This window comes from Danio aesculapii, chromosome 14 (assembly GCF_903798145.1).
Source record: "Danio aesculapii chromosome 14, fDanAes4.1, whole genome shotgun sequence".
Classification (NCBI taxonomy): Eukaryota; Metazoa; Chordata; class Actinopteri; order Cypriniformes; family Danionidae; genus Danio; species Danio aesculapii.
Window position 1 is genome coordinate 4,598,558 of NC_079448.1, and position 72,089 is coordinate 4,670,646.

The 72,089-nt window shown below is 36.2% G+C and overlaps 3 protein-coding genes across 5 annotated transcripts; 1 reads left to right on the forward strand and 2 right to left on the reverse strand.

Annotated features, from left to right (window-relative positions):
* The first annotated feature begins 2,729 nt into the window (after positions 1-2,729).
* Positions 2,730-30,476, forward strand: cdx1a (caudal type homeobox 1a). The gene is made up of 3 exons (XM_056472297.1): positions 2,730-3,177; positions 23,321-23,469; positions 28,335-30,476. Exons 1-3 carry the CDS (start codon positions 2,811-2,813, stop codon positions 28,503-28,505), a joined length of 687 nt encoding a protein of 228 aa, XP_056328272.1. The 5' UTR covers positions 2,730-2,810; the 3' UTR covers positions 28,506-30,476.
* Positions 30,477-45,218: 14,742 nt separating this feature from the next.
* On the reverse strand, positions 45,219-63,107 carry LOC130241098 (uncharacterized). Of its 3 annotated transcripts, none has more exons than XM_056472824.1 (7): positions 62,978-63,107; positions 58,500-58,841; positions 58,056-58,289; positions 54,536-54,592; positions 54,150-54,260; positions 50,653-50,736; positions 45,219-46,462 (listed from the first exon to the last, which is right to left on the reverse strand). In XM_056472824.1, exons 1-7 carry the CDS (start codon positions 63,036-63,038, stop codon positions 46,278-46,280), a joined length of 1,074 nt encoding a protein of 357 aa, XP_056328799.1. In that variant the 5' UTR covers positions 63,039-63,107; the 3' UTR covers positions 45,219-46,277. The 3 variants fall into 3 exon arrangements, with proteins under 3 accessions (XP_056328799.1, XP_056328798.1, XP_056328801.1); XM_056472823.1 differs by having other exon boundaries at positions 54,473-54,592; XM_056472826.1 differs by lacking the exon at positions 54,536-54,592.
* A 7,556-nt stretch (positions 63,108-70,663) lies between these two features.
* On the reverse strand, positions 70,664-71,476 carry LOC130241261 (uncharacterized). Its single transcript, XM_056472980.1, has 4 exons — positions 71,259-71,476; positions 71,020-71,088; positions 70,858-70,945; positions 70,664-70,778 (listed from the first exon to the last, which is right to left on the reverse strand). Exons 1-4 carry the CDS (start codon positions 71,443-71,445, stop codon positions 70,736-70,738), a joined length of 387 nt encoding a protein of 128 aa, XP_056328955.1. The 5' UTR covers positions 71,446-71,476; the 3' UTR covers positions 70,664-70,735.
* Between the last annotated feature and the right edge of the window lie 613 nt (positions 71,477-72,089).

The following is a 72,089-nucleotide window of genomic DNA, read 5'->3' on the forward strand; positions in this document are numbered from 1 at the left end:
ATATATATTTATAAATTTATTAAATATATTTAAATAAAAATATATAAATAAAAAAATATTTTGCATGCAACACTTTTTTCAGATATAATAAATGCATACACTGTAAAAATATCTGGAAATTATCAGTTTTCCATATTTTTGTGATTCATTTTTTATTTTTCTTCATTTATTTATGCTTTTGAGTTGCATTATGCACCCCAAAAAAGTTTTTTTTTTAACTTGTTCAAACTATGAAACCATGTAATAAACTGCCAGTACCATTTTCTGCTATATTGCAGACTTATTTCAGATATTATTTCTAATAGGATACATAATATTAATTCAAAGTACTAAGATGTAAATAAAAGTCACTTCGTTAAACTGTAGAGTTGAATTTTCAACATCAAAAGTCGACAGAACAGAGATCAACACCCCATAATGCAAATCACTATCGTAAAACACTGGCGAACCACACAATACAAACTGTTAGCCTAATTAACTAATATTTTTATCGTGTATACTGCTGTAAATGATAATACGCTTATTGTATTGTCATCACAGTGGCCGGTTATGAACAATAAAATCCATATAAAAAAGCGCAGATGATAATATAGCATGATAACCATGAGCTGTACGTGCTGAAAGACACCACGGTGTGTGCGTGTGTGCGCGCGTGCGTGAGTGTGAATATATGTAAAGCTGCGTTTCTTCAGTTTGTCCCGGCGCACAGAGCCAGCTCTCCGGCTTCTCACGCCTGTTCTGGAGTCTGTGAGAGGAAGCAGAGCCCGCATGTCATCATCATTTCAATACAGAGGCCATGATTTACAGTGATTTACAGTGACGCTCGTTTGTCGCTTTTATTGCGGCGCTTTGATGTGCGGCGCGCGAGACCCTTTGAAGTGCACGAGCGCTTTCTGATGTAAAGAGGCACGAGCGCCGCTTTGGCTCCCAGAAAAACCTGCCCTCCGTGAGACACTGACAACATTACAGCATTATTATTTTCATGTACATTTAAAGACGGAAATATTAGCCCTTGCTGTGAAATATGAATTGTTTTTTCCCCCAAATATTTCCCAAATTTAGGCCTATTTCTCAAGAATTTCACAATTTTTATAAAATTTTTATTACAGAGAAAGTCTCAACTCTAAACTCTAAAGTTAAGCCTTTACAATGCAATTTAAATTGAATACTTGCTCAATATCTTGCAAATTAACTAGTGAAATATTATGTAACGTAATCATTTTGTTTATTTATCAATATTTATTATATTTTTTATGAAGAATGCCTTATTTCTTTTAATTACGCAAAATAAATAAATAAATAATAATAATAATAATAATAATAATAATAATAATAATAATAATAATAATAATAATAATAATAATAATAAATAAATAAATATAAATATAAAAATTTAAAATATAAAAACTTTTAAGGTCAATAATCAATATTATTAGCCACTGTAGTCCAATGACTTGCCTAATTAACCCAACTTCAACTATTTAAGCCTTCACATTGATTATCTTGCAAAATAACTTGTGAAATATTATGCACTGTCATCATTTTGTTTTTCAGACATTTCCCAAGTGAGCAAACAAGATTTTTTTGTACAATATTTCTATCATATTTCTCTTCTGGAGAAAGTGTTTTTTCCTTTAGTTTGGCTGAAATAATAATAAAAATTATATATGATTAAAATATAAGAATGTCTCAGGTCAGTATTGTTAGCCACTGATGTTCAATGACTTGCCTAATTAACCTACTAACCAGCTAAGCCTTTAAATGGCAATGAATATTTGCTGAATACTAGTATCTTGTAAAATAACTAGTCAAATATTATGTATTATCATCATTTTAATTGTTTTTTTATATATATATTTCCCAAATATTCTTCTTCCTTTTAGTTTGGCTAAAAGTTTACCTTAATGTAAATAATTCACCATTATTTTCTGTTTTATTTATATAATTATATGTCTAATTATATATTTATTGTTTTATTTGTCATCTGAGCTGTTACAATTTGACATTCAAATATGTAATTAATCATATTGTTATTTAATGTTACAAATATTTGCTTTAAAACATTTATTCTCTATAACCTATATAATATCAGTGTATTGCTACATCTTTAATAATAAGATATATTTATTGAGATATTATATATAAATATAATTAATCATTTATATTTTCAATCAATAAAATAATTTAAATTATTAGTTTATCTTGACATTTGATGCTATATAACAAATAAGCTAACAAATGTTTATCTTTATATACTGTCATGGCTGAGGTTTCATTTAGAAATTTAATCTCTAAATATAATAGAGATGTAATAGGCTATGTTATAATTTAATTTTGAATCCATATTGTTCTTGTAGGGGTGTTTTATTCAGTCTTACTCCTCCATCCTTATAATAATGCTCTTCATCAATTTACAATACATATCTTCCTCATAGATTTTGGCTAATGATATTATGCATCACATTATGGGTCACATTTTGACCTTAACTCAGTTTATTTTGCTGTAAATGTTCTGACAGTGTGAGCGCGCGCCGCGTCCCTCATTAATAAAGCGTTTGTCCCGTCGCGTCTCCAGCGCAGAGTGAAGTGGCGTCAGAGATCCAGCATTTGGGCCTTCATCTGTCTCTCCTCCAGCTCTCATTTGCCGATTTCTCACCCTTCCGGCCCGTCAGCGGCACCTGTGCTCGTGTCATAAATCAGCTCAGGTGGGTGTCCCGGCGTGACGTCAGCGCTGGGCAAACAAACCCGCGCTCGCGCTCGTCATGTAAGGTGAAGTTCAGTTAAAGTAAAACTTCCAGCTCGCGAGGAAAATGTCCGTGAGCTACCTGCTGGACACGGCCATGTACGGCAACCCCGCGAGACACCTGAACCTCAGCCAGCCTCACCTTAACGTCTACCCGTCCGCCCCGTACCCGGACTACAGCGGATACCATCCGGGACCGGCGCTCGGGAATGACCTGCATCACACCGGCAGTTCGTGGAGTCCGGGGTTCGGGCCCGGTTCGCGCGAGGACTGGCCCCCGCTGTACGGCCACGGGACTGGACACTCGCTGCCGGTTAACGGGGTGGAAGTCAGCGTGCTGCCGCCAGTGGATCAGGGGCTGCTGAGCGGAGCGCCGGTGGACAGAGAGGAGCCGCAGGACTGGATGAGGCGCAGCGCGGTGCCGGCCAACCCTGGTGAGAGATCAGCACCTCGGCTGACCCCCAAACCTCACTAAACCCATCAGCACACATACAGCACACTATTACACCTACTCTACACTACTGAAAAAGGTTCCCGGTAATGCATAATCTTCACTCATCATGCGCATATCATTGAGTTAAAAAAGGTTTTTATGAATTATACCACACAGTATCACTTATTTTGGACACCATTGTTTTCTTTTTCTTCTTCATGGTAATAACACACACTCTAAAATTGTGTTGGGTTAAGACAACCCAACACAAACTCAACAGACAAACTCAAAATAACCAAACCTTGGTTTTGTCCACATTTCACCCAATTTTAAGTTAATAAACCCCAGCATTTTAGTGTATAATTTGATTAAACATAACATAATAAAGGGCAGTGTTTTTACAAACACTTCAAAACTGGGTCAAATGTGGTCAAACGCAACACTTGTAATTTAATGCAACTTACATTTAATTAAAAAAATAACTCAACTTGTCCACCAACTTTGGGTGAATAAAACCCAGCATTTTTTACAGTGTATAATTTGATGAAATGTAACAGGACAGTTTTTTTTACATATACTCTAAAAATGTTATTACCTAACACTGGGTCAAATATGGACAAAATCAACAGTTGTAATTTAATGCAACTTACATTTAATTAAAAAAATAACTCAACCTTGGATTTGTCAACATCAGACCAAACATCTTTTTACAGTGTATTATTAGATGAATTATAACAGGGCAGCGTTGATATTTATACAATAGCGTTGGTAGTTTTGCCTATATTAGACAAGGTCTTATATATATATATATATATATATATATATATATATATATATATATATATATATATATATATATATATATATATATATATATATATATATATATATATATAGTTGAAGTCAGAAGTATTAGCCCCCCCTGTTTATTTTTTCCCCCAATTTCTGTTTAGCAGAGAGAAGATTTCTTCTACACATTTCTAAACATAATAGTTTTAATAACTCATTTTTAATCACTGATTTATTTTATCTTTGCCATGATGACAGTAAATAATTTTTGACTGGATATTTTTCAAGACACTTCAATACAGCTTAAAGTGACATTTAAAGGCTCAACTAGGTTGATTAGGTTAACTAGGCAGGTTAGGGTAATTAGGCAAGTTATTGTCTAACGATGGCTTGTTCTGTAGACAGTCAAAAAAATAAATAAATAAATAAGCAGCTTAAAGGGGCTAATAATTTTGACCTTAAAATGGTTCATAAAAAATTAAAAACTGCTTTTATTCTTGCCGAAATGAAACAAATAAGACTTAATCCAGAGGAAAAAATATTATCAGACATACTGTGAAAATTTCCTTGCTCTGTTAAACATCATTTGAGAAATATTTAAAAAAGAAAAAGAAATTTAAAGGGGGGCTAATAATTCTGACTTCAACTGTATAAATATATAAACATACACTTTAGTAGTCTAATACAATTTGATAAATGAATAAAGTATAATATTGCAGTGTTTTTGGACAATGTCTTTGGCAATGACATGTAATTTGGTACTTTTATGAATTATAACAAAGTAGTGCAACACAATAGAGGGAACACAACTGTAATATATTTTTGGTGTTTTCATGTTTGTCTGAAATAGTAGTGTTTTTCCATTTGGAAAATACCATTGATAAAAAATTTTTAAGCAACGACATTGATGATAAGATTTTTTATAGACAACGTCATCGATAACACCATTGTTTAGGCAATACCAGTGGTAGTGCCATATTTGGATACACTTAATTTTAAGGTGTCTTAGTATGAATACACAGAATAAATACTATAGTATGTACATGGAACATGTGCACCAAGGTCTCCTCAAAATAAAGCGTTTGGAACATGCATCAAGGCAATATCCTGTGTTTTGATGTCTTCTTGAAATACACAGATTAGTTAATTTAAAAAAAAAAAAAGTGAGTAAACCCTTTGCCTTAAAAAGTGACAATACTTAAAAAAGTGAGTAAACCCATTGTAACTTAATTTTTATAATTATGTAACAGGATTACTTGATTATTTTAAGTAAAGTCAAGAAATTGCTTTTACAGTTTGTTTTTTTTTTTGCACAATTTTATTGACAAAACTATGTTTTTTTTCCAAATGCAAAACATGTTGTTCTTTAAAGTATGCTGGAGTACCACTTAAACACCATGGCATATGATTATGTAAATCCTACAGTAAAACTTTATATATCAAAATCGCCATTGTATTATTCCCTGATAGAATTCAATGCACCATTTTCAGGAGAAGTAGACGTTTTGCTTGATAATCATTTCTGAAAACCGGCTCCTTCCTGCGTTTATATATATATATATATATATATATATATATATATATATATATATATATATATATATATATATATATATATATATATATATATATATATATATATATATATATAAATTTTAATTTATTTATTAATTACCATTTCATATTGGTCATGGAAATATTCTGCTTTTAATAAGCTCCAGGCACATCTGATCCACACACAGATCAGTTTATCTGCGGTTTCAGCACAGAGATCAAAATACCAAAGTAATTCATGAGTTTGATCCCTGCTGTACGACAGCATCTGCAGATCTAAAGGAGCATGCAGTTGAACAGTCAATATGACATGTTTGCGGCCTTATCGGAAATGCATTATGGCTAATAGTTTACCAAGTGATAAACTAATCTCTTCTGGGAATATTTGTGTAAGTATGTCACACACAGTCAGGCTGGCACAGTTATAAAGCTCTGGTATACTCCTTGAAGATTGCTTGAGTTCCTGTAGTTTGGCCTTTCTGATCATTTTGTGTTGCATGAGCTCTTAAATGATTTGGTTTTATTGCTTTTACGCTGGAATATTTGATTAATTTCAGTCTCAGCTTAGTTGCATAACACTTTTTACAATAGCCACTGTAAAAAATAACCGTAAATCAGCAGTTTTATGTATTTTGTAATTCATGTTTTTATTTTCCCCCATTTATTTATGCTTTTGAATTGCTTTATGCAACCTTCATCTTTCTTTCAACAACCTTTATCTTTGAAAAGTAAAAAAAAGTGACTATTATTAACGTTTGTAATAGTTTAAAGTGAAATATTGTCTGGTTGGTGTTGTATATTATGGTAGAAAAACCTTTTAATGAACTGCAAGAACATTTTCTGTTACTTTACAGACTTCTGTATATATTATTTCTTATACCTTTTATTATTTCAAACTACCAAAATGTCAATAAACGTTGAATTTTCAACATCAAATGTCAACAGAGCAGAGATCAATATCCCATAATGCAATTCACAACCGTAAATAATTTGAAGACAAATCACACAATACAGAAACTGTTAATTAACAGATAGCTTTACAGTACACAGTTGAACGTAAAATTATTAGCCTACCTATTAAATCTGAATTCTTTTCAAATATGTTCCAAGCAGTGGTGTAGTCCTAAAAAAATAGGTGGTGTACTATTATCCACCCAATCCAAATTTTAAAAGAAGGCAAAGAAACGACGAAAGTCAATGTATCTTTAATTCATTTGATTTATATATATATATATATATATATATATATATATATGTATATATATATGTATATATATATATATATGTGTGTGTGTGTATTCTGCATATATATTCTATATATATGGATTCTGCCGCCATTTTTATATCAAATTTAAAGGGGATTGAGGTGGTCATTTAGTAGTGTACAGGTAATCGCAAAAGTGTTAGGGGGGCTGAATGGAAATATAGGAGTGCTAAACCGACGCCCATGCTGTTTTACAATTTTACTTGAACGTTTCAGCAAGATATCATTCAGCTGAATTTGTTGGGATCTTCGAAAAACTGAAATACTCAATGTACAAAAATTAGGGAAGTCTAATCACCAAAACAAGTGAGTATACCGAGAGTATGATCCTCAGAAGTCGTAATACCCAAACAGCTCGTAGAAAAAAGTAGGCATACTGAGTATACGTGCGTATAGCAAGGACCACACCACTGGTTCCAAGTGACGTTTAATGGAGCAAGGAAGTTTTCACAGGATTTCCTGTATTTTTTTTGTCCTCTTGAGAAAGTCTTATTTATTTTAGTTTGGCTACAATTAAAGCAGTTTTTAGTTTTTTAAATCAATTTTTAAGGTCAATATTATTAGCTTCTTTAAGAAATGATCTTTTTTTGATCGACTATAGCAGGGGTTCCCAAACTTTCTAGCCTATGACCCCCAAAATTGCAATATCAGGAACTCGCGATTATCCACTATTCTCAGAAGTGGTTATAAATATACTAAATGTTAAACATACACACCAATAGGCCTATATAAACACAAGCATATTGACAACACAAAATAAATCCGTATATTTTTTATAGTAATTTATGCATTTGTTTAATTTCCACATGATAAGAGCTAATGGTAACAGCACGACGATAAACAGAAGAATGTTTGGAACACAACAAGTACATTATTGGTTTACTTTTAGAGACCGCCACTCGGAGATCATCCTCCACATTCAGTTGTGATCTGTATTTATTTTTAATGTGTTATCATTTTATAAATTGTTATAAATTCATAATATGTATGTGAGTAGGCATGGGCTGGTATTCACCTTATTCTCTGCGTATGAGTGGGCGCAGCCATTTGAATCTTTTTGGCTCGAAACTTTCTGTCTCATTCACCTCCATTCATTTTTAGAGGTTAAAAACAGCTCGTTATGCTGCTTGATGCTGCAAACTGATCTTTTCGTATTAAATTATTCTACTTTTTATGAATATTCATGCAAAGACTTGTTTGTAGAGTGAGTAGTTTGATCGTTTTCTGCCGTTTATTATTTCTAGTCATTTCTCCCATAGGCAACTGAATTGGAAGTCCTAAAACAATCGCTAAAGCGAGCGCACTTCTGTGTTGTAGAATAAGGTCAAGAAGATACTGATGGTATGATAAACTTGGACAAAAATGTCACGGCTTTACAATATCCTGGTATTGTGATTACTGCTCCAAAATATGCTACATTTTTAAATGTCTACATAAACAAAAAATTTCTCACTTGAACACACTATAATTTATTTTAAGAACCATTTATAATGTATTGAAACATGTCTAAGGCTAAGTAATTCAAATTAATCATTGACTTCTGCTGCCCTCCTTAGTTTCAGAAAAACTGATTTCTTTACATCTTGAAAAGGCATCTTTGGAGATCTTTCTTTTCTTCGGGTATAAAGTAAAGCCACTGACTGATCGTCTCTAGAGCATGCTTGGATGTTGGTTTACAAAAGATATAACTAGCTTTTGATATTGAGGGTCGTTTTCTGCTGGAGAGACTGTTTTAAGTAAAAAAAACTTAATAAAATACTCAAAAAATAAAACAAAAAAACCATCAAAATATACTGTAGGAATGGTACACTCTCACAAATAATGGTATGACAGCTGTCACTGGGGTGGTGCCTTTTCAAAAGGTACAAGTTTGTAACTAAAGGGTTCTTATTAATACCTCAAGGGTACAAACTTGTACCTAAAAATTACAAATGCGTACAAATACTTGAACATTTAGATACTAATATACACCTTTGAAGTACCAATAGGGACTTTTTAAGTTCAAATGTGTACCTTTTGGAAAGGTACCACCCCAGAGACAGCTCTCGTACATGTATTACTGAGAGTGTATAACAGGACATTTTAGCAGTTTTAAAACCTTGACTTTTCCAAACCGCGCTAAACCTTGAAACCGGTTATCGTCCCATGTGTGTGACTACCGAAAAGGTGTCAGAAAGCTTATCACAGTGCTTAAAAATGTGATCTGCTGCAACTAATGTTATTACTGTCGTGTTAATCTAACTAACTTAATCACTCCAGGGGTAGCAATCCATTGAGAAATCTGATTTTTTTGCCCATTTTTTGTAGGATATGGGTTATAGGTTAATTATGGTACTACTAATAGTTTAAAAAAATGTATTTGATTTTGTTTTTTAAATTGTATGTGAGGGCGACGCAGTGGCACAATAGGTAGTGCTGTCACCTCACAGCAAGAAGGTCGCTGGTTCAAGTCTCGGCTGGGTCAGTTGGTATTTCTGTGTGGAGTTTGCAAGTTCTCCCTGCGTTCGCGGGGGTTTCCTCTGGGTGCTCCGGTTTCCCCCACAGTCCAAAGACATGTGGTACAGATGAATTGGGAAGGCTAAATTGTCCGTAGTGTATGTGTGTGAATGAGAGTGTGTGGATGTTTCCAAGGGATGGGTTGAGGCTGGAAGGGCATCCGCTGCATAAAACATGTGCTGGATTAGTTGGCGGTTCATTCTGCTGTGGCGACCCCGGATTAATAAAGAGACTAAGCCGAAAAGAAAATGAATGAATTATTGAATGAAAATGTATGTGATTTTTAGAAATCACAAACTGACCCCCCCACTTTGGGAACCACTGGGCTACAGAACAAACCACTGTTGTCCAATGACTATTTATTCATTCATTCATTTTCCTTTGGCATAGTCCTTTCATTCATCAGGGGTCGCCACAGCAGAATGAACCGACAACTTATCCAGCACATGTTTTATACAGCGGATGCCCTTCCAGTCGCAACCCATCACTGGGAAACATTCACACACACCCATTCACACTCATACACTACAGACAATTTAGCCCACCCAATTCACCTATACCACATAAGAAATATTGCCACGCCAACACGGGGAGCTGAGACTCGAACCAGCAACCTTTTTGCTGTGAGGCGAACGTACTATCCCCCGCGCAGCCCTTTTCTAATGAACATAACTTAACTGAAATAGCCTGGTTAAGCCTTTAAAATGCACTTTAAGCTGAATATTAATATCTTATGTACTGTCATCATGGCAAAGACAAATAAATTCGGTATTAAAAATTAGGGATGTCTAGATCAGATCACTTGATCAGAAATCAGGCCCGATCACACGGTTTTCAGACTCGGAATCGGATGTAATCTTCCGATCAGAACTCAAATATATATGTTAATGTATATGTATATATATATATATATTCTCATTATTTTTTAACACATCTATAGTTATGGGGTGGCACAGAGTTAGACCTGTTTCTTGACTTCACACAGAAACAGCAATGTGTGCGGCATGACATCACTTTGTTGCAGAGACGCTATTGGATAAATGCCGGCAAAGTACAACAAGGAAGCAGCTTGAAGCGGAAAGCGCGAGTATGTCTGTTGTCTGTATTGTCTGGAGGTATTATAAAGTTGATGATGACAGCATTGCCAGAGCAAACTGTGAGATATGTAAACTTGGGATTGCCTGTCAGGTTATTTAAGTTAAGGTTCTATTTATTTTTATATTAGTTGTTTTTTTTTTACTTTTGTTATTATTTATTTTTTATTTTTGTTATTTATTACTTAATTGTTCAAGATACCTCACAGAAGTGTTTTTTTTATATATTATAGAAGTATCGGATCGGGTTTAGGTATCGGTAGCTACTCCAAATCAAATGACTTAGACTTGAGGGCAAAATAACTTGTTCGGTATACATCCCTATTAAAAATAAGTTATCTAAATTATTATGTTTAAAAATGCATTGAAAATCACTTCCCTACATTAAACTGCCCAAATTTAGAACTGTTTAGGGTAACACTTTACAATAACAGTACATGAATAATGATGTATTAATATGTAAACTAAGCATTACTTTATTATGGATTATTGATGAATTAAGGTATGTGGTAATCATGAACTAACATTAACTACAACATGATTCACAAGAGTTCATGTGTGAATAATGGCTTCCTTAATGACTTGTCAGTACATGCTGTTAATTAACGTATTAATTAACATTTAAGTTTAAGCTAAATGTAACCAACATGAACTCATGAGCTGTTAATGTATAATTATGTCATGACCTTACTTGGAGGGGCACATCATCAATTCATCCTTAACTACTCATCAACTCCTGTGTTTAAAGTGTTGATGCTGATGTTGAACACTTTACTATTGTTAATCAGTGTAAACAGGCAGTGGGCAAACTTTTTAGGGGGCCACATCAAGTTTTGCAAACCAAGTGAAGGGTCTAGTGGGGGGTGGGTTTAACACACTTTATTTTTATAGTTATTATAGAGTCATATTTACAAGTCAAATTAATTTGCACTGCTATTTATATTTACTTATCAATCATCATAAAACAAAAAATAATCCCTTTTAAAATATAATAATGATGATAATAATAATAATGTAATAATTTTTACAGTGGAGAATAGAAAAGATATTGTCTGAAAAAATGTCATATTAACAAATAATTCGAATGTTTGCGTGCAAAATGCCGACTTAAGTTGTTGTCTTTAAAAACAGCAATACTTTCTTGGCATATTAGACATACCGCTTTCTGTCCGATATTGCAGCCTGATCTCACGAGAAAACTTAAGTATTTTACGTTTTGTCAGTTTAGTGGCTAATTTGTACGAATTTGTAATAAAAATTCGTTCAGTCATACAAAATTGTACGATTTTAAAAAGGAGGCGTGGCACCTAACCCCACCCCTAAACCCAACCGTCATTGGGGGATGAGCAAATCAAAAAGTTACGAATTGCCGTGAGATTGTGTTGGATATTGGTGAAGAAGTATTTTGTTGTCCATTCTTCCTTTAACACACCACATTCAGAGTCAGTTTTTCTTTTTCTTTTTTTGCATGTCCGAGTGCATTTTAATGTCCGAGAGTGTGTGTTCTACTTTAACTGGTTGCGCTAATTGTACCGCGTGCAATACTGCCATCAAATGGCGTTCACTTGTATTGCATCATTAATTTACTAATTCTGAACCAAACCGTTACTCAGAAGCAGCATTTTTAAAACTCCCTCGTGGGCCGGATGAAAGTGTTTAGCGGGCCGCATATGGCCCACGGGCCGTAGTTTGCCCACCTCTGGTGTAAACGCACTAGATGGATGTGCATAAGGAGTTCATTAGTAGTTAAGAATAGATTATTGATGATGTGCCCCTCCAAGTAAAGTCATGACATATATATATATATATATATATATATATATATATATATATATATATATATATATATATATATATATATATATATATATATATATATATATATATTAACAGCTCATGAGTTCATGATAGTTAAATTAAGCATAAATAAATGTGGTAGTTGATACATTAACAAACAATCATGTACTAATAAGTAATTAAGGTAGCCATTATTCACTCATGTGACTTATGGTGTAGGTAATTTAGTTCATGATTAGCACATGCATTAACTCATCGTTAGTCCATAATTAAGTATTGTTTAGTTTACATATTAATAAATCATTATTCATGTACTATTATTGTAAAGTGTTACCCTTTTTAAACTACATATACACAATATTAGCCCTCAAAACACACTGAATTATTCAGTATATCTATTTTTCAATTGCACTTGTGAGCATTTAAGATCAGATTTGTAAATTTTGACATTAGCTTGTATCACAGTCTAAAAAAGTAGGAGATGAAGTTCAATAGTTTTGTCTTCAGCTTTCAAAGAGCCGTTGTCCTGCACAGTTGGTCAAGATGCAAATGTGCTCCTCGCGTTTGACTGTTCAAACGTTCTGATATCAGCACATGAGCGGGTTAGAGAGGGCCAATGTGGACCATGTGACAAAAAACAAACAGATGAGGAAGCTTCAGGAAATACTGCTGAAAATATGAACCTCTGATCTGAACTGGTTTAATTTTCCACTCTAGTTTTTCTCCAGAAGGCGCACACGTGTACCTGGCTTACCTCTCTTATCTAAATGGCTTACTTATCTCTGTGGTGACGTACTGCAGGCATCTATTGTTTTTATGTAAGGCGAATGCCAACAGATTAAGTCATATCTGAAGCCTTGAGTTAGGGGAATACATATTTATTGTAATTTATTTCAAAGAATGGGTCATTTTCTGTGTTTTAAATGCGTTCTGCTGCTGCCCCCTACTGGATACTATAGTAACATCTCCTCAAAGCTCTCCATGTGTGTTGAGGATGATAAACATGACTTTATTTTGATCAAGTGGTTATTATAGTGACTATATTAACCAGAGCAGATTCTGTTTTCTATTTATAATTTAATTTTTTAGGGTGAGACGGTGGCTCAGTGGTTAGCACTGTCAGAAAGAAGGTTCCTTAATAACTTATTTTTAATACCTTATTTATTTTGTCTTTGCCATGATGATGGCACATAAGATGTTAGTATTCAGCTTAAAGTGCAATTTAAAGGCGTAACTATTTTAATTATGTTAATTAGTTAGCACCATCGCCTCATAGCAAGAAGGTTGCTGGTTCGAGTCCCAGCTGAGTCAGTTGGCATTTCTGTGTGGAGTTTGCATGTTCTCCCCGTGTTGGTGTGGGTTTCCTCCTGGTGCTCCGGTTTCCCCCACAGTCCAAACACATGCGCTATAGGTGAATTGGGTAATCTAAATTGACGTAGCGTATGACAGTGTGTGAATGAGTTCCAGTTGCAGCTGGAAGGGCATCCGCTGTGTAAAACATATGTTGGATAAGTTGGCGGTTCATTCCGCTGTGGGGACTCCTGATGAATAAAGGGATTAAGCTAGAGGAAAATGAATGAATAAATTAAATTTTCAGTCATTTGCAGCTGTCTACTAAGGGAAAACCCTCACTAAACAATTTATGAGTGATCTAGAACATTACAGTGAAGGTGATCATGTTAATTAACTTATTACATATCACTCTAATATGTGTAAAATGTCTATCATACACACACAACACAAATACAGGCCGCTCGTTATTTTACAGTACACTTATTTTGATCAATTAGTCCTGACAGCGTATGTTTTTAGGTCATTGTAACTTATTAAACTAAGTTAATCATGTTCTAAGTTAATTTTATAAGTCATGCAAGCTGTTTTAAGTCAGTTTAACATAGTATAAGTTCAATGGACTCATAATGTTAATTTGATTCAGCTTAAAAATTTAAGGCGACCAGGATTTTTTTTTACAGTGTACTTACAGTACTGGGTTATATAAGGTTAAGGTTAGGGCCAGGGGTAGGTTTAGGGATATTAGCTTGTTATTACCCAGTTTATGTAATAACTATCATAAGTACATAGTTTGTAAACATGACACAGGATTGTTAATTAACTGGTTACATTAATAATGTTGCTATAGAAACAGCATAAATGTATGTTTACAAATATTTATTCATTTTCTTTTCGGCTTACTTCCTTTATTAATCTGGGGTCACGACAGCGTAATGAACCGCCAACTTATCCAGCATATGTTTTACCCAGCTGATGCCCTTCCAGGGGCAACCCATCTCTGGGAAACACCCATACACACTCATTCACTACGGACAATTTAGCCTTCTTAATTCACCTGTACCGCATGTCTTTGGACTGTGGGGGAAACCGGAGCACCTGGAGGAATATTGCCACACAAACACAGGGAGAACATGCAAATTCCACACAGAAACGCAAACTGACCTAGCTGAGACTCGAACCAGCGACCTTCTTGCTGTGAGGCGACAGCACTACCTACTGCGCCACTGTGTCGCTCTTATATGTTACACATATTTATATTCATCAGGGGTCACCAGAGTGGAATGAACCACCAACTTATCCAGCACATGTTGTACACAGTCGATGCCCTTTCAGCTGCAACCCAGTACTGGGAAACACCCATACACACTTGTTTACATACACTATGGCCAATTTAGTTCAATTCCCCTATAGTGCATGTGTTTGGACTGTGAGGGAAACCGGAGCACCCAGAGGAACACATATTTATATGAAATATGCAAATATTCAAGAGCACAGGGAGATGTAATAAGTAAAGACGTGCAAGTTATGTCATTTGCTGCTCTTCATGTTAGTGGGCAGGGTTTAAAAGGATTCACCCAAACATTTACTGTAAATTTACTCATTATTTACAAGTTGTTATACACCTTTATGAGTTTCTTTTCTTCTGTTGAACACAAATTAAGATATTTTGAAGAATGCTGAAAACATGTAACCATTGACCTACATAGAAGGAAAAACAAATATAAGTCAATGGTTACAGGTTTTCAGCTTTCTTTAAAATAACTTCCTATGTGTTTAACAGAAGAAAGAAACTCAAAAAGGTCATGAGGATAAAGTCAATGAAAAGTAGATTTTGACAGATTTTCAATTTTTGGGGGAACTGTCCCTTTAAGACTTTCTGATTGGTGAAATTTTCTGTGATGGAATTTTCTGTTTCATGGGTATTGTCGTTTTTAGACAAAATGTCTAAATCTAATCATCTATTTTTTTAATAAGTTAATTAATATGAACAGATGAGTTCATCAAAAGCATATACAACTGACACAGTTGATTTTTAAAAATGAACTTTACTAAAATTAACACTTTTATTGTTGAAGTGCTCCGGTTTCCCCCACAGTCCAAACACATGTGCTATAGGTGAAGAAACTTAATTGGCCGTAGTGTATGAGTGTGTATGGGTGTTTTTCTTGTGGGTTTTGGCTGGAAGGGCTGTGTAAAACATATGCTGGAATAGTTGGCGGTTCATTCCGCTGTGGCGACCCCTGATAAATAAGGAAAATGAATGAATGAATGAATTTTTGAAGTAAAATTGAAGTTTCTTAGCAAAAAAAAAAAAAACCTTTACAAACAAAATCATTCAAACTGCACAAGAAAACTAAATATTTCATAACAAACTAAAGTAACACTGGCCTGTAGTCTTGTTGTACCGCATACTATGACTTTGGACTGCACGGCAAGAAAAAAAAAAAAGGAAAGTTAATAGCCAGTAGTCCCTCCATTTCTTTGTCCAAAATATATTATTGAATTGTTATTTTTTTAGTCCAAAACTAACTCCAACTTACAAAAGATCCTTCAATTTGGCTGAATTTCTGTTTATTTTTCTATTCAACAGTCTTCCTTCTTAACCAAAATCCTGGCAAAAATATACCTTTGATAATTTTGCACCTCTAAAATTGTGTGTGTGTGCGCAAAACTCAGCTGAACAGAACTGCCGGACACACACTTGTGCCTTTATCTCAGTGTGATCTTCTTCCTGCAGTGTTTATTACAGCTCATCATATGACTCTGATGATTTGTGTGTGTGTGTGTGTGTGTGTGTGTGTGTGTGTGTGTGTACGTGCACTCTATAATGAGGTTAACCACTGTAAACCTTGATTTACTGAGAGCGCACTGAGCGTAGTTTAAGTTGTTTTGCCCCCTTCAAGAGATAAACCACAGTAAAAATCAGTGAGCCATTGAAAACAGACCGACTTACATGCTTTATGCCCACTTAACAAGAGCCTCTGTTAGCTCAAGAAGGCGTTTCTGTATTCGCTGAACAAATAATCTGCTTCCTCAGGATATTCAGCTGTGTATTACCTAACACATTATGCATCAGTAATGTGTCAGACTTATATTTATATAGTTAAAGCCAGAATTACAAGCCCCCTGTATACCCCCCCCCCCCCCCAGTTTCTGTTTAACAGAGAAGATTTTTTTCAACACATTTCTAAACATAATAGTTTTAATAACTCATTTCTAATAACTGATTTATTTTATCTTTGCTATGATGACAGTAAATACTATTAGACTAGATATTTTTCAGGACACTTCTATACAGCTTAAAGTGACATTTAAAGGCTTAACTAGGTTAATTAGGTGAGTTAGGGTAATTAGACAAGTCACTGTATAATGATGGCTTTTCTTTAGACAATCAAAAACAAATATTGTTTAAGGGGGGCTAATAATTTTGACCTAACAAAAAATGGTTAAAAAAAAAATTACAAATTTAAAAATTTATTCTAGCCAAAATAAAACAAATAAGACTTTCTTCAGAAGAAAAAATATTATAGGAAATACTGTGAAAAATTACTTGCATTTGGGAAATATTTGAAAAATATTCAGAGGAGGGTGAATAACTCTGACTTCAACTGTATACACTCACCGGCCACTTTATTAGGTACACCTGTCCAACTGCTCATTAAAGCAAGTTTCTAATCAGCCAATCACATGGCAGCAACCCAATGCATTTAGGCATGTAGACATGGTCAAGACGATCTGCTGCAGCTCAAAACGAGCATCAGAATGGGGAAGAAAGGGGATTTAAGTGACTTTGAACATGTCATGGTTGGTAATGCCAGAAGAGCTGGACTGAGTATTTCAGAAACTGCTGATCTACTGGGATTTTCACGCACAAACATCTCTAGGGTTTACAGAGAATGGTCAGAAAAAGAGAAAATATCCAGCGAGCGGCAGTTCTGTGGGCATAAATGCCTTGCTAATGCCAGAGGTCAGAGGAGAATGGCCAGACTGGTTCCAGCTGATAGAAAGTCATAAGTAACTCAAATAAGCACTCGTTACAACTGAGGTCTGCAGAAGAGCATCTCTGAACGCACAACACGTCCAACCTTGAGGCGGATGGGCTTCAGCAGCAGAAGACAACACCGGGTGCCACTCCTGTCAGCTAAGAACAGGAAACTGAGGCTACAATTCACACAGGCTCACCAAAACTGGACAATAGAAGATTGAAGAAACGTTGCCTGGTCTGATAAGTCTCCATTTCTGCTGTGACATTCGGATGGTCGGGTCAGAATTTGGCATCAACAACATGAAAGCATGGATCCATCCTGCCTTGTATCAATGGTTCAGGCTGGTGGTGGTGTAATGGTGTGGGGGATAGTTTCTTGGCACACTTTGGGCCCATTAGTACCAACTATGCATCGTGTCAATGCCACAGCCTACCTGAGTATTGTTGCTGACCATGTCCATCCCTTTATGTTTCGCATCATGGATGTGCAGCCGACAAATCTGCAGCAACTGCGTGATGCTATCATGTCAATATGGAGCAAAATCTCTGAGAAATATTTCCAGTAACTTGTTGAATCTATGCCACAAAGAATTAAGGCAGTTCTGAAGGGTCCAACATGGTACAAGTAAGGTGTACCTAAAAAAGTGGCCGGCGAGTGTATATATGTTCATTTAGGAGAGAGATAAGGAGGCGCCGTTCTCATGAGTGAGTCAGTGGCGTTCATGAATCATGAATGAGGGTGAAACGCTGTTGCTCAATATATCAGCAGCTCCATTATTCATCAGCGTGTCCAAACAGCAGGCGTCTTGAGAGGTGAACGTCCTGTCGTGGAGGTGAACGATTTTGCGAAAAGCTAATAAGTGTGAGTCTCGGGCCGCTCCCCTGCTGTGTGCACTGAGGGAGGACCCTTGCGCACTGATAAGGGGACGAGACGCTCTCTGTGTTTACACACGTCAGCCTGAGAAAAGGGAAGAAAACTGTTGAGAAAGAGCTCAGGGGATTTTCTGCACTGGCAATGTGCGTGTGTGTATGTGTGTGTGTGTGTGTGTGTGTGTGTGTGTGTATCTTGTATTTCTCACATTGTGTGGAACAAATGTCCCCACAAGTATAGCAATACCTGTAATTTTTGAATTTGTGGGGATATTTTTAGTCCTCTTGAATGTTTCATTTTTCCTGTAAATTGTTGTTTGTAGAAATGAAACTCTTACAATCGGTGTCAGCGCAGTGATTCACCACTGATGAACTTCAGTCTAAACATCTGACCATCATCAGCCATTTATGTAAACGCTTGAGTAAAAACACCAAACAGTTTTACATCAAATCTTCTGACCAATCAAATGCTGATTAGCCCACATTACTCACAGAGTTATGTGATAAACTTCAGCATCATTATTAACTGTTGGATAGCAATAGCTTTAGGGTGTACTCACACTATGCTATCCGAACCATGCCCAGGCCCGTTTCCCGGATCGTTTGAGAAGTGTGAGTGCTCAGGCATGGTTCACTTGGCCGGCCCTGGCCCGGTTGGAAGAGGTGTGCCAGAGCGCGGTTCACTTGGTGAGTGCAAAATAAGCCTGAGGCCGAAACTGAAAGTGAGACGTGACTTTTAAGGGATTGTTTGATATGGATTTAATAATCATTCGTACTGTTCAATGAACGCAAACTGTCGTAGTTTATTAAAGACTCAAACCCCTCACTGCACCTTCAGCAAACATCCCGTCAAAAGTCCCGTCAAAAGTGGCTGATCTGTTCGGCGAAATATTTCACTGTCAAACCTGTTAACCCTCCGGTTTTCCCGGGATTCTCCCGTATTTTACAGTTCTATCCCGCTCTCATCCCGTAAAAAAAGTTTTTTCCCGTATTTCTTTCTCTGAAGAGTGGCAAATAAACATTAAAGAGCCGAGCCTCCCTATACGCAACCCATAGCGCTGAACCACCAGGGGCCGCCTCTTGCTCTCAAATGTGAGTCTGTTCTGTGCTTTCGCTTTATTTATGGCGGGATTCCCTTTCCTTTTCATTACAGGTGCCGTCTCCCCTTCATATGCAATCCTCAAAACAGTCATATAGCGGTGCGTGACTGTCAGCTGACGCGCTCCATAGTGATAGATAGACGCTGTTTCCCATACGCATTCTGTACACTGATTTGAAGCGGAGTGAAAGTCTGGGTTTTGGGTGCGTGTTTGAACAGACATAATAATATATAATAATAATATACAATAATAATATTAATAATAATAATAATAATAATAATAATAATAATAATAATAATAATAATAATAATAATAATAATAATAATAATGATAATAATATCTAAAGATGTCGATCTTGGTGGGGTTTTTTCAAACACAACTGATTTCATCCTAAATGAGCATAAAAAGTTAGGAAAGCAATCGAAAGCTTTCATTATGACGTCAGATCTGTGCATTTTTATATATCCAGATAACTGTGCATTATATATATATATATGCAGACACACACACACACACACACACACGCACGCACACACACGCACGCACACACACGCACGCACACGTGTGTGTTTATGCATATGTGTAAATATATATATATTTATGTGTGTGTGTGTGTGTGTGTATATGTGATTATGTGTGTGTGTGTGTAATGCTGGGTTGTTGTAACCCAACTTTGGGTCCAATATGGGTAGACCCCAACGGTTAAGTTAAAAAGCGTAATTTAAATTTAATTGAAAAGATTTAGCCATCATTGTGTTTGTCCATATTTGACCCAATGAGGGTTTTATGATGACAACCCAGCACCAGAATCCACTTTGTTTTTATCTCTTCTTGTTGTTACTTATCTTAATATGCGTATTTAACAGTTCAGGAAGGAAATAAGTCTCACAAACCGCAGTTTTAAGATATGAAACTGAACTAATCTAACAAACATCACCATATGAAGACCAACAGTGTCATAGCATGATGTATAAACAATAAAAACTATCTATATCATGTTAATTAGGTAATATAACACAAATATACTAACATACACAGCTACCTGTGTAAGTCTCTGTGTGTTATAGTAAGCAAATACAGCAGGGTAGAAAGTGATCGATTGTTGTAACACTGTAACTGTAACACAATTCACCATTTAATACTTATAGTGGCAATATACAACAGATCTGTAATGACTTAATCATGTAGGTTACAGACAAGTGTGAAAACAGGTTCTCGTTTTAATATTATCAATCATGTTAATGAATCAATGGAAAAGAAGCAGCATTTCAGGAGATCTATATGGCTAACTATTCCACAAAAATACCACAAGAACCTACACAACTTTGAGACTGTGAGTCAGATATGATCGTCATCTTGATAACATAATTTCGTGTAAAAGGATTTCAGAAAATAAAACAAGTGTGGGGCAAATTTGCATTTTATTAAATGTGTGGTGGGGCGACACGTCAATAATGTGGCTAATGACAGGCAAACAAAGCGTTTAATAGAGGAACCGAAACTGTGAGAGGAATAAGAATGTGGTTTTTCGTGGTCAAGTTCTCTGTAGAGGAATAATCAGGTTAATATTAGCGTACAGTTTGAATAGTGGCAAATGAATGAAACAGGAACTGAGATCTCAGCAGCTGGGCTTCCTTTCTCTGTCATGTTAAACACAGTTCTGCTTACATTTCTTTTTTGTTAGCACACATTTAGGAGTGCTCCTTTTAATTGACATGTATAATGAGTTTGACTAGGCTGTTCAAAAAAATCATACAATGTCAGCTGGCCAACCAGAACACATTCTAGGTCTGCTGGCCAATCAGGAAGCACTATGTCTGTTGGCTTGCAAGACCCAGTGCTGCCTGATAGGCCAGCAAACCCAGCTTACTCTGAATGGCCAACAGATCCAGTGGTTCCTGATTGGTCAGCTGATCTGGCGTTGTAGATCGGTGGGATTGATTTGTTGCACATGCGTAAACTACAATCCAATAACACAACTGTTGCACAAAGATGGAAAATACCCGGGGGTTTTGAGGCTAATGAAATGTATGGCATTGGTGTGTGTGTGTGTGTGTGTGTGAATATTTAATTAAGCACTTCAAAATGATTATTTAAAAAAAAAAAGATAATTATAATATTTTAATGTTGTTATTATAATATATTCATGTTGTGCTTTTTAATAAAGGTGGATTTTTTAATGTATTTTCAAGGACTTAAATTTGGTTTAAATAAATGATAAACAATAATGCAGATATAATATAAAATCTGCAGTATATATGTGTGTGTGTTTTTTTAAAACATTAAATAATATTAAAATATTGATATAATAATAAAAATAAATTACATAAAATTTAATTAAATAAATTTATAATTATAATAAAATAAATTAAATAAAAGATTAAATACATACATATATACATATACACACTGCCGGTCAAAAGTTTGGGGTCAGTAGGATTTTTAAATGTTTTAAAATAAGCTTATAATAATAATAATAATAATAATATTAATAATAATAATAATCATAATAATAATAATAATAATAATGCTCACCAAGACTGCATTTATTCATTCATTCATTTTCTTTTCGGCTTTGTCCCTTTATTATTCTGGGGTCGCCACAGTGGAATGAACCGACAACTTATCCAGCATATGTTTCATGCAGCGGATGACCTTCCAGCTGCAACCCATCACTGGGAAATGTCCATACACTCTCATTCACACACACACACAACGGACAATTTTATCTCACCCAATTCACCTGTACCACATGACTTTGGACTTGTGGGGGAAACCAGAGCACACATAGGAAATCCACACCCACACGAGGAGAACATGCAAACTCCACACAGAAATGTCAACTGGCCCAGCCGAGGCTCGAACCTCGGCTTATTTAATAAAAAAACTAAATAATAATAATAATAATAATAATAATAAATATCAGGAAAATGCACTTAAAGTAGTGTGAATTGATTATTTAACTTATTTATTTATTTATTTATTTATTTTATTATTGGGTAGTCTGTCAGTATTCTATATCCTTAATTTAAATAATACAATTTTAGAAAACCTTTTTTTATTTTAATTGTTTTATTTATTACAATGTTGTTTATTATTTTAATTAATGATATTGATGTATTTAATATGGTTTACTATGCATTTTTACACTACAAAATCACATTACTTTTAGTGCATTTTCCTGACATTCATTATTATATTATTATTTTAATAAATAAGTAAATTATTAAGGAATAGTTGAATATGAAAAAAAAATAAGTATCTCCATGCTTAAAAAATCTTTTTTAGTGCAATTTGATATTGCTTGTTGGGCTAATTAGAGATATTTTGGGATATTTGTACACAAGTAAATACATCTTGAACTACGTGTACACCAATAAACATTCATTCATTCTCCTGCAGCTTATAGTCTCTGATTTATCAGAGGTCACCACAGCGGAATGAACCACCAACTATTCCAGAATATGTTTTACACAGTGAATGCCCTTCCAGTTGCACCCATACACTCTCATTTCTACACACAACCTCATACCCTATGGCCAATTTAGTTAATTCCATTCACCTATAGCGCATGTGTTTGGACTGTGGGGGAAACCGGAGCACCCGGAGGAAACCCACACCAACAGGGGAAATTCCAACTGGCCCAGGCAGCACTCAAACCAGCGACCTTCTTGCTGTGAGGCGACAGTGCTAACCACTGAGCCACAGCACAGCCCCACCAATAAACAATCTTTTTTTAAATATATAAACTCCAGTGATTGGAATCTGACACACAAATCCAGCCAGTAAATTCTTTACAATGACTATTAACAAAATGACCTTAATAATCTTTAGCAATAAACACCTCAGTAATTATGAGTAGCTGAATATATGTGAACTGAATATCCATGTCATGTTGGCAGGAGGGAAAACGCGGACGAAGGACAAGTACAGAGTGGTGTACAGTGACGTCCAGCGCCTGGAGCTGGAGAAAGAGTTTCATTTCAGCCGCTACATCACCATCAGGAGGAAGGCGGAGCTTGCGGCAACACTCAACCTATCAGAACGCCAGGTACAGCCCAAGGACCCATCAATCAACTAATGGTCCCTTTTTAAAAGACTGTTATGATGCATTTAACGGTCATCAGCATCTTAAATCCTTGAAAGTTTTTAATATATTGATTTTATTTTTAAAACGTATGAATGTTTATATGTATTTACGTATGTCATATCATCTTTGCATCAAAAAAACAAAACTAATTACTTGTGAGAGGTGTTTGTAATGCAGCATGTATGAGGGCAGGACAGTAAATCTGACGTTGTTCTCTCTTCTGGCTGCCGTTATCAGTCCCACACTGATTTTTCCTCTTTCTGAAAGTTTTGATAACACAATCATAGGTTTTTCTTTTATTATTTCAGCTAAAAGGATTGTAAAACATGATTTGTTGTACTCTCCTATTCACTGCGCATAGTTTACCCTACTATGACTATGACTTTCACTACTGAGAAACCCTGAGATGTGAAAAGGGTCCATTGTGGCAGCACTTCAGATGAAAGCACATGATGATTAGACAGATGTGTTAGACAGAGTTAATAGATGCATGATGATATTTAAGATGACAAGAATAGAAAAAAAAAAGGTGAAATCGGAAATGTGTCGCATTCCATGGAAAGGGGAAGTGGCGGTGATGATGGAAAAAATTAAAAAAAGTCACCAAGAACGTTCTCACACTGATTCTCCAGGATAAGGACATTCATTTAATCCATTTCATCACAGTCATAATTATCCAAAAACTATGCCATTTACATATTTAAAATGGTCACTACTGTACAGCGAAAGGTGGCAAAATGGTGAAATAGATAAATAGATAGGCAGACAGACAGACAGACAGACAGACAGACAGACAGACAGACAGACAGACACAGACAGACAGACAGATAAATCTATATCACAACAAAAACAAGAATTTGGTGGCACACTGTGAATTAAACCATCAGAATTGTTAAAACATGAACCTACTTAAGCAAAAACTAGATGATGAAGGCTGAATAAAAGAAGACGTTTTAAGATAGGAAATGGAGGGAGTGACGCTAATTCCTCTTACTGGTGTTCAAAGACTTTGATCTATCTACTATTTTAAGTCTATCACCTACACTGAAAGTTTTTTCCTGCTTACTGTTGTTGTTGTTATCAGCTCGCACAATTTTCTGACAAACTGCTGCAGATTGCTCAAGACTTAAGCCCAATCCCAGTTCTATTTTTGTACCCCGACCCCTTCCCCTTAAAACGAAGTGTGAAGGAGAAGGAGTAGGGGTACAAACATAGAATTGGGATTGGGCTTTTTTGGTATTTATCTTCAGGAAATCAGCAAAGGCAACGATATCATGTTATCATAACGATTTAATGTGCAAGCTTGTAACTGTATTGTGTGTTTACACCCTGGCCATATTCATCTATGTAAACATTCTAAGCTACATTACCATTATACCAGACACTGTAAAAAGGTCATTTCCAGCCACTAGACTTTTCTGACAGGGTATTCGATTGTCATCGAGTGACAAATGTGAACGTATGTTGGTCATCGAGTGACCGATGTGAACGTATGTTTGTCATCAAGTGACTGATGTGAACGTATGTTGGTCATCGAGTGACCGATGTGAACAAATGTTTGTCGTCGAGTGACAAATGTGAACGTATGTTTGTCGTCGAGTGACAAATGTGAACGTATGTTTGTCGTCGAGTGACCGATGTGAACGTATGTTTGTCATCAAGTGACCGATGTGAACGTATGTTTGTCATCGAGTGACCGATGTGAACGTATGTTTGTCATCAAGTGACCGATGTGAACGTATGTTTGTCATCGAGTGACCGATGTGAACGTATGTTTGTCATCGAGTGACCGATGTGAACGTATGTTTGTCATCGAGTGACCGATGTGAACGTATGTTGGTCATCGAGTGACTGATATGAACGTATGTTTGTCATCAAGTGACCGATGTGAACGTATGTTTGTCGTCGAGTGACCGATGTGAACGTATGTTTGTCGTCGAGTGACCGATGTGAACGTATGTTTGTCGTCGAGTGACAAATGTGAACGTATGTTTGTCGTCGAGTGACAAATGTGAACGTATGTTTGTCGTCGAGTGACCGATGTGAACGTATGTTTGTCATCAAGTGACCAATGTGAACGTATGTTTGTCATCAAGTGACCGATGTGAACGTATGTTGGTCATCGAGTGACCGATGTGAACGTATGTTTGTCGTCGAGTGACAAATGTGAACGTATGTTTGTCGTCGAGTGACAAATGTGAACGTATGTTTGTCGTCGAGTGACCGATGTGAACGTATGTTTGTCATCAAGTGACCAATGTGAACGTATGTTTGTCATCGAGTGACCGATGTGAACGTATGTTTGTCGTCGAGTGACAAATGTGAACGTATGTTTGTCATCGAGTGACCGATGTGAACGTATGTTTGTCATCAAGTGACTGATGTGAACGTATGTTGGTCATCGAGTGACCGATGTGAACAAATGTTTGTCGTCGAGTGACAAATGTGAACGTATGTTTGTCGTCGAGTGACAAATGTGAACGTATGTTTGTCGTCGAGTGACCGATGTGAACGTATGTTTGTCATCAAGTGACCGATGTGAACGTATGTTTGTCATCAAGTGACTGATGTGAACGTATGTTGGTCATCGAGTGACCGATGTGAACGTATGTTTGTCATCGAGTGACCGATGTGAACGTATGTTTGTCATCGAGTGACCGATGTGAACGTATGTTTGTCAAGTATGTTGTGGGACTGCTATACAGGAGTTATTATCATGGATTATATATAGCGTAATTTAACAAATTTAGTAAAGTTTTTTTAATTGTTTTTTTTTTTTAAGCATGACAGTAAAACACAAACATCGTTATGAATGTATTAAAACGTGTTTGTTTGTTGTAAAAATTCTTAATAATGACAAAAAATATTCAAATTTGTGCATCTCCTGACCTCCGTGTGCAGCCATGCTCCCATTGTAGATGGTGTATTCTGGGAGATTTTGTACCCCTTGGTTTCGAGTGTGGTCCTGAAAATTTTCAGTTTCAAGAGGTATCTAGCTCTTCCCCTTAGCCCTACGCCTTCAAGCTTAAGAGAATTCCGACACCCCTACCCCTTCACATGAACGTGCAAAACGAGGGGTAGGGGTGTCCCAATTCTCTTAAGCTTGAAGGTGTAGGGCTAAGGGGAAGGGCTAGATACGCCCTTAGGGGTAAGGGGAAGGGCTAAGGGGTAAAATTGTGATTGGGCCTTGTCCATGGGCATCTTTTAGGCCCTCGAAAAATGTGCTCCTCCCACTTGAACTTGACATTAATTACAGATTTATGTCAGTTTGTACATTCTGCATATTGCCTCGCTTAAAAGGACAGGAAATGTTTACTGGGAGCTGTTGTTCACAGACCACAGTAATGACATTTATGTTTCAAAGAGACAGAAATTGAATAAACGCCAGGTGGATAGGATTAGTACATGAACAAAACATTTTCGGTCATTTTAGGCCCAATCCCAGTTCTACCCCTTAGCCCTTGCCCATGAAGGGGTAGGGCTGTCCCAATTCTCTAAAGCTTGAAGGCGTAGGGCTAAGGGGAAGGGCTGGATACCCCTTGAAACTGAGGTTTTCCAGGACCACACTCGAAACCAAGGGGTTCGAAAATTTCCCAGAATACACCAGTTGTAACGACAGCATGGCTGCACACGGAAGCCAGGATATGCACTAATTACTATTTTCTGGTATATTCATTATTACGAATTTTTACAATAAACAGACATCTGTTTTAATACATTCATAACCGCGTTTGTGTTTTACCGTCACACTTTAAAAAATAAAACCGCTAAATTTCAATATCTTTAATCCATAATAGGTGACGCGATGGCGCACTGGGTAGCACGATTGCCTCACAGCAAGAAAGTCGTTGGTTTGAGCCTCGGCTGGGCCAGTTGGCATTTCTGTGTGGAGTTTGCATATTCTTTCCGTGTTGGCGTGGGTTTCCTCCGGGTGCTCCGGTTTCCCTCACAAGTCCAAAGACATGCGCTATAGGGGAATTGGGGAGGCTAAATTGTCTGTAGTGTATGTGTGCAAATGTGTACGGATGTTTCCCAGTGATGGGTTGTAGCTGGAAGGGCATTCGCTGCGTAAAACATATGCTGGATAGGTTGGCGATTCATTTCGCTGTGGCGACCCCAGATTAATAAAGGGACTAAGCCGAAAAGAAAATGAATGAATGAATGAATGAATAATCCCTAATAATAACAATACCTGTACAGCAGTCCCACAACATTCTGTCACTCGATGACACTCAAATACCCTGTCAGAAAAGTTTAGTGGCTGAGAATGGGCTTTTTACAGTGTCTGGTATAATGCTAATGCTGTTTTCTTGTGTTTACATAGATGATTATGGCCAGGGTGTAAATACACAGTACAGTTACGATACTATTGCCACATTAAATCGTTATGATAATATGATATTGTTGTCTTTAGCGATTTCCTGAAGATAAATACCAATACATAAATAAATAAACACAACTGGAATAAATACAGCAGTCGCTGATCGTCGATCTCATAAGAAGTAAAAGCTCATGATGACATATGATGATGTGTGGAGATGTTGTAATGCTGTCCCTTTTCTTAGAGGTAAATTTTGAAGCCCTTGCCCTTCACACTCTGTTTCAAGGGCCAAGGGGAAGGGGAAAGGGTACAAAAATAGAATTGGGATTGGGCCTTAGTGTGGATGAAAGAGAGGAAAATCTTTTGGAAAGAAGTGAAAACAATAGTGTGGACATGGAGAGTTTGACAAAAGCAACGCTTTCAAATGTATTATTAGCGTAGACGTAGCGTCACTCTCGCTGTCCTGCGTTTATCAAGCGAATCACTCCAACTCTCTGATTCACAGGTCAAGATCTGGTTTCAGAACAGACGAGCCAAAGAAAGGAAGATGAACAAAAAGCGTCTCCAGCAGGTTCAGCAGAGCTCCAGCGGTCTGGCAAACACCACCACGGTCAGCAGCTCCGACAGCGGCTTGATGACAGACAATATCTCCAGCTCCATCAAAGAGGAATACTGAAAACTCTCAGACCCCCAGAGAAACAGTTCATGTTTACACAGTTTTAACGACACGGAGCAATGGACCACTTCATATTGCACTATATTACACTAATGGCACGCAAACTCGCAGTGTTGGGGGAAACGCATTACAAGTGATGCGAGTTACATAATAATACTACTTTTGATGAGTAAAGTAATGCACTACTTTTAAAAACGAAGTCATAATATTTGAGTTTTTGCCAGTACTGGGTCGCAGCTGAAAGGGCATCCACTGCATAAAACATATGCTGGAATAGTTGTAGGCTCATTCCACTGTGGCGACTCCTGATAAAGAAGCAACTAAGCTAAAGGAAAATGAATTAATTAATTAATATTGGAGTTACTTTCTTAAAAAAGGTATTGCAAGTAAATTTTAGTTGAATTAATTAGCTTTTAAAATATGATAGATAGATAGATAGATAGATAGATAGATAGATAGATAGATAGATAGATAGATAGATAGATAGATAGATAGATAGATAGATAGAACGGCAGACAGATAGATAGATAGATAGATAGATAGATAGATAGATAGATAGATAGATAGATAGATAGATAGATAGACAGACAGACAGACAGACAGACAGACAGACAGACAGACAGACAGACACATACATACATACATACATATATACATACATACATAGATAGACTACAGATAGACGATAGATAGATGGATGGATGGATGGATAGATGGATGGATGGATGGTTGGATGGATGGAATGACAGATAGATAGACTGACAGATAGATAGAACGACAGACAGACAGACAGACAGACAGACAGACAGACAGACAGACAGACAGACAGACAGACAGACAGACAGACAGACAGATAGATAGATAGATAGATAGATAGATAGATAGATAGATCTACAAATACATTTTTAATTTATGAAAACATGCTGCATTTTCTGCATTTTAACGGAAATGAAAAAGAGACCCAAAAACACGACGGACCCAGATATTTAGTTTATGGTTATTTACGCTAATATAATACTAAAGACACAGGAATCATTTTTTGGGTCCACTTTAAACTTTTCTGTTGAAGTTTTTTTGCAAGTGATGTGAGAAATGCAGCATGTTTTATTAATAAGTTTGAGTTGTGAGAATTTTCAGCACGTATGCTGTCAAACGGATGAAGATCTATTCTTAATTTGCTGGTGTTATTTGTAATTGCATGTGTTTTCTTAAAACGTTTAGCTCTCACGGCCACTGTAGATCCTCTATATTAAAAAATAAAATAAAATAAAACCCCTCCAAGTTCTGTAAGAGATCAAGCCTCAGCCAGGTTAAAAAAAAAGTAACTCAAAAGTATCGCCGACATGTTTGTTTATAATTCATACATTTGATTTATTTTATTTTGAGGGGATAGTAGAAAAATAAGAAAATTAAGATAATTAAGATAATTTTTCCTATGTTGTATACTACTATGGTCTTATTAATACCAATAAAATAAAAAAAATGTATCGCATTACTTACCATAAAAAGTACCTAAGTAACACAACTAGTTACTTTTATGGGGAGTAACTCAATAATGTAATGCATTACTTCCTGAAGTAACCTTCCCCAACACTGCAAACACGTTTATTGTGAATGAAGCACACAGTATTTCAATGTTTTGTAAAAAGCGATGATCTCGGAGACTGTGGATCGACACACATCATTATTCTTCCTAAATGGTAGCTCTGCTGTTGATATGACCTCACTTTACTTCACTCGTGAGTTGATGACTATTTTATTTGTGGCGCATTTTTCACTACTGATTTTGCTTTATGTAAGATATTTCACACTACTGGATCATGAAAAACTGACTTTTTTCTTTTTTAAAGTAGCCAACTTGTGCCTTTGTGTAATTATTCATTAAATAAAAGTGTATAATTTTAATAAACTTACAAATATTTGAGGAGAATGTAATATTGTCTGCTTTAGGAGGAAAGTGAATCTCACAAAAACAAATCATTTTATGATTATTAAAAAAGATTAGCATTGTTAAATTGTTCATGACATTTAAAAAAAAAAAGATGTAACTCTGATATGTGGTATTATTTTATTGATTTATTTCATTTAATTGCCATTATTCTTATTGGTTCCCATTACTGTAATTATACTCAGTTTTATTGTCGTATTATTGTCATTTTTTTCATAATCATTTAAAAAAAGATTGAATACTGATATTATATGGTATTATTATTATTATTATTATTATTATTTTTAATTGCCATTATTCTCATTACTGTTATTATACTCAGTTTTTATTGTCGCATTATTGTAATTTTTTATAACCATTTAAAAAAAGATTGAATACTGATACTATATGGTATTATTATTATTATTATTATTATTATTAATTGCCATTATTCTTATTACTGTAATTATACTCAGTTTTTATTGTCGCATTATTGTCATTTTTTTATGACCATTTGGGTAAGCTAAATTGTCCGTAGTGTATAAGTGTGAATGAGTGTGTGTGGATGTTTCCCAAAGATGGGTTGCGGCTGGAAGGGCATCCGCTGCGTAAAAAAACATGCTGGATAAGTTGGCGGTTCATTCCGCTGTGGCGACCCCAGATTAATAAAGGGACCAAGCCGAAAAGAAAATGAATGAATGAACATAAAACAATTAAGTCGTCCTCCAAAAAAACATTAAGAATTGTGTCGTTTCAACTCATTTGTTAAAGTAGTTTGAACAAGTCATTTTGAGTGTATAAGTGAATATATTTAATATATTATTTTAATATTTAATATATTATTTTGTTTGAGTGAATATTTAAATATGGCCTTGACATGTTTCAGGAAAGGTTTCATCATATTTAGGTAAATCATACAACCGTGCTGTACTTTGAGAGGGTGGACACCGGTTAGCGTGTGATCGTTTTCCGATCACAATGAACATAAGTTGTGATAACTGAAAGAAACAAACACTGGCTGTTGATAAAATCCCGAGTGCTTAATCATTGACAGAATCGGCGCGCTGTGTGGACGTCAGCAGACTGTCGGCTCGGTTTATGCCACAGATCAGATGATTCATGTCAATTAAAGAGCCAATAAAGACCTGATGCTGTAACGCTCATCTCACGGCCTTCGGGATCACGCGTTTCAGCGGTTAATGTTTGATTGGATTCACCATTGACCTTCATCTGAAGCAACACACTGATATGTGAAAAGCACATTAAAAAGTGTGGTGTTAAAATTCTCACTTCAGTCAAGTGTGTCCATCTACATTGATGATCAGCATTAATAATTGCTCTTTATTTACTATACACTGAAATGAGTGTAAAATGCAGAGCAGTAAATATAAAAACTCACTCCCCGGCCACTTTATTAGGTACACCTTTCCAACTACTCAACGCAAATCACATGGCAGCAACTCAGTGTATTTAGGCATGTAGACATGGTCAAGACGATCTGCTGCAGTTCAAAGCGAGCATCAGAATGGGGAAGAAAGGTGATTTAAGTGACTTTGAACGTGGCATGTTTGCTGGTGCCAGACGGGCTGATCTGAGTATTTCATAAACCGCTAATTTACTGGGATTTTCACGCACAACCATCTCTAGGGTTTACAGAGAATGGTCCGAAAAAGAGAAAATATCCAGTGAGCGGCAGTTCTGTGGGCGCAAATGCCTTGTTGATGCCAGAGGAGAATGGCCAGACTGCTTCCAGTTGATAGAAAGGCAACAGTAACTCAAATAACCACTCGTTACAACTGAGGTCTGCAGAAGAGCAGCTCTGAACACGTCCAACCTTGAAGCGGATGGGCTACAGCAGCAGAAGACCACACCGGGTGCCACTCCTGTCAGCTAAGAACAAGAAACTGAGGCTACAATTCACACAGGCTCACTAATATTATACAATAGAAGATTGGAGAAATGTTGCCTGGTCTGAGGAGTCTCGATTTCTGCTGCGAAATTCAGATGGAAGGATCTGAATTTGGCGTCAACAACATGAAAGCATGGATCCATCCTGCTCTGTATCAACGGTTCCGGCTGGTGGTGGTGGTGTAATGGTGTGGGCGATATTATCTTGGCCCACTTTGGGTCCATTAGTACCAATTGAGCATCATTTCAACACCACAGCCTACCTGAGTATTGTTGCTGACCATGTCCATCCCTTTATGACCACAGTGTGCCGATCTTCTGATGGCTACTTCCAGCAAAATAAGGCGCCATGTCATAAAGCGCGAATCATGTCAGACTGGTTTCTTGAACATGAAAATGAGTTCACAGTACTCAAATGGCCTCCACAGTCACCAGTACTCAATCCAATAGAGCACCTTTGGGATGTGGTGGAATGGGAGATTCACATCATGGATGTGCAGCCGACAAATCTGCAGCAACTGCGTGATGCTATCATGTCAATATGGAGCAAAATCTCTGAGGAATATTTCCAGTAGCTTGTTGAATCTACACCATGAAGGATTAAGGCAGTTCTGCAGGCAAAAGGGGGGGGAGGGGAGGGGTGCAACCCGGTATACTAGTACGGTGTACCTAATAAAGTGGCCAGTGAAATATAGAAATGTCTGGTGATAAAAGTGAGAACAAAAAAGTTACACATGCAGAACACAACAGAATAAGATACACACACACACACACACACACACACACACACACACACACACACACACACACACATAAAAAAAATCACTTTAACCACATGTTCAATCTACTTATTTTAAATAAGCTGAAACAACACAATTGTTATTTTTTTAGGGGGAACTACTTAATTGTTTTATGTTCAATCCACTTAAATTTGTAAAAACAATGAAGTTAACTGAAACAATTTTTGTTGGGACAACATGAAGGGATTGTGTGGAACCCATCATTTTTTACAGTGCACCTAACTCATGTTTACAAATTTAAGTGGACTGAACATAAAACAATTAAGTTCTCCTCAAAAAAACTTCAAGAAATGTGTTGTTTCAACTCATTTTGAATATGTAGTTTGAACGAGCTGCAAAAATCATCTGTTGAGCGTATTCTGGTATATGCACTGTAATTTAAATAACTAACCCGGATACTATACTGTATATTTACTATATGTATATATATATATGTGTGTGTGTGAAAGAGATATGCGTGATGAAGAGTTTTTACGCCTGTTTTGGATGCGTGTTAAAGAGACACAGAAGCTGAATGTGTTGCTATTAAACTTCTTCCTCTTTTTAATTTTACAACAACTAATAATTAACACCACACTGAATATAATCCTAGCGGTTTTCTGCACAACTGTAAACAGACTTCCTTGCCAAAATGAGAAAGATATCGAGTTTAATATGAACATTAAGGGGAATCATTCAGCCATGTTTTATTTAGATGAGCTTCAAATACCTTTTCTATTTAATGGTTATACATCTATACATTATTTCTTTTCTACAACATATTCACAGGGGCTGACTTAACAAATAAGGGAGGTAAGCAGGGTCTTGGGGAATTAGGGGGCCCCAAACAATGCCAAGAAGCCTATATTAATCATGTAGCTCTTTTATAAATTTACGTTGTAAATTCTGTCTAGAACCATTAAGATTTTAATGTTATTAGCCTACTTCTGTTCAAAAGTGGAACGTTCCTTCCGTACTGCACATGCTAATATCAAAATCTAATCACAAATGTGGCTAATTAACTACATCGTTTGTAAACTTGTTTTTTATTTATTGTATTTAATTTTACATTAAGAAGATAAAATGTGTTTTTAACATGCAGTTTATTTACAAAACAAAACAAAAAAAAGCTAATCTACAGAGAAAACTAATCTATAGAGAAGGAGAATCATGTTTTAAGTTTCAATGCTAGGGCTCCATATCTGGAATTGCTTAGGACCCCCAAATCTAAAAGTCTGAGCCTGACTTCATATTAAAACTGTTTTCAGCATTAAATGTTGTCTGATTAGAATCCAAGGTCCCAAAATGCAATTCCAAAATGTACAAAAAAATCTAAATAAATAAATAAATAAAATACCAATTGAGGTCAAATTATGAACATCTGGTATTAAAACTCAAATTTTTCTACAATGCAGAGAGCACAGTGTTCCCACTGCTAGCAAAGTGTCTGCTTCAATGTTTCAAATGACTTCTGTTCAAATAAATGAACATGTTGTTAATTCAGTGTTATTTAAAAACTATAAACATTATTATTAGTCCCCGTTTACATTTTTTCCCCAATTTCTGTTTAACGGAGAGAAGGATTCTTCAACACATTTCTAAACATAATAGTTTTAATAACTCATCTCTTGGTCCGACCCTTCCTATCTGAACATGCAACACAACTCATTGTTCAAGCACTTGTTCTCTCCAAACTGGATTATTGCAACTCTACTAGCTAGGCTTCCAGCTAATTCTATCAAACCTCTTCAGCTGCTTCAGAATGCAGCAGCACGAGTGGTCTTTGATGAACCCAAAAGAGCACATGTCACTCCGCTACTCACCCGTTTGCACTGGCTGCCAGTTGCTGCCTGCATCAAATTCAAAGCTCTGATGTTTGCTTACAAAGCGACCTCTGGCTTTGCTCCTTATCTGCTCTCAGTTCTGCAGATTTATGTGCCCTCCAGAAACTTGCGTTCTGTGAATGAACGTCGCCTCGTGGTTCCATCCCTAAGAGGGAAGAAATCACTTTCCCGAACTCTCACATTCAATCTGCCCAGTTGGTGGAATGAACTCCCTAACTACATCAGAACAGCAGAGTCACTTGCTGTCTTCAAGAATCGACTAAAAACTCAACTATTTAGTCTCCACTTTCCTTCCTAATCTGTAACTGCCTCTCTGGCTGTACCACTAACTGTACTCTCTCTCAAAAAAATAAAAAATAAAAAAAAAAACATTACTAATGCTTTGCTTCTTAGACTTTACACACCTGAAACTTGTCTATAGCACTTGTTCACTGCTGCTCTTATAGTTGTGTAAATTGCTTCCTTGTCCTCATTTGTAAGTCGCTTTGGATAAAAGTGTCTGCTAAATGACTAAATGTAAATGTAATAACTGATTTATTTTATCTTTGCCATGATGACATCACATAATATTTTAGATATTTTTTTCAGCTTTTTTACAAAAGTATTCAGCTTAAAGTGACATTTAAAGGCTTAACTAGGTTCATTTAGAAAATAAATATTGTTTAAGGGGGCTAAAAACATTGACCTTAAAATGGTTTCAAAAAACTTAAGAACTGCTTTATTCTAGCTGAAATAAAACAAATCAGACTTTCTCCAGAGGAAAAAATATTATAGGAAATACTGTGAAAAATTGCTGAATCTGTTCAACATCATTTGGGAAATATTTGAGTCTGAACTCATATGAGGGTGAATAATTTTGACTTCAACTGCATGTATTTAAGTATATAAAAGTATGCAATTCTACTAAAATATATTGAGTATTCAGTAATTAAAGACTTGCTGACAACTTATTATAGTTCTAAATGTAAAGTAATATTATTGTCTATGTAAAGATTGATAACACTGAATGACATTTAAGTGGCTGGTAAAAATTGTACAAATATACAAGTCATTATTATAAGCTTAGATTTCTTCTAAACTGGTCACTTTTAATGTAAAGGCAAGTCGCTGTATAACAATGGTTTGTTCTGTAGACAATCGAAAACAAAAATAGTTTAAGGGGGCTAATAATATTGACCTTAAAATGGTTTTAAAAAAATTAAGAACTGCAAAGAAAAAACTAAAACAAATAAGACTTGCTCCAGAAGAAAAAATATTATAGGAAATACTGTGAAAATTTCCTGAATCTGTTCAACATCATTTGGGAAATATTTGAAAAGAAAAATATTTTAATTTTGACTTTTATTTGTAGTACATTTCACACATTTTCAAACATCAATTGTTTTTATTTGTATAGCGCTTATACAATGTAGATTGTGTCAAAGCAGCTTCACATAAAAGCTCATAGTAAATAGGAACAGTGTAGTTCAGTTTGTAGTGTTTAAGTTCAGTTCAGTTTAGCTCAGTTCAGTGTGGTTTAAAACACTGTCTGTAAGTGATTTGTCTCTTTATGTGTTCGTTGTATCATGAAATGCTATTACCCTAATCTAATTGCCCCTGGTGGATTAATAAAGTTGTTAAACTTAAACTTAACTTAAACTTATCAGTTTCCTTTATCTGGAATGACATACAACAAACAGTAAAGTGAATCCATTATCCGTGTGAAACAATGCAAAGTGTTTAAATGAGAACACTTGACTCTTTTACTGATTGTTGATTAACTTAAACCTTTTATAAATAGCAGAGTCTACATTTCACACCATTTTGTGCTTCAGCTCTAGATGCTAACCTCAGACTAGACACCACATGGCGCGTCTAATACTGAATTTCATGTATTTTCATCATATTATAGTTTTTAAAAAGTGAATGAGAAATATCACAGTAACAGAGTTGACATATTTAATCTGCTATTGGTGAATCCTAAACATTTTGCACAAATTAATAAAAGAATAAATAGCATGCTTCAATACCTTGAATTTCCTGCAGGAGGAAGTGACATCACTTGGAGCGTGTCACATGCTTTCTCAAGCAATGCTTGAAATAGTGTTCTGTCTTTTTATAACCGCTGAGTTGACCACAACATTTAGGCAGACTAACACAAAATGCATTTAATTTATTACTGAAATGACAAAAAATACAGAACATTTAAGTTTCATGTAAATGTTTATTTAATTTCGTTGAATAAACACAAAAAAATAATGAAAATTTGACTTAATTTTGTCATTATTTCATTATTTTACAGACTAAATGTCCCCAAATCCACATACAAACACTATCTTTAGAAATAACTTATATTATATATAGGGCTACGCTTCACAACAAGAAGTTTGCTGGATCTTTAATTTAAGTCGCCACAGCAGAATGAACTGCCAACTATTCTAGCATATGTTTTAAGCAGCGGTTGTTCCAGCTGCAACCCAATACTGGGAAACCCCCATACATTCCCATACACACACACACACACACACACACACACACACACACACACACACTCATACACTACGGCCAATTTAGGTAATCAATTCACCTATAGCACGTGTTTGGACAGTGGGGGAAACCGGAGCACTCGAAGGAAACCCACGCCAACACGGGGAGAACATGCAAACTCCACACAGAAACGCCAACTGGGACTCGAACCAGTGACCTTCTTGCTGTGAGGCGACAGTGCTAATCAATGAGCCGCCGTGTCACCCTAAATAATAATTAATATATTTAAATTATATTTTATCAAGGAGACACAAATGTAATACCACAATTCGAGAATCATTCATATACAGTGTTAAGGTCAAAATCATTCACCCTCCTGTGAAATATTTCCCAAATGATGTTTAACAAAGGAAGGAATTTTTCACAGTATTTCCTATAATATTTTTTCTTCTGGAGAAAGTCTTATTTGTTTTATTTCGGCTAGAATAAAAGCAGTTCTAAAGGGCACCTATGGTAAAAAATCTACTTTTCAAGCTGTTTGGACAGACATATGTGCATGTATGGTGTATAGACTGTCATATTGGGGTGATATAAGCACACCCAGTGCTTTTTTTTCAACTTAACAACATAAAAAACGGTGGACCAATTGGAGCTGTTTTCAAATCGACCGCAACTTTACGTAGGAGAGCGGTCCCCCCGCCCACCAATATTGATTGACAGGCGCGTCATCATATCCTCAGTTTGTTGATTCACGTTCGCCATTTTCAGCGTGAGTCGAAGCGATATAACTAAAGGAACACCCTAGCTCTATTTTTAGATGCAAGGCTCATTGGGCTCAACACAAGATCAATATTCTCCACATTATCGCTCTAATCGGAATTATTGGTTGTATCTTTAGGTGGGTTTGCAAACATGTGTACTTCTCATTGAGTCTACCTTATACTTCAGCCGTTTGCATTACTCGCAATCCCAGAAGCTCCCTGTGATCTTAACTAGCATGCGTTTTAGAATTCTAAACATAGGTTCTATCAGGGTACACACAACAGCGCGACGATTCGGGACACTTCATGTTTCTGCCGCGCCACAGAGAGTGTCTGGTGTGCCGTGTCGTGGCTTCGAGCGACGCATCCCGTGCCTCAGTCAAAGTTAATTCAGTGTGCGTGGTTATAAGTCTCGGTGTACAAGCTCGGCACTTGAAACTAGCACACAGTTGGCTGTAAAACTGTACAAAGACACACATGATTTTGTACTCTCTGCTTGGTCTGTGTCCGAGTATATGTACGACTGAATGCGGATTCTCTCACTCCTGCTCCTTCTCTCAGTCTGCCCAAACGCAGAGCGGGTGAGCTTATGGCCCCGCCCCCTTGTTAAGTTGGGCGGGAAGCTGAAACTAATCTACATGTGAAGCAACACACCCCTAAATCAGCGAGCTGTGGACACGCCCCCAACATGACACTTTTTAACACATTATAATAAACAAATCTGAATTGTGTTTTAAACTGAACCTAAACTGGCACACTCAGAAGAACCATAATATTAATATTCAATCATAAAAAAGAGGTCAACTATGTGCCCTTTAAAAGTTTTAAAGCCATTTTAAGGTCAATATTATTAGCAATATTTGTTTAGGTAGTCTACAGAACAAACGTCTGTATGACTTGCCTAATTACTCTAATTCACCTAATTAACCTAGTTAAGCCTTTAAATGTCACTTTAAGCTGAATACTAGTGTCTTAAAAAATATCTTGATGTGATGTGACTTTATACTAATCTTTATTAATGTTTCTCTCTTTGTGTGCAGTGTGCCTTTGTGGATCAACAGAGGAGACGTTAAAAAAACCCCACAGCATTAAAAACGTACGTGATGTTCTCCATGCAGGAAATCGCATCATATTATCAGGAAACCACATTTAAAAAATAAATCGGCCTTTCAAAGAATCACCCAACACTTACAAGCTTGTCAAAATAACAGGTGGTTTGATCTGTGACATATTCCTACACAGATCCCACACACACACTGAGCAACATAGTCTTTAAGAAAGAGCAAAAGCGGAGCAAATTAGATGAATATTGGGCAACCCTGGCTCACTGGAAAATGTTGGTGGTTCATTCCACACAGAAAATGTCGCACAGAAAATGAATGAATAACTGAATTTTAAATTTTTTTAATAAAATGTTGTTAATAGTGAATGTCACAGTCATTTTTGTTTGTTTTCTTCTTCTACTTCTTTTTCCTTTTATTTTTTCTTATAGCCTATTTTGTATTATTTCAGAAAAAAGTTATAAAATGTCACACGCATCGCTGCATCCGTTGTTTTATTTATAAAAAAAAATTCAAGAGCGCAATTTTACTCTGGTAACACTTAGTTTACAAAAAATATATAAAATAAATAAAACCTAGCAAAAATCAACAACAAAACACTCTTTTAAATTTATAATTAATGCAAGAAATGTAAGAAACTGTAAAATGTTTTAAATGTAGATGACCATACGTTCCCAGCTGATTAGATTAAAAATAGCAAACCTTATTATGCAGTCAAAGCGTATGTACTATGCAAATGAGGCATACTTTATTTAAATATATATTAATTTGCATGTTTTTGCATAGAACAGAATGATGAACATCCAATAAAGCCAGCACGAAATAATACATTGTTTTGTTTTGTTGACATCTAATAATTTAGAATTTTAAAATTTCATTCATTCATTTTCGGCTCGCCACAGCGGAATGAACCGCCAACTTATCCAGCATATGTTTTACACAGCGGATGCCCTTCCAGCTACAACCCATCTCTGGGAAACATCCTCACACACTCATTCACACACATACACTACGGACAGTTTAGCCTTCCCAATTCACCTGGACCACATATCTTTGGATTGTGGAGGAAACCGGAGCACAGGAAACCCACGCGAACGCAGGGAGAACATGCAAACTCCACACAGAAACGCCAACTGACCCAGCCGAGGCTCGAACCAGCGACCTTCTTGCTGTGAGGCGACAGCACTACCTACTGTGCCACTGTGTCACTAAAAATCCATTATAGATGATAATACTTTCCCATTGTACTATCAGAATATCAAAATCAGTCGGGAAATAAATTGACTTGGGTTTCTTTCCATTTAAAGGTTTTTACTGAATTTTCAAGCAGCATAACAATAAACTCCAGTCAATAGACTGTGTTGCTCCGTCTTTCTTTCTTTAACTTTTCTATCACGTAATATAACTTAAACAGCCCAATAAGGGCGGAGCAAACCACTACACAAAAAAGAGTAGGGGTGAAATCAACAAATGTACACAACTAAACATATCATTCATTCATTTTCTTTACGGCGTAGTACCTTTATTAATCCGGGGGTCACCAGAGCAGAATGAACCCTCAACTTATCCAGCATGTTTTTACGCAGCGGATGCCCTTCCAGCCACAACCCATCTCTGGGAAACAACCATACACACTCATACACTATGGGCAATTTAGCCAACCCAATTCACCTGTACCACATGTCTTTGGACTGTGGGGGAAACCAGAGCACCCAGAGGAAACCCACATGAACGCAGGGAGAACTAAAAAACTCCACACAGAAACGCCAGCTAAGGCTCGAACCAGCGACCTTCTTGCTGTAAGGTGACAGCACTACCTACTGCGCCTCTGCGTTGCCCTAAACATATCAACAAATGTAAACTGTACATGAATCAGAGCACTATTAATACATTTTATTAAATCAAATTATGGCTCTTCCACCCATTTTCCCTTTTTATATTAAAAATAGCAAACTGAATTATGCAGCCAAAAATAAATATTGCATATTTAATATGCAAATGAGGCATACTTTATTAAAATATGCATTAATTAATAGAGTTCAGACTTTTATTATCATTCATGTCAACAAAAACAACATTTTCAATGTGTTTTCAAGGAAAAGGTGATTTAATTGTTTTAAAGACAAAATGTCCCTAAATACACACACAAACATTATTTTTAGAGATAACTTGACATGATTTGTGTCATATTTTGTGTCATAAAAAACATTGTTTTATTGACATATAAAAAACCTTAAACCATATATAACCCATCGGAATATTCATTCATTCATATTCCTTCGGCTTAGTCCCTTATTTATTGGGGGTCCCCACAGCGGAATGAACCACCAACTATTCCAGCATATGTTTTACACAGTGGATGCCTTTCCAGCCGCAACTCAGTACTGGGAAACACCCATACACTCTCACATTAAAAAATACACTCATACTCTACAGCCAATTTAGTTTACCCACGCCAACATGAGGAGAACATGCAGACTCCACACAGAAATGCCAACTGGCCCAGCCGGCACTTGAACCAGCAACACTCTCTCAACTCTTGCTTGTGCTAACCACTGAGCGTAGCAACAGGAGGAGACGGGGAGACGGGGGGACGGGGGGACGGGGGGGGGGGGGGATATGTCCCCCTCACTTTCAGAGCCACACCATTTAGAAACAGGTGATTAATAATTATATGAATGCAAATTTTGGATCTCATTCAGCCGCCCCCACCCCCCCGCCCTCCCCCCATTTTAAAATGTCTTCTACACCCCTGCCACTGAGCCACCGTGCCACCCTCCTTCAGGATATAGGTACGATTAAAACTACATTCTGGAGTTGAGATTTCAGACTAATTAATATAGAGCTGCATATGAAGATAAGAATTTTATTCAAATGTAAAAAATGTAAAAACAGCAATATATAAAAATACTTAAGAGCGTATCTTTCCACTTGCCTAAAATAATACAAGCAATAAAAATTCTAATCAGCCAATTCAAATAGAAAATCTTAAAATCAGCCAACATCTGAATCTTATATAGACATTTCTGCACATTTCTACAGCTAATGTGGGTTGACTTCAAGTAAAGTTTCTTGTTGTAGTCACTTTTGCCAACAGGATCAGTGGTGTAGTCCTAAAAAAAAGGTGGTGTACTATTACACCCGACCCAAATTTTAAATGAAAGTAGGCAAAGAAACAATGAAAGTCAATGTTTCTTTGATTTATTAGCCATATATATATATATATATATATATATATCAGAATCAGAAAGAGCTTTATTGCCAGGTATGTTCACACATACGAGGAATTTGTTTTGGTGACAGAGCTTCTACAGTGCAACAGAATTACAGAGACAGGACAAAAACCAGATAATAAATATATATATATATATATATATATATATATATATATATATATATATATATATATATATATATATATATATATATATATATATATATATATATATAAAAAATACAAGTAGTGAGTGCAAATATACAGATTGACAAGTGTATGTATGTGTTTATTACTATATACAACGTTATATGTGCAGCTGTTATGTGCAAATTGGCATGTAAAGTGTGTTGTTAAATAAGTGTATATGTGTATAAAAGTGTATAGCAAGTAGTGATGTTGGTTTCGCAATTATTATCATCAAGTGTTCATGAGATGGATTGCCTGAGGGAAGAAACTGTTTCTGTGTCGGGCTGTTCTGGTGCGCAGTGCTCTGTAGCGTCGACCAGAAGGTAAAAGTTCAAAGAGGCAGTGTGCTGGGTGTGAGGGGTCCAGAGTGATTTTGTCAGCCCTTCTGCTCGCTCTGGATAAGTACAGTTATTAAAGTACTTATTCAGAGTGAGCAGAAGGGCTGACAAAATCATCTGGACCCCTCACACCCAGCACACTGCCTCTTTGAACTTAAATTTTCATTTTTGGGCAAAACTATCCCTTTAAAAATAAAAAATTAAAAAATGTGTTCATTTTAAAGGGAGATGCTAGTAGTCTAATCCTATTTAATGATTTATGTTTAGCTAATAGTGCTCTCAAAGCTGCTGTGGTCGTCAGGGGGCGAGGAATGGCGCAAGTTAAACAAAACAAAAATGCACCAGTTGCAACCAATTAAGATGAGAGTTAAAAAAACACACTTGGTATACAGTTAAAGGGGACATGAATAAACTTAAATTAGGAAAGTTTAATCAGAAAAACAAGTCAGTATACCGAGGGTATACGCAATTATTGATGCTCAGAAGTTGTAATACCCAAACAGCTCGTGGGAAAAAGTTAGCATACTGAGTATACGTGCGTATAGCAAAGACTACACCACTGAACGGGACAAGTGTGAAATGATAAAAACAGAAGTGTTAGTTTAAGTGGAAAAATAAGACGCATTTAGCTTCCTCTTCCTCTTTTTTCTTCTTTGGCTTGCTTGCTCAGCATCACAACTCAGACATGCAAAGTGTCAGCCAAAAGACCATAATTGAGGTTTTAGGTTCTTCAAAGTTGCATAATGTTCTCAGAAATACACTAAGCATTGATATACTGGGGGATAATACTTTTAATATATTTTCAAATGTAATTCTTTCATGCAAAGCCACATCTTCAGCATCATTACTGCAATCTTCAGTGTCATGATCATTCAGAAATCTTTATAATTATGATTCAAAAACATTGCTTATTATTCTCAGTGTGCAGCTGTGCCGCTTCATTCTTTGTAGAAACTATGACTGTACTGCGGTTTGCAAGCAAATATTTAAAAAAGTAAATAAATAAAATAAAATATTGAGAAATATTGATGAAATGTAATCAATAATGACACATTAAACTAATAAGCTCATATTTAAGACATTTGTAATATTGTAATATGCAAAACAAATCAAAGCATCCTGAATAAAAAGTAATATGACTTATGCAAAATTAAAATAATAATAATAATAAAAAAACATATTGTTATTAAACCATTTTAACACTGAGGATGATGATGATGATTATGATGATGATGATGATAATAATAAAATATATTATTATCATCAAAATAGAACATTCTTTAAATTATTTTATAAAATATATTCAAATAAAAACAATAATAACAATATTTTTACAATAATACTGTATTTTTTTTCATAATAAACACACTTTTAACGTCGTTTTAACCCAATTCTGCATAAAACAAAACAACAACAAAAACTGGGTTACAGATAAATAGATTTTTTAACCCAACAGTTTTGTTTGTCCATATTTGGCCAAAGTTGCACTTAAAATAACCAAATTTAATCATGTTTTACAGTGTTACTGTATTTTTGATCATAAACAAACTTTATAAAATGCTTGGTAGTTTCAACAATATTTGGTTAAAAATGGGCAAACCCAACTGTTGGGTTACAAATTAATTGTAAAAATGTAACCCATCAGTTAGATTGTCCATATTTAGCCAAAAATTGAAAACAATCAATCACTTATTTAAGGTGTTTCATCAGCATAATAATAATAATAATAATAATAATAATAATAATAATAATAATAATAATAATAAAAATAAAAATAAAAATAAAAAAATAAAATAATAATAATAATAAGAAGAAGAAATAATAATAATAATAATTCAAAATAAATAAATAAATAAAATAATAATAATAATAATAATATTAATAATAATAATAATAATAATAATAAAATAATAATAACAATAATAACAATAATAACAATAATAATAATAATAATAACAATAATAATAATAATAATAATAAATAAAATAATAATAATAATAATAATAATAATAATAATAATAATAATAATAATAATAATAATAATAAATTAATAATAATAATAATAATAATAATAATAATAATAATGATAATAATAATAATAATAATAATAATAATAATAATAATAATAATAATAATAATAATAAAATAAAATAATAATAACAACAATAATAATAATAATAATAATAATAATAATAATAATAATAATTTCAAACACTCTCTGTTTTCTATTTTTATTTTCCACAAAAACACAGCAAATCTTTTTGAATTTAATATTACAACAAGAAAGCCCAGGCGAATAGCATACAAATGTCAACTCTATGTACAATTCTATGTTTATAACATGCCACACAATATCAACATGATCAATAACATACTGAAATACAACATCATGATTTACACATGCTCTGAATGCACGTTTGTGAACTGTAAATCTGACTGAGTGTGTGTGTGTGTGTGTCTCACAGACTCTTCTAGCTTCTATGTACCTGCGAGTAAACGTGTGGTGGACTGTAAATCTGACCGAGCAGAAGTGTGTGTGTATGTGTGTGTGTGTTCAGACTCAGAAAGCGTCTCTGTACCTATCAAAATATCATTTCTCTGTACAATTCTGTTCATTCACTGAAAAGAAAATGATTCACTGAGTTTACTCTTTTCTTAAGGTAAGGCGTTGCAAACTATTTATACGGGCTGAATTTAAACAAACTTACTATAGTAATGCTCAGCTCAAATTTAGTTTGTTTAAATTCAGCCCATTTAAATTCATTTCACTTTCCTTTGGCTTATTCCCTTATTTATCAGGGGTCGCCACAGCAGAATGAACCGCCAACTATTCTGCAATATTCTTTACACAGCTGATGCCCTTCCAGCCGCAACCCAGTACTGGGAATCACCCATACACACTCATTCACACACACACACAATTATACACCATGAGTAAATTAGATTATTCAATTGACCTACAGTATGGTGCTTGTGTTTGGACTGTGGGGGAAAATGGAGCACCTGGAGGAAACCCACACCAACTGTCCAGTCTGGATTAAACCAGCGACCTTTTTGCTGTGAGACCACAGTGCTAACCACTGAGCCACCCTGTTTGCAACCATTTACCTTAAAAAAAATCGTAAATCCAATGAATCAATTTTCAGTATAACATGCCGCACAATATCAACATCCTTATTAACACACTGAAATAAAGCATCATAATATACACATGCTCTTAATGCACATGTTTGTGGACTGTAAATCTGACTGAGCAGAGTGTGTGTGTGTGTTTCTCAGACTCTTCTAGCTTCTATGTATGTCTGAGTAAACACACTCCTCCGCCGGCTGCTGCTGCTGCTGTTTTTGAGTGCGTGAGTGTTTGTGGCTGAACGTCACCTCTCCATACTGAATCTCTTCCTCCGGCTTGTTCTTCTTCTTTTCGTGAACTCTGACCGCAGAATATTCCACATCATCATCTGGAGACGTTTCTGCAGACAGAAAAGGAGAAACGATGACTGATGGTGAACACTGTTAGCAATGCAGAAAACGGCAAACCACAAGTGGCGAACGACAACTGATAATTTTCAATATTATTTTAAAGCTGACTTGAACAGTATAATGACCAGTGGTGTAAAGTAACTAATTACAAATACTCAAATGACTGTAATTGAGTAGTTTTTGCTCAGGAATTGTAATTTACCAAGTTGTTTTTTTAAATGTGTACATTTATTCTACATTTTTACTGCACTATCTGTACTTTTACTCCACTACTTTCCTTCAACCTGCAGTCACTATTTTATTTTGTCTTGTCAATGGGGATTAGAAAAATCAGTCCTGTGATTCCTGTCCAATCAAATCGCACATAGAAGGTAAACTGCCTCATATACCTCAAGACATGGGCGATTTATAATTGCAGCAAACTGTTAGGAAGCATTAAAAGTGTCCAAGAAGATGTCCAAAATCTTTACACACATTGACCGAGAGAGTGTTTAGATGCATGTCACTGATAAGAAGATGACAAATGTTTACTGTATGATGACCGAAATGGTCTAAACACAGAGCAGGCACAAGACGTCAGATTGACGTTGTACCCCAACGTCGTGGGGACGTTACATGGAAATGAAAATTGGGTTGACATCAGAACCCAACATCAGGCCGATGTCTATGTCCAACCTAAAATCAATCCAATATCAACGTCTAATGATGTTACCACTTGACGTTGTATTGATGTTACTGCTATGACGTCTATCAGACGTTGGATTTTGCTTGCTATACCTGATGAATAAATGTCAGTATTTGACGTCAATATGACGTTGGTTTAAGATGTTGGTACGACGCTGTATTTTGGTCACTTTCTAACACTTTCAAGGTAAAATCAACCAAATATCAACGTCAATTCACGTCATTATTGGACATTAAAACAGTTGAATTTTGGTCACCTGACATCACAACCTAAATCTAACCTAATATTAACATCTTATGATGTTGTGTACCTGCTGGGCAATAACTAAATGCACTACAGAATGTTACGTTTACACACATCCACAAACTATATGTAAATACATCAGCATTTTATAGTGTAATACTCTCTACTCTTGAGTACTTTTTAGGGTTGTGTACTGAAACCCGGTGCCATTATAGCACCGGTACCTTTGTAACCGGTATGTATCGATACCACTGGTGCTGTGACAAGGATGTAAGAAGCATCAAGGGGTGCATCAAAGGCACACAAAGGTACGCGTTGTCACACCATCTCTAAACATTTAATTCAAAACACTTTGAGGAATCCGGACAGGCAATGTCAGGCGCTTGTTCTTGTTGCTTAGGGAATGGACACACGCAACGCACACAGTACAGCACATTCGGTGAGCGAGAGCTCTGAAAGGGAAACATCTGGAGGAAACATGGATAGCGTAGTGACGCAATGACGTTAATCGATCAATGTACTATAACATGTAACTATAACATGTAACGTGCAACTCATGTAAACACCTTGATAATATTACTGTCTTATTCAGATTAAGGCAAATCATTAGATTACTGATAACCATGTGAACATAGTCACAAGCCCAAACCCTAGATAAAGGAGTTCAGTATTTTGATGACAGCCTTTCCACGGGTTAGCAGTAAGCTAATGTTATTTCATAATGCAAATCTTATGTTCATGCTAACCAACAAATGATCAAAGGAAATATATTAATGTAATTCAAATATATAAAATATGAATGTTTACTTTAAACTCTAATTATATTGTTCTATTAAAATAATTTTTTAAAGATTTTGTAAAAATAAATATTTTTTTAGAGTCATCCATCATATTTTTGTGGCTCAAAAGTATCGGTTCAAACACCGTTTTGATACCGGTATCATTTTAAAAGTATCGATTTAGCACCGGTATCGAAATAACCCTAAACGATACCCAATCCTAGTACTTTTGTCAAATAAGTTTTTTATTTGGTCATTGAATAAACTTACAATAATTACAGATTCCAGGATTAGTTTTCTGATATGCATAAACATATAAACAAACAAAAACAAAACAAAAACAAACACCCCAAGCCCAGCCTGTAAGTATCCAATACAGTGAAAATCAAAACAACTTTTAAGTTACAACACATTGCTTTGGGGAGAAGAATTCCCCATGAAGTGACAAAAGAAAGGGCCCCAAATCTTCTGAAATTGTCCAATGTTGCCTTTTAAAATATATCTGCTTCGTTCCAAGTGCAGAGTAGATGTCAATTCTTCAAGCCATAGTTTTGCAGTTGCAGGATTAACATTTTTCCAGTACAATAATAGCAGTTTTTAGCTGTTATCAAACAACATGTAAGGAATTTCTGTTGTGCACTGCTCAATGAATATGTATAATCAGAATGTCCTAATATAATAAGCACTGGGTCAGGATCTACGTGTTGATCAAGAACATCTGAAAGCACTTTAAAAACCTACTCTTGAGTACTTTTGAAAGGTCTACTTTGAGTAATGGGTGACGTCAATCATTGCCAAACTGAATTGTGGATCTGTCCACGCTGCTTCCTAGAAGTTGGGAATTTCTCAACTTTTCAAGCGTCAATGGAAGTGTCAGCCAATCAGATCGCTTTATGTAAATACCCCAGGCCAGACAGTAGCCGATTGCAGGCTAATTTCATTGGCTGATGCTGCTAAGATGATCGCGTCAGCCCTAACTTCAAACATGCCTTCTGTCAAGCGTTGATGCTGAAGCCCCGTGTGAATCGGGTATTAAAGGTGCAGTATCGGCCTCATCCAGAACGGTGACGAGTCTGCATACAGACAGGAGGTGGAGCGGCTGGCGTTATGGTGCAGATACAACAACCTGGAGCTGAACATGCTAAAAACAGTGGAGATGATAGTGGACTTCAGGAGAAACCCCCCTGCACTCCCCCCACTCACCATCATGAACAGCACTGTGGCTGCAGTAGAGTCATTCAGGTTCCTGGGCACCACCATCTCTCAGGATCTGAAGTGGGACACTCATATAGACTCTATTGTGAAGAAAGCCCAGCAGAGACTGTACTTCCTTCGTCAGCTGAGGAAGTTCAACCTGCCACAGGAGCTGCTCGTACAGTTCTACTCAGCTGTCATCCAATCCATCCTCTGCACTTCAATCACCGTCTGGTTCGGCTCAGCTGCCAAAACCGACCTCCGTAGACTACAGCGAATAGTCCGGACTGCTGAACGAATCACTGGCACAACCCTTCCTACACTTCAAGAACTGTACTCTTCCAGAGTGAGTAAAAGGGCTCGCAAAATCACTCTGGACGCCTCACACCCAGCACACTACCTGTTCCAACTGTTACCGTCTGGTCGGCGCTTCAGAGCACCGAGCACAAAAACAGCCAGACACAGGAAAAGTTTCTTTCCTCAGGCTGTCTACCTTATGAACAGTTAAATATTCCCCTACTGTGCAATAAATATGTGCAATACTTTCTCATACGCACTTGTACACAGCACCTTATATCAATATACAATGCAATACTTTCTACATTCGCACTTGTACACAGCACCTTATAACTTGTATATTTATAACAATCTGTACATACAACTCAACATCCAGGTTTCTTCACTAACCGCGTCTGTTTAATGTTTATCATTTTTATTATTATTATTATTTTATTTTTTCAGATTTATTTTGTGTTGTCACTTGTCACTTTATGTACACTGGAAGCTTCTGTAGCCAAAACAAATTCCTTGTGTGTGTGAAGCACACTTGGCAATAAAACTGATTCTGATTCTGATTCTGATTCTGATTCTGATGTACGATTGACACCCAGTGGTTGAACTGGGTATTGCAATGCAAATTCAAAACACTTTTTGTATACAGGTTGCCAAATTGACGACACCAACAGAAGCGAGCTTGACTGAATATAGAGCCTACACCATTTCCTAGCTACAAGCAGCAACATGCTATATTATGTATATTTTCCATGTTAAAATATGTTTTTGTCCAAAAAATCATCTGCAATTTCATTTTTTAGAGACGATTTGTATTTCTCGATGCCAAACAACAGCATAAACCACTATGACAACGATCACCTCAGGTACTGATTATGTGCTTTATTCAATACTAAACGTTACTCATGAGACTTTGAATACCATTTTACATGTCATTTACATATGAAGATCTTAGGGTTTCTCTGAACTGTAGATTAGCATTCCTTACCTTTTTTCCTCCCTGGACCTTGCTTGTTGGGTTTTTGATGAGAGATGTGAGTGTAAATGAGCTCCACGTCTCCAGAAGGAGGTGCTGAGAAAACATGAGAGATATTAGCAACAGGTAAACACCAAACAGTTATTCAATTAGGCTGACTAAATGGACTTAAACACATAAGTTGACACTTGTAAATTAAAAACATTTAGCAGAAACATGGTTAAGCTAATTTAAATTAACATTATTTAAAGTATAATAAAAACATATGTTGGTATAATTATTGATCATATAAAACATATTATTCTCTGTCCATGGTCTTTTTTGTTGTTGCTGTTGTTGTTGTTGCATTTAACTAATTGGTTAACAAGATAATCGAGTTGTCATGGTCTGGTTTCACAAACAATGCTTAGGCTAAGCCAAGATTATGTCATAATCCAATTAGGATATTTGAGATATTTGAGGATATTGTTTTTTATAAATCTGCTTTAGAATTAAGGACACTCATTTAATTTAGATTATTTAGTTCAAGTTTCTTTTTGTTGTCTGTAAAACTACTTGTATGTGTTTTATCACAGTTAAAAGTTTAATAAAATTACACAAAAGAACACCAAGCATTTTGGGGTTTTATTACACAGGTGTAAACCTTCTTGCACCTAACGTGATGAACATTTTCCCAGTTTCATTCATTTTTCTTCAGCTTAGTCCCTTACAGTGTGCAAGTTACTTCCAAACTGTAATACATTACAGATTACTTGTTACTGTTATTTAAAAGTAATCACTTACCTTACAATATTACTGTCTCAGAATTGTAATATGTTACATTACTCTGATATTACTTTTTAGTTAACTTCACCAAAAATAACTACAGAATTAGAGCTTAACATTCTAAAATGACAACATGTACTGCAGAGCGTTTTACATCCAGTAGAAAGCGATATGATGTAGCAGAATGACTGTGACCTATCCAGGCTACTAACAATATAGTATCTAATTGGCATTGTGAAGGCTCAAGACAATGCAAGTAAGGATGACAGTCAGATTCACAAATGATCTAAGTCTGTTTAGAGTATGGTCGAGGTAAAGTGATTATCTGGCAATATCTGTGAATAGCTTGGTTATATTCATATTAGACACAACAAGCCTGTATGTAAACTCCAATGCCATGACAGGATGCAGATTTCTTTTCTTTTCTTATTGTTTCCATGATTTTATTCACTTTAAATTCAAGTGGCTTACAACACAAAACTGTCATGCACAAAGTGAGCATGATGAACAGCTTTCTCAATAAAAAGTGCAAGGACCAACCCTTCAACCTCAGTCATTTTAGGCAATAGAAATGATCATATAGGCTAAACATTGGCGACGCAGTGGCGTAGTAGGTAGTGCTGTCGCCTCACAGCAAGAAGGTTGCTGGTTCGAGCCTCGGCTGGGTCAGTTGGCGTTTCTGTGTGGAGTTTGCATGTTCTCCCTGCGTTCGCGTGGGTTTCCTCCGGGTGCTCCGGTTTCCCCCACAGGACAAATACATGCGGTACAGGTGAATTGGGTTGGCTAAATTGTCCGTAGAGTGTGAGTTAGTGTGTATGGATGTTTCCCAGATATGGGTTGCAGCTGGAAGGGCATCCGCTGCATAAAACACGTGCTGGATAAGTTGGCAGTTCATTCCGCTGTGGTGACCCCGGATTAATAAAGGGACTAAGCCGAAAAGAAAATGAATGAATGAGGCTAAACATTGCTAAACCGCTTATAAAGAAAACAGATTAAAGAGAGATCTAGGCCTATATGCCTCTAAAAAGACTAAATTAATCCACTGACCGAGAGAAACTTAATTTCTGCTGCTTTTTTTCTTATCACTATCGTCTTTATATTTCAATATATAAACCACATCAACATTATTGGGATAACCAGTTGAACAAGAGGATCTCTGGAGAGCAAAAGCACGAAAGGAAGAGGAAACATAAGGCACAAATTGTGAGTCTGCATCATCTGATGGAGCGAGAGCAGATCATTCGCATGAGAGCAGCCAATGTTTTAAGTGCGTGTGCGAAGTTTTGCGCGCGAGCAGCATATATTGAGAGCTTACAAGCAGTTTTGTCCATGAGACCGGAAACCGGCACCTGAGCAAAGAAATTCGCTCGCTGGTATAGCACCCGGAGGAAACCCACGCCAACACGGGGAGAACATACAAACTCCACACAAAATGCCAACTGGCTCAGCTGGGACTCGAACCAGCGACCTTCTTCCACCGTGTCGCCATTTTCCAGTTACATGAATGATTAAAATATTCATTTGTTCTGCAAACACAATCTCACGGCAATTCGTAACTTTTTGATTTAGTGGCTAATTCGTACGAATTCGTACGATCTAATTCGTACAATTTAGTACGATTTGCTCATCCTCCAATGACGGTTGGGTTTAGGGGCGGGGTTAGGTGCCACGCCTCCTTTTTAAAATCGTACCATTTTGTACGACTGAACTCGTACGAATTCGTACGAATTAGCCACTAAACTGTCAAAACGTAAAATACTTACGTTTTCTCGTGAGATCAGGCCGGTTCTGCTCAAGTGACATGCAAGTCTCAAAGGCCCTGTTCGCACCAGGTATTTAGATGCATTTTCGCATTTAGAATTTAGAACAAATATAAATCTTATTAAAAGTAGCCTCCCACACTGTTAAAAGGTTGACTTTACTTAAAAAAGAGAGTAAACTCGTTGCCTTGTAAATATTAGGTAAACAAACTATGTTGATAAATATAAAAGTTAAGCTAAGTCAATGGGTTAACTGACTATTTTTAAAAGTAAAATCAACTTGTTGCTTTTAAGGCCACGGATTTGATCACTTCTTTAAAGTAAGTAATTTATTTATTTATTTTTTTCAGAGCAGAACAATTGAAAGCACTTTAGAAAACTGATTGTATGCATTAACTAATGAAATTATAGATTTTATTTCCGCTCAACTCCTATTATGCCCAGATACTTTGTTCTGTTTTATAGTTTTAACATGCACATATGTTACAGTTTTCATAAAATTTGTTAAACAAATATTGTAGAACATCGAAAGTAATTTAACCAGATGTTTCTGTGTACTATTATTACACAAATCGATCACGCAAAAAGACTGATCATCAATTTAGCCACTAGAGTGCGCATATTCACATTATAGTTTGATGATTACGTGCTCGAGTGTGGAATTGTGGGAAGTGTGGTCTTCATCATCCTATAGAAATCACGCTGATGGATGAGTAAAGTACACTTATTATTACACAATAAAAAACGGAATAAAATAAAATACACATTTTAACATACATTCAAATAAAACACAGAAATTAAAACCTCTTTAAAGTTGCCTAATTCTCTGGATTTGAACATTCTTCGAAACATTTGGGATAATGCCAGCACATAAGTCAACAATATAATATTCTTCTAGTGATTTTTAAATATTTTAATGGAAATGAATATGACATACTCTGCCATTAATATTCATAGTTTACCACAGATTCAAACTGAGCTGACCTGGTGTTGGTGACTTGTGCTGTTTCTTCCTGTAAATGTGATATACGATGATGAACATCAGAATCAGGATCACCGCAACACAGCCCAACGAGATCAATAAGTACTGCGCAACTACAAAAGAAAGAAACACATTTAAATCAGTCATTAAAACGAAGCCTGTCTCTATTAATCATTCCAAAAGCAACAGCAACAAGATTTGAAGAACATAAATCTGCAAGTAAATACAATCGACACCACTGTAATGTAGCCTGGAGAGCAGCTCAATGACAGATATTACTCTTTTCATTTGTGCTTTGCAGTATTTGCTGTAGCTCGACACTCACATGTGTAAAGAACTCCAATGTTGTGAGTGTGAGTAGGATTTTCAACCGTTGAGACATTCATACCATTTGTCTTTGTGTCTTTGGAGGTCGCGTTAGATGCCACAGCGCCAGTAGTTGATCCTGCAATAAAACATCACTGCTAAATTACCTGCATGCTTTCTCTCTCTCGGAAGCAATTAACCCAAAACATGGCAATAAAATAATGTTACTTTTTTATTTTCATACAAAATGTGGCCAATTAGGAGAGAACTGTAGAAGGAAACCCATCAGGTACATGTACAGATCATATTTCACCCCCAAATGAAAAAATACACTGTAAAAATATCTGTAAATTAGCAGTATTGTGAGATTTATGTTTTTATTTATTTATTTTTTCCCATTTATTTATGCTTTTCAATTACATTATGGGACGTTTACCATTCTTCCAGCAAGTTTTAACCTTGGAAAGTTTTAAAAAGTCACTTTTATTGACATTTTTAATAGTTTAGAGTGCTATTTTGTCTGTGTTGGTGTTGTATATTACACTACAAAAACCTTGTAATTAGCTGAAAGTACATTTTCTGTTATTTCAGGCTTATTTCTCTATATATGATTTCTTATACATTATATTATTTACTAAAATGTCAACAAAAGTCACTTTGTTAAACTGTAGAGCTGAATTATGAACATCAAAAGTCGACAGAGCAAAAAAATGCATCCCATAATGCAATTCACATCCGTAAACAATCAGAAAACACCCGTGAATCTCAAAATATGGAAACTGTTGATTAACAAGACGTTTTTTTGCATTGTATATATGTAATATTGAGCACTAAGTTTCACTGCATGTTTTAGGGGAATTACAACATTTTGCATGATGACATTTAACCTCCAAAACCTCATTTCTGATAAGAAAAATGCAAAAAATTATGATTTTTTTTTTTTCAGTTTTCATTACTGTAATTCAAATGCAAAATAACTGATAAATGTATAATATGTTATAAATATTATTTTTAAATAACATCACGAAACATTAGTATACTATTAAACAGATACTAAACAACATCATCTATCAATAACTGTATACGTTCTGTCTATATTTGGGCTATAAAGTGTTTTTCAGCCAATGCTAAACTTCCGGTAAAAGGTTTACGTGACTATTTAAAATTAAGGTTTTCCTTTAACCGCATCGACATCGGAATGTAATTCAAGAGTTCACACTTAGCTCACGATTTATACATAGCTTGTTTGGCATGCTGTCCCGGGAGAGAGCCCTGAGCTCAAGGTATCCTCGAGCCCAGGGCTCCCTCCTTTCACAGGACGAGGGGAGACTGAGCTCAGGTCGATCTGAAACTCCCCCGCTGCTGAGGCCATGGTGAACTTCCATAGAGTAAGACATTAGAAAAAGATTTAGGCTTATTTTATCAATAATAAAGAGCAGAACAGAAATACCAGATGGCCTAGTGAAGACCCAACGCCATTGGTATTCTTGCTGTGAGGCAAACGTGCTAGTCATTAGGCCACCGTGCCGCCCATTCTTGATAAAGGTGGAAGAAGGGGAGGAGGGGGGTTTCTTCCAGACGAAGATAGTTGTAGAGAGGAAATGAGGATATATATAGTTACTTGGGATCCTTTGATTGGAGGATCATGATTAGCTAATGTGGACCAGCTGGGTCAATCATGAGCACATGCTCCTCTCGAAATTAGTTTAACATTTAAACTTCACTTAAAATACAATCAGTTAAATAAACTTAAGCATTCACTTAGATGTTCATGCATAAAACGAGATGAAAGACCGTGTAAACTCTAGTGCTGTCAGTGGCAGCAGTGAGCACAGAAACTCTACTGAAAATACTGAGGTAAAATAAAATGTAATATTTTAAAGAGATGGCAGGGAAATATGGAAGTCTTCATGTCTTGTCTGGTCATGTCTTCATTCTTGTCTGGTCAAAGACCCATTTTATATTGGATATCTACACTGTAAAAAAAATCCCGTAAAATTTACGGTAAAAAACTGGCAGCTGTGGTTGCCAGAAATTTACCATAAAAAATACGGTAGAATGTTTTTCAGTTTACAGTTGCAAAAAATTGTCAAATTTACGGTAAAAAACTGGCAGCTGTGGTTGCCAGAAATCTACCGTTAAAAATATGGTAAAGATGTTTTTCAGTTTACGGTATAATTAAGAGAACTGTAAATTTTACGGTAAAAAACTGGCAGCTGTGGTTGCCAGAAATCTACCGTTAAAAATACGGTAAAGATGTTTTTCAGTTTACGGTATAATTAAGAGAACTGTACATTTTACGGTAAAAAACTGGCAGCTGTGGTTGCCAGAAACCTACCGTTAAAAATACAGTAGAGTATGGAAGTTAATACAGTACTTCTTGTCTGGTCAAAGACCCATTTTATATTGGATATCTACACTGTAAAAAAAATCCCGTAAAATTTACGGTAAAAAACTGGCAGCTGTGGTTGGCAGAAATTTACCGTTAAAAATACGGTAAAGATGTTTTTCAGTTTACGGTATAATTAAGAGAACTGTAAATTTTAAGGTAAAAAACTGGCAGCTGTGGTTGCCAGAAATCTACCGTTAAAAATACGGTAGAGATGTTCTTCAGTTTACGGTACAATTAAGAGTATTGTAAAATTCACAGTAAAAAACTGGCAGCTGTGGTTGCCAGAAACCTACCGTTAAAAATACAGTAGAGTATGGAAGTTAATACAGTACTTCTTGTCTGGTCAAAGACCCATTTTATATTGGATATATCAGGCTGTGAAGATCACTTACTTTTTATAGAAAACAGATCTTAAACGTGACGATTTTGTAATGTAAGACAGTCTACCGGAAGCCGTTGGGCTGGCTGTCTGAAAAAGTCCATGTGCATATACCAGATTGTCATTGTATAGGCAGTATACTTGCTGTCGCAGTATACTGTGGCATCATCATCATTGTACGAATAAAGTTCCATTCATAAATAATTCTTAGTTATTTTGTAGGCTTTGTCTCTGTAAAGTTAAAAGATTTTTACTTTTGTTTATGGTTAAATTTGCTATCATAGAAGTTAAGTGACTAAACTCGTATCAAATTTAGCAGCTTGCTGTGTTTTAGTTTACAACACTCACAAATTTAGTGTGCAAATAAACTGAATATGTAAGCTGATTATGGAAAAATGACTAGTATTCTTTTACTGACGGTATAGCTTTGGTAATTTAATTATAAAAGTATAATTTAATGATATTTTCAGCATCTAATTCTAAGTTACTTTTAAAAATATAGATTTTAAAGAACAATATTACATTAAACTTTGAAGCATGAATGTTTTATGCCATTGCAGGAATAATAAGGATGCAAATTTGTCATTTTAAATAACTGAAGTGACAGAAAAATCTGGTGTTTTACAAAAACAAACAAAGAAACAAAGTTTTTTTTACTATTTTGAAAAAAAAATGTGTTTCTTGATTGTCTTCAAGCTAAATATAATTTATTTTAATTTTGGGGGTGAATTGTGATCTTCTTGACAGGTCTTGTGAAATTATTCTGCATTTCTCTTGTTGCTGTTGCTGTTGTTTAGCAAACAGGTGAACATTTACATATTAAAAGCTCACCATGACAGTCTTTTATCCTAACAGTCTTGTTTTCTTGGCTAACGTGGTTCTTCACAGTGCAGGTGATTTCTCCTTCAGTTCCTTCTTCAAGCTGAATGCTGCTGTTTCCATCCATCAGTGGATTTCCATTGAGAGTCCAGCTGTAGAGGAGCTGATCCCCCTCAGAGGAGCAGGACACTGACCTCATCTGATTAGAGGAGCAGATGATTGACACTTTCACTGAGCTAACGGGAGCTGGAGGGAGGGACACATGACAAACACAGGAGAAATCATACTTCTATAGTATACTTCAATAATAAACTCTTACAAGAAAATGTGGTGTATTCACTGTTTGATACATGAAGAGGAACTGTCAGAGAGAATAAACTGATTTATCTGCGTTACAGTCAGATCTCTGGAGAACATGAGAGTGTAATAATGAGTCTGATGAGAGATTTACTGTACCTTCAACATTCACCTGAAGATATCTATGTGTTACTGCACCACCAGTTTGCTTTGTATCGAGTTCTAATGTGTAATTTCCTGAATCTTCTCTCTTCACTGGGTTTATTATCAGAGTCCCATCAGTGACTGTCATTTTAGACGGGTCATAGAGAGCATACTTAGTCAAGTTGCCATATTTTACTTTGAAAACTGGATCTTCTGTGCCGTCTGTGTTGTTGATCATTCTCTTTTTTATGACCAGGTCATATTTACTAGCGTTCAGCACCATCAGCAGATTGAGTTTGTGTCCCAGAGCTGCATAACAGGCATCTGACTGAGTAAAATTGCAGAACCGCTCCATACCTGAACAACACACACACACACACACACACACACACACACACACACACACACACACACACACACACACACACACACACACACACACACACACACGCGCGCGCACACACGCACACAAACACACACACACACACACACACACACACACACACACACAAAGAAAGAGAGAGAGGGTGGGGGTACACGGACATCTCTCATTATAAACTATTAAAATTCATGAATTAAAAAACAACATTCAAAGAATTCAGCAGAGAATAAACATTTACAATTTTTTTCCAACTGCTCACACATATTATTTTTCTTGTCCCACACTTTCTGGAGCCTCTCATTCAAAATGCAAAACTACTCCTCAAATCTCCAAAACCAGAAGCTATTTTTCAGGCTTGAACTCAGTTTTCAATTGAATAAATCACTTTTTTCAAAACACTGCACACAATTCTCTACCTAAAACTTGCTTTCCTTTTCCACACACAACCAATCAAAGTGCTACACTTAATCACCGGGCCACACACACACTCGTCAAATGTGGAAAGATACACTAATTTCTTACAGTTTTTCTTAGTTGTTTACACACAATTACTTGTACTTCAGACACAACGACTGTAACATGTAACTGATGCACCAACCTCCTAAACCAATTCTGCTAAACTACACGTACAATTTCTGCTTCACACTCAAATCGCAGGTTTAAAACACACTTTTTTTAAAACACTACACACAGTTCTCTGCATCTGGCACAATTTTCATGCAGAAAATCATTCAATCATTCATCAGAGTCATTCACAATTGTAAAGTCAGTTGCCCTACTTTGCTAACTCATCACATAGGTAAACATCTGTCACACAGAATTGCAATTTCAAGAGTTCACACTTAGCTGATAATCAATAAAGCGTATTTAGCATGCTGTCCCGCATCCCGTTTATTCTCGAGCCCAGGGCTCCCTCTCATTAGAAGGGCGAGAGGGGAGTTCGAGCTCATGTAGGTCTTGAGAACTCCCCTGCTTATCGCCGTGTGAGAAGTGTAAACTAAAGTTGTTTTAGGTGATAATTTGGTTTAGTCGATTGCCTATGGTTTGTTTTTGGACGGTGGGAGGACACCGGGGAACCCGGGGGAAACCCACGCAAACACGGGGAGAACATGTAAACTCCACACAGAAACACCAACCAGCCCGATAAGAGGTTAGACCAGCGGTGTTCTTGCTGTGAGGCAACAGTGCTAGCCACTGGGCCACCGTGTTGCCCTAACGGAAACCTGGGAGGAAGTAGGGGTGGAAGGGGGGAAGCTTCAAGACTAAGATAACTGGAGTGAAAAACTCTGGTTTTTTATAATGCTTCCGTAATCATCTAATGGGTCAGGTTACGGAGCTAATGAGGAGCCAGCCGTGTTGATCATAACATGATTCTCTCAAATTTAGTTTATAAATAAGCCACACTTAGAAATCAGAGCTCATCATGGGGTATGACTGGTTCAATGCCCACCCATGGTTTTTAGTTGTTTATCTCCCTCCATATTCTCCATTCCTCAATTCTATTGAGGATTTTTGGGAAAGTGTATGACCGAAATCCACACTATTTATTTGACTGTATTCTGTAAATACTTCTGTTGATAGTGTATGTAGACCACATTATGTGCAACTTTGTGTTGGGTGGGATGAACACTGTGTACACGGTTTTTGTGTGGAAAATACAGTAAAATACCTCTGGTATGTGTATTTTTTGTGTTTTGTATAAAACTATAATCTGAAATATTTTACAATGCACTTCTTTAGACCTGTGTACTGTCTGTAGGTGTAACACTGAATTAAAAAAGGCTTACAGTAAGTCATTATGATGAATGGAGAAGAAGTGGTCCGAGTGTTTTACATTGAGCACATCAACTGTTCTTATTAATGTCTATTCATGCGATGGTTTGTGCGTGTCATTTAAAAACAGTATACCATTTTGAGAAGAAATCACATTGTTTTGAATGAAAAGTTTCATTTTGCAGGAGAATTAAAAGGGTTTTCCTTATGTGTGTGTGTGTGTGTGTGTGTGTGTGTGTGTGTGTGTGTGTGTGTGTGTGTGTGTGTTTTGATTTGTGTAGCGTTCTGACAATATGAGGCATGCTTTCAGAAAATGTGTGTAAACCATTGGGAAAAACTATAACTGATCACTAACCAATCACTGCTTTACTGTAGTGCAAGCCTATAAATAGGTCAAAGGAGATGTGACACCGGGCTGTTCTGGTCCCAAAAAAAACCCCTAAAAACTGATTTGCCACCCTATTCACAATCTGAAGTTTAGTTATAAACAAATTTCGAGAGGATCACGTGCTTATGATTGCTAGCGGCTGGATCCGCATTATCCAATTCTCAATGCACCAATCAGACGACTCCTAAACTACTACAAATACCCTGGGTTACGTACCACCGCTATCTTCGTTTTGAAGAATCCCCCCATCCACCCCTACTCCTCCTTCTTCCTAGATGGGTGACACGGTGGCCCAGTGCTTAGCACTGTTGCCTCACAGCAAGAATGTCTCTGGTTCTAGGCTTTACCAAACCAGCAGACATTTCTGTGCGGAGTTTGCATTTTCTCCCCGTGCTCATGTGGGTTTCCCCCGGGTTTCCCAGTTTCCTCCCACCGTCCAAAAAACATGCAACAGAATTTAATTGACTACTTCAAACCGGCACTATAGACATGCTCCTAGTAAATGGTTATCTCTCAAGAGCAATCACTGGCTGTTCATTGGTTATTACAGCGGGGAAGTTCTCGAGATCTACCTGAGCTCAAACTCCCCTCTCGCCTTGCAACGGGAGGGAGCCCCGGGCTCGAGGATCTTATGAGCTCAGGGCTCTCTCCCGGGACAGCATGCCAAACAAGCTTATAATTAATCATCAGCTAAGTGTGAACTCTTGAACTGTAGTTTTGTACCTACCCTATATTGACCTTTTCTAAATCCTAAATTCCTCTATAAAGAATAGAGTAATTCTTCTCAGTCTGGTGTTGGTAAGTGTACGATGGCCAATCTGTGGCCCGCATGACACTTCTCCAGGTAATGGATGATACTTTTCCCCCTGAGACCCCCCCCCCCCCCCCCCCCCACACACACACACACAATTGTGTGCTTTATTGTATTCTAAAAGACATACTTTTGCTTTACACATAATATATATTCATTTATTATGTGATTGGTGTTTACAGTGTAGCTGCTACTCCTCTCAGCAGACTATTTTCACTGTAGAACATTGTATTGAACTGTAGATATAAGCTCATGAAAGAGCGAAGAGCTTTAGATTCAGAACAACAGTGTTTACATGGTGTACCCAAACATTTACTATTATGAAAGACGTGTTTGCCATTAGACGCAAATGCTTCATTCTGACGTGTGTTTCAGGCATTTTGAACGCAGTGTTACGTTTTGAAGGAGGTGGGAGGCTTTTTTGCATTTTGTGTGTGCAGTTTTAAGAATTGTGTGTAGGGTTTTGAAAAATAGTGACTCTGTTTGGAAAACGTGTGTAAGCAGTTGGAAAAAACTGTAAGATTGTTGACGAGATATTGCAGTTTTATTTTCTTAAGAATGTGTCATTTGTGTATCTGCTCCTCACAATTGAAATGAAAAAGAGGATACGTGATGGACAGAATTCACAGTTTTACTTAAGTCTGCTTAAAAAAACAGAAGAGGTGATGTTTTCCTACCTATTATGAAGTTGTCGGAGTAGATATGTCATGACGGGTAAGTTAAGAGCATTAAAGATGATGTACAGAATCATTTATTAAACAAAATACAGCAATCTACCACAGAAATAAGAACAGTCATATTTGATTTCAGAGTAACTCACATATGTAAACTACTAAAATGAATCAAAATTCTAAAATGCTAATTAAACATTGATTTTAAAGCCTGTTTTCTTGCATTGATTAAAAATAAGATAACAAATAAAGCGCTAACTGATGATTCAGTTAAAAATAAACTACGAAACTTTCAGGCTCTGAGCTCAAACATAAAAAATAAACACATCTGAAAAATCCCACAGTTTTGAAGACGATTATTAGATCACCGCAGAATACCCTTAACATAACTCTACAGCACAAATATTTGTGTTTCCTCTCTTCATTTCTAATGTAAGTGATCAGAGTTTGAGCTGAAGGTGGACTCACATGCAGCAGTTTGCAGCAGCAGCAGCCCAAACACCAGCATGATGTTCCTCAGCTCCAGCATCCACAAGAGAAGACTTTCAGATCAACACATGAGCATGAGTGAGAGTGTGTGTGTTCTGATCTCAGACAGAGAGACTCACACTGACACATGAGGAAATATCTGAGCATTTAACCCAAAGAAGAGGAAGTTTCCTCATACGGGGAACGGCAGACCCTGTGGGTTCGCAACTAAACAAAGAGGAAACAGGAAAGAAAAGGCAAGAATTATAGTTGAACTTTCTGAAAAGCACACACTTTGTAATAGAAACAATATTGCAGTTTTTGTTTATTGCGAATACACAATTTCAGAACCCTTGCTACATTTTCTTAGACCATTAAACACAAAACCTCATCTTCTAGCACTTATACAGTTTTTCCAACTGTGTACACACGTTTTCAAAACAGTGTCCCCTATATTCAAAACCTTACCCACAATTCTTAGAACTGCAAAATACCATAAACACAAGTCAGAATGTAGCATTTGCATCAAATGGCAAACACGTCTTTCATAATATAACACTTTTGGATATAGCATGTCAACACTGTTGTTCTAAATCTAAAGCGCTTTGCTCTTCATAGGCTTATATCTACAGTTCAATACAATGTTCTACAGTGAGAGTCAGGTACACTGTAAACACCAATCACACGAAAAAACTAAAAATATTCATAAGAGCATACATTATTGGTGTATACAGCATAAAAAACAAACATACTGCATGTAAAAATGCAATATATATATATATATATATGTAAAGCAAAGATACATTGTCCAGAATACAGATAAGAACTTGTGTGTGGGGGGTCTCAGGGAGAATAAGCGTCCAATTATTGTAGAAGCGTCATGTGGGGGTAGGCAATCATACACTTGTCACGGATTGGCCAGGCTCTTCCACCAGTATCACGCAATGAGCATCCTCACCTGAGTACTAATCACGCACAGCTGCAGCCAATCACTCCAACTCACTATATAAGCACACACCTCACTTCACTCATTGTCCGGTCTCGTTCCAACGAAGCGGATTTATAGTGAACATCTCCTGGTAGTCACGCTATACTTGACTCATCTCTTGTACTTACCTGATCTCTGTTTCCTTCCAGTGTTTCCGGTGTCCTATCAGAGTTGTGTGTATCGTCAGTCTGTCTTCCCCGCAAGCCCTCTGGTGTGTGCATACGGTCATCCTCAGTGTCTGTCATCCATCCTACTTCAAAGAAGGATTATCAGCTCTACCGAACTCCATTTACTTCCATTATTATACCTTTCTGCTCCGCTGTGATAAAAAACATCAATCATCATTTACTCACCTTGTTTGTCCGTCTGCTTCCCTAACAACACTTTAGGTCTCTATTCTTTTCTAAAGGAATTTAGCATTTCAAGAGTTCACACTTAGCTGATGATTAATTATAAGCTTGTTTGGCATGCTGTCCCGGGAGAGAGCCCTGAGCTCATAAGATCCTTGAGCCCGGGGCTCCCTCCCGTTGCAAGGCGAGAGGGGAGTTTGAGCTCAGGTAGATCTCGAGAACTCCCCCGCTGTAATAACCAATGAACAGCTAGTGATTGCTCTTGAGAGATAACCATTTACTAGGAGCATGTCTATAGTGCCGGTTTGAAGTAGTCAATTAACTTATGTTGCATGTTTTTTGGACGGTGGGAGGAAACCGGGAAACCCGGGGGAAACCCACGTGAGCACGGGGAGAAAATGCAAACTCCGCACAGAAATGTCTGCTGGTTTGGTAAAGCCTAGAACCAGAGACATTCTTGCTGTGAGGCAACAGTGCTAAGCACTGGGCCACCGTGTCACCCATCTAGGAAGAAGGAGGAGTAGGGGGGGATTCTTCAAAACGAAGATAGCGGTGGTACGTAACCCAGGGTATTTGTAGTAGCTTAGGAGTCGTCTGATTGGTGCATTGAGAATTGGATAATGTGGATCCAGCCGCTAGCAATCATAAGCACGTGATCCTCTCGAAATTTGTTTATAACTAAACTTCACTTAGTAAAGGTGAATATGGGGGTGGGTAGAAAACTACAAAGTGTGAATGGGTGGCAAACCAGTTTTTTTTTTGGACTTGAACACCTATTTTCATGCGACTACTATAGTAAAGCAGTGATTGGTTAGTGATTAGTAAAGAAATTAGTAGTAAGATTACAGATTAGTAAGAAATACAGTTTTTTACAGTAGCTATGACGGATTTCTCAACATATTTAACAAGTTTCCTAAACTCTTAACACGGTTAGCATAACATCCGTCTCTGTAGGCTATGCAATTAACACATTTCTTGTTGCTTTGACACAAAATGCATCCAGTTTACACCAATAAAATGCTTGAACTTCTTTTACACACAACTTGGTGAAAGGCGTAGGAGAAATAGATTAGGCCAAAGGGTCACAGTTACCGTGCCGGGCCAGAGAAGAAACCGAGCAAATGCAGAAGACTGGGCAGAATAGGAGGTTACTTTGTTTTGTTTTTTTATTATAATTGCGGTGCTTTTTCTGATTGTATATCTCGCAGTGATGTCCTTCTGCAAATAAAGTCTGTACTGCAGCAATTCTGCCTCTATTTTTTTACATAAACTGTACATTTTATAAAGCTACTATTGGATGATCATTAATTTATGTATTGAATTTGAAATAAAATATAATTTATATAATTATATTCAATATAAGTATTGAAACAAAATGTATGCATTTATTAAACCCAACAAACCAAAATATAAGGGCAGAGCTGACACATAAAATAATGCAGTGTCTGTAATGTCAGCTGATGATAGTGTTTTTATTATCAGTGTGTTCTGATTGACTAGATGTTCCTGTTGGAAGAGAACATGTGTTCTTGTTTTGGGTAGTTATTTGCTTTTGAAACATGTTTGCAGGGTTTTGTTAGACATGATGTATTGTATTAGTTTATTACTGTATTTTGAACATCAGCTTTAGGGTTTAGTTTACAATGTGTGATTTTGAGCATGAAATTAACTGTTTTGACAATTGTGTGTTGGTGCATTAAGAGTTTAGCAAAATTGTTAAATGTATTGAAAAAACTATCATAGCCATTGTAAAATCTAGTGTTTTCACATATGAGGAGTGTGTGACCATGTGATTAAGTGTAGCACTTTGATTGGTTGTGTTTGGAAAAGGAAAGCAAGTGGCTTCCTGTTAGATGCTTGTGTTTTTGATAGAGAATTGTGTGCAGTGTTTTGAAAAAAAAAGTGTTTTATGTAATTCAAGAGTTCACACTTAGCCGATGATTCTTCAAAAGCTTGTTTGGCATGCTGTCCCGGGAGAGAGCCCCGAGCTCAAGGGATCCTCGAGCCCAGGGCTTCCTCCCATTTGCAGAGCGAGAGGGGAGCCTGAGCTCGGTGGATCTTAGAACTCCCCATCTGCAGTAGCTAAGGGAACGCGTGAGGAAAAAAGGGGGCTAGACAAATGCTTGATTGTTATGCATGATGTATATCTTTGGATGTTGAGAGGAAACCGGAGAACCCAGGGAAAACCCACGCGGACACGGGGAGAATATACAGACTCCTCACAGAAACGCCTACCGACCTGGAAGAACCAGAGCTGGCAGTGTTCTTGCTGTGGGGCTAACAGTGCTAACCACTGGGCCTCCATGCTGCCCGATCTATAATGAAGGAGGAGAATGGGGAGGAAGGGGGGTTTCTTCCAAACGAAGATAAAGTGGACTGAAAACTGTGGTTATTTATTGCAGCTTATGGCTCATATGATTGGATGATACTGATTAGCTTAATACGAGACCGGCTGTGATAAATCATAAGCACGTGATCCTCTCGGAATTAGTTTATAAATAAACCTCACTTAAAAATTTAGTTCAAGACAGAAATAGATTCTGGTTTTGGAGAAATTGTGTGACAAGAAAAGATTGTGTGTAAGCAGTTGAAAAAAACTGTAACAAAACCTCTGACTTCTCTCGCAAAATGAAACTTTTGCCTCAAAGGAGATTTACCTGTGTTCAAAATCAAGCACTGCTCTCAGATAATAAACCATCAAAATGACATTCACTATCAAGCAGTCAGTAAACAATACAACACAAAACAGAGAAAACACCAGGTTCAAAATACATTTACAACGTACATTTTTAATCTCAATGTTCAGGGCCAGACAATTTGTTCATTGTACAGTATGAACTTCGCTGAGGCCAGCTTCCAGCCTCCAGCCTCCGCCACTGGACTGCAGCTCTGCGCAAGACGTTTGGCCAGCGGAGAAATTAAAATGGCCGTGCCCAGCTGAGTCAGGTTTCTCTCAAGGTTTTTTTTCTTCACTTTCGCCATTTAGTGAAGTTTTTTTTCCCTCTCCGCTGTCGCCACTGGCTTGCATGGTTTGGGATCTATAGAGCTGCGCATCATTGGATTTGCTCTTCAGTGTTTGGACTCTCAGTAGTGATTATTAAACCACACTGAACTGAGCTAAACTGAACTAAACTTAAACACTACAAACTGAACTACACTGTTCCTATTTACTATGACCTTCTATGTGAAGCTGCTTTGACACAATCTACATTGTATAAGCGCTATACAAATAAAGGTGAATTGAATTGAAAAGTATGCAGCCTATGCACTGTACTTCAGTATCAGTGGGGTAGTCCCAAAAAAAAGGTGGTGTACTATTACACCTGACCCAAATTTTAAATGAAAGTAGGCAAAGAAACAATGAAAGTCAATGTTTCTTTGATTCATTAGCTATATATATATATATATATATATATATATATATATATATATATATATATATATATATATATATATATTTATATATATATATATATATATTTATATATATATATATATATATATTTATATATATTTATATATATATATATATTTATATATATATATATATATATATATATATATATATATATATATATATATATATATATATATATATATATATATATATATATATTTATTTAGTTATTCCTTTTTTTACATCAGTTACCTGTAACTATTAACTTCCATGAAAGGAAAGGAAAAGCAAATACTTTGTTAGTGTAAGTCAATGGTTACAGGTTTCCAGCTTTCTTCAAAATATCTTCTTCTGTGTTCAACAGAAGGAAAAAAAGACAAACCGGTTTGGAACAAGTGAAGGTTGAGTACATTTTAATTTTTGGGGAAAACTATCCCTATTTAAAAATTAAAAAATATGTTCATTTTAAAGGGAGATGCTAGTAGTCTAATCCTATTTAATGATTTATGTTTAGCTAATAGTGCTCTCAAAGCTGCTGTGGTCGTCAGGGGGCGGGGAATGGCGCAAGTTGCAACCAATTAAGATGAGAGTTAAAAAAACACACTTGGTATACAGTTAAAGGGGACATGAATAAATATAAATTAGGGAAGTTTAATCAGAAAAACAAGTGAGTATACCGAGGGAATACGCAAGTTGATGCTCAGAAGTTGTAATACCCAAAGAGCTTTTGGAAAAAGTAGGCATACTGAGTATATGTGTGTATAGCAAGGACTACACCACTGTTCAGTATACAATACTAGAAAGGAGAAATGCGATCAGTGTATTTCTTCTTGCATTTGGGCTGGGTCAGGCGCAATATTGTCTCTCCTAAAGCAATGGGGGAAGAAGACGCTTGTGTGCCGTATACAGCCCTGACATTTTGACGACCGATGACGATTTCTCGCCCATATCACCACATCCTAAATCCATGACTTGCAGCAGGTCTGCTCTGGCGTAGGGTTGTCTATATCATACATTTTCCATAAAACTTCTCAATCGGATTCTGGAAATGTGAGTGTGGAGAGAGGTGCAAGTTCATAAACTGCCCATTGCACTCATCATCCTCCCACATGGTTTCCATGTTTAGACATTCTACTTCCCACCTTCAACAACCTGCTTGCTTCTTGGTTGTGTCACATCATTTAAAAAACGTGACGTCGGTGTTAAGGGGTTGTGTTAAATCAATGACGTCTTTTCTCTATTTGTATTTAATTGCTGCTACTTGTGTTTACCAGTATGGATGACGTGCATTAGAGTGTGTGTTTTGAGAATGAGAATGTGTTTAGAGTTTTGCTGAAAAGTCTGAGATCTGTACATTGTTTTTTACCTGTGAAATGGTTTATGGTATTGACAACAGACTGCACAATTAGCTAAATGAGGACAGGCACCTGAAAACTTTAGCTAATGGGTTTTAGTGTTTTAGCAATTGAGAAAAACTGTAAGTGGGAAGGATTATGCTGTGGTCACTATAGAGTTTGAGCTAGCAAAATTCTGTCGTACGTGCTGGGAAAAGGGGCAGGTTTAAACAAAATGATTAGACATTAAAAAAGCAAGCGATTGGTCCATATTTTACATTTCTGTCCAAAGATTTGTTAAGCGCAGATTTGTTTTAAAACTATCTCTAAATTCAGTTATAATGTCCAGCAAACGAATAAATGAACAATAATAATGAAGTGTGGTCAAAAAAAGTCATATTCAAACATCCTGTTCTTATGCCCCTATGTTGCTGCAAACGTCTCCAAAACCTGACAGGTGGACAAATTAAAACTTGTTTTTAATAAAACTAATAAATAATAATATATTATTTACTTATATTATTATTATATAATAAATAATACTGCTAATAATAAGAACATTGTACAAATGCAAATTGTCATGAATAAACTGAAAAAAGCCCCCTGAGATGAAGAAGGCATGGAGGCAGGGTTTTTATAATTATGTAGAAAATAATAACTTTTGTAATATTTTAATCCTGTAATACTTTTTCATATGTGAAGATATTTGAGTATTGCTGTACATCCTGTGTGTATTATATGGAAGCCCGTTCCCGCCAAAAATTATTGGAAATTTTTTTATTATACAAAATTCTGAGTTATTAAGTCAGAATTCTTATAGTTAAAGTCAGAAGTCAGAAAAGTCTCTTGTGACTTAATAACTCAGAGTTCTGACTTAGTTACTCATAATTCTGACCTTATAACTCAGAATTGCGACTTTATAACTCAGAATTGTGACTTTATACCTCAGAATTGCGACTTTATACCTCAGAATTGCGACTTTATACCTCAGAATTGCGACTTTATAACTCAGAATTGTGACTTTATAACTCAGAATTGCGACTTTATAACTCAGAATTGTGACTTTATAACTCAGAATTGTGACTTTATAACTCAGAATTGCGACTTTATAACTCAGAATTGCGACTTTATAACTCAGAATTGCGGCTTTATAACTCAGAATTGCGACTTTATAACTCAGAATTGTGACTTTATAACTCAGAATTCTGACTTAGTTACTCATAATTCTGACTTTATAACTCAGAATTGCATCTTAATAACTCAGAATTCTGACTCAATTTTTATTTTTAAGTTTTTTTTTATTATTTAATTTTTTTTCCAATTAATTATTATAATTTTTTTATTCAGTGGCAGGAACGGGCTTCCATAGGGTTTAGCAATATTCTAAAATGACAAAAAGATTGTAAAGCTTTAAGCACACATCTAGCTAAAAATATTAAAAATCACAAAACCCAAATACAAGAAGAAAACGGCAAAACCCAAAACATTTCTAACCTGAGTTACAGATCAAGAAAAAAGGCAACAGTTTAGGCACAATAATGATGGGAAAATCAATCAAAACCAGCAGATTAAAGTAAAAGAAGAAAAAAAACTCAATATATGAAAATAAACTCTGTTTCCAGGTGAAACTCTTGGACATCATGAAGTCATTTTATTATAGATGTGATGAGATCTGCTGGGTGTTCTTCTCTAAATCTCCTCATCCTCAGGTTTTGATCTTCTGGTTTCTTTCCTAAAAGCATCACATTATCATCATCTTCACACTTTATATACATGTTAAATCAATAACGCTGATCAGAATCGTCTCTCACCTGACTTGTGTGTTGATGTAGATGTGAAATCCTCCTAACAGAGCGAACAGAGCCAGCAAATAAATGACCAGCATAGAGCTCTGAGACACTGAACACAGAAAACAACAATTAAACTCAAAACCTGAGCATCCTGATTCATGTATTGCTCTGTTAATCTCATACCCCATAATGCTGGTGGGCTGCTGGTCTTTGGAGAGGTCAAACTAGAGGTCACAGAATCAATAATTGATCCTGTAATAAAACATTACATCAAAATAACTATTCTCTTTACAATAATTGACCTAAAACACATCAAACTTCTGCTGAGCTCATGCTGAAAGAAAACTAATAAACCAACAAATAATAACTCTAATTAAATAAATCTAGAATTATAACAGAAAGAAAGAATCCAGGAATCTCACCATGACAGCCTATTATGCTAACAGTCTTCTGTCTTTTACTGACATGGTTCTTCACAGTGCAGGTGATTTCTCCTTCAGTTCCTTCATCAAGCTGAATGTTGCGGTTTACATCCATCAGTGGATTTCCATTGAGAGTCCAGCTATAGAGGAGCTGATCCCCCTCAGAGGAGCAGGACACTGATCTCATCTGATTGAAGGAGCAGATGATTGACACTTCCACTGAGCCAACAGGAGCTGGAGGGCGGGACACATGACAGATACTTTCTTCACTCATCATGTAACCAGAGTCTGAGTCAAGACATCTCTCAATAAAATGTATCTGAGAGATTACACAGCTGAACATCAGCTTGAAATGCTTGTAAAAAAAAACATTGCAAACAAAAAGGTTTTTCTCAAACAGTTGGCAAAATACATTAAGAAACTTGTTCAATCTGAAAATAGTCTTATGAACATTAAAAATGATTTTGACTTCAGTAATAAATTCAGTGAGTAGATTCCTTTATATATTTAAACGATTCATCTGAGTTACACGGTGATCTCTGGAGAACATGAGAGTGTAATAATGAGTCTGATGAGAGATTTACTGTACCTTCAACATTCACCTGAAGATATCTTTGTGTTACTGTGCCATTAGTTTGCTTTGTTTCGAGTTCTAATATGTAATATCCTGAATCTTCTCTCTTCACAGGGTTTATTATCAGAGTCCCATCAGTGACTGTCATTTTAGATGGGTCATAGAGAGCATACTTAGTCAAGTTGCCATATTTTACTTTGAAAACTGGATCTTCTGTGCTGTTTATGTTGCTGATCATTCTCTTTCTTATGATCAGT

Coding starts and splice junctions, on each gene's coding strand:
- cdx1a (XM_056472297.1), top strand. CDS start 2,811: ATGTCCGTGAGCTACCTGCTGGACACGGCCATGTACGGCAACCCCGCG. Junction 3,178..23,320: donor CGCGGTGCCGGCCAACCCTG/GTGAGAGATCAG, acceptor TCATGTTGGCAG/GAGGGAAAACGCGGACGAAG. Junction 23,470..28,334: donor TCAACCTATCAGAACGCCAG/GTACAGCCCAAG, acceptor TCTGATTCACAG/GTCAAGATCTGGTTTCAGAA.
- LOC130241098 (XM_056472823.1), bottom strand. CDS start 63,038: ATGCTGGAGCTGAGGAACATCATGCTGGTGTTTGGGCTGCTGCTGCTG. Junction 58,290..58,499: donor TCTTCAGGTGAATGTTGAAG/GTACAGTAAATC, acceptor CCCTCCCTCCAG/CTCCCGTTAGCTCAGTGAAA. Junction 50,737..54,149: donor GCACAAGTCACCAACACCAG/GTCAGCTCAGTT, acceptor ATGTTTTCTCAG/CACCTCCTTCTGGAGACGTG.
- LOC130241261 (XM_056472980.1), bottom strand. CDS start 71,445: ATGAGATCAGTGTCCTGCTCCTCTGAGGGGGATCAGCTCCTCTATAGC. Junction 71,089..71,258: donor TAGCATAATAGGCTGTCATG/GTGAGATTCCTG, acceptor GTTTTATTACAG/GATCAATTATTGATTCTGTG. Junction 70,779..70,857: donor TACATCAACACACAAGTCAG/GTGAGAGACGAT, acceptor TGATGCTTTTAG/GAAAGAAACCAGAAGATCAA.